Genomic DNA, 72,089 nt, shown 5'->3' with positions numbered 1-72,089 from the left:
TTAAATAATATAAATGTTTAAAGTTTTAGGTAAAGATGTCAAACTATGTCCACACATGCAAGCTAAACTAAGTCATGCTTTATTACCCAACCAATATTAGCGTTAGGAAGAAAAATTAAATGTTGCAATTGAATGCCATTTAAAATATTTGTTAAACGAATGTTACTTTAAAAAAGCATATATATCTATTAAAACTGAATAAAGTACATCGTCTAATCGGAAATAAAGGAAATTAGTTATCATTTCCATTATTTAATGTATAAAAAGGCTAGTCTTTTAATTAAGTTAGTTAATTGATCTGAAAATTTTAGTTGCATTTTCTTTGCTTGTAAATAAATAATTAACAGTTGCATCAGATTGATGAAAACAAACCTGAATACCCGTGTGAACAGGGCCACAATGACTTTTTTTTTCCATTTTTTTTTTCCATTGAACCTATAGAATAGTGTCTTTTGTCTATAGACTGGCAAATGTGTCTGAAAAAAAAACTGCTGAATCTGGATATGTGAATATTTGGTAACTTGGTGAATATTTGGTAACTTACAGTATAAAACAAATGTCTGGTTTAGTGATATTAGTAATGCATAAAAAATGCAAAGGAGAATTCTCCTACACTTAACACACTGATGACAGCCACTTTGCGATGGCTTTTAAGGTGGTTAATGAGGTTTGTTGTGTTACCTTGTGAAGTTTGGACTGAACAATCTACATTGTAAAAGCGCTATACAAATAAAGGTGAATTGAATTGAATTGAACAGGAGCAAAGGCTACCTGATCACCATTACATTCCTCGAAAAAAACACTTGCAATCGAGACGCAGTCACTTCATGCTTGTGTTGTGCTACAATCTGTAAACTCCACTCATTAAAATAATGGCTGGGTGTTTATACTGTAAAATCATGACTATATTTAATTATTGACTGTGGACCACAAATATCGTTATCATGATAATAATATGATAATTGTGCAGCCCTACACCCTTTCATTATGTTCTTGGCTGTTTTTCACCCATTGACTTTCATTATAACCACAATTTTTTAACAGCAAAGCCATGACACCAAGTCTATCAGATAAAGAGCAGGAGTCAGAGATTCAATTAAAAGAAAGTTTACTGTAGATAGTTTGCAGTTTCATCAGCAGAGGCCAGCTTAAACACTCGCAAAAAGTTTGTAGACCGCTCAACATACAAACTCAGAACAACAACATTTAGACTCTTACATACCGTCATTAACTGTATAATATTATAATGCCAAAAAGCATTCTCTCTTTTCTCTCTCCGCGAACTGTTTTTAGATACGCATCAGTAAAGTGCACTGAAACTCCAAGAAAACAAAACACACAGATAACTGGAAAGGATTATTTGAACCTATGGGCTTACAATATTCTGATACCCTGTTTTTCTAGGCTTTATTAATGATAATGGTCAGAATTGTTGGACCATTATTGCCTTTTAGCATAAGAAGAGGAGAGAAACTAGCCAGACAGTAATGTGTAAATTGTGGAGCGGGCTAAATTTAAAGAAACATGTATTTTTTTTTAGAAGGTGTACCTTTTTTTTGCTATTATTCTTGCCATAATAAAAATATGTATAGAGCAACCCATGTTCTGCTGTCATTAATATTTTAATAAATTATAATAGGAAGAACTGTCCGAGATATGAACAAAAGCAAGTGATGCGTCAAAGTTTGATCCTTTACTTCAGCAACTTCACGTGCATCCTACCTCTAATATATGCTTTTGCGCAGTCCCATACGATTAGTGGAGATACGTCTGAGGTGTCATTTATACTTAATTTAATTTAAGTTTACTTGTGATAAATGAAATGAATTCATTATCATTGAGGAGCGAAGTGTTAGGTCTCCATTGTTTGGAAGTATGCTTATTACCTAAGTCCCATAATATTTCTATTGGTGAATGGTCCGACGTGGCCATCTGTAATATCTTCATACTAGTTATTCTGTGCAGCTCATCTCTGGAAGTAAAAAAAATAATCTATTCTGGAGTAAGACTGATGGCTATGTTAATAGAATGTGAAGTCTTTGTGATTTGGAAAATTGCTTCGCCATACGTCATACGTAAGTTCTGAAGATTGAGATTTTATTATACTCATTCACGAGCATGGGGTATTGGATATGGGTTGTCTATCTAAGTGTTGTGACATAGTACAATTGTAGTCTCCTCTAATTACTAATATTCTTGAGCTATGCTGTATAATTGTGTTGAAAACTTTTTTTAATAAAAGCCGGTCTATCCTCCTTTGGAGCATATATATTCATGAGTGATAGTTCAATGCTATCCATTGAGCCATTTAGCAATATAAATCTACGCTCAAGATCTTTATGGATATTTACTAAGTTAAAGAAACAATAAATATTTAAGTAAATAAAATTAAGTAATAAAAGAAAAAAATAGAATGAAATAAAAAGACATTGGAACATTGGGGGGGGGGGGGGGGGGGGATGAGTTCATCAGAATCTGGATTCGAACTGAGTTCTTGCTCGAATGTGTCAAAACATTTTACCATGCGTTTTACAAGCTACGCCACTCACACTGTTAAAGACGCTGCAAAATTTTAAACCTATAAATCACACTATCTCTTTTTAAACCCACTCAGTGCTATGTTCAAACTTAAATGTGTTAACAGCATCAGCTCAACTGTCCCACTCTATTTTTTTTTCTTTTGTTATAAATTCCGGAGAACAAACTTGCAAATAACAAGTTTTCTCTGGTCTACCTCCGAAAGCAGCACCTCCAATTAACATTCTATTCAAAGTTTCTCATTTGGCTTGCTTTTGCCGTTGCTTTTTTGTTGGGTTTTGCCAAAGTAGAGTCATTAGCATATTCATTCGGGGGAGGAGGCAAGGAGGGGTTTTGCGCTCTTCCATGTTGTGCTCAGTTTCACGTTCATTCGAATGTACGAGAATATGCATGTTATTCGGCTACGCAGTGTTTCAGACTCCTACAGAACCATAATTTTTGAAACTCAAAATTAACAGCTTCATATACAGAGACATGTTTTTCCAAGCATAAAAACTGCTGTATAAAGTTAGCTTATCCGTTCATTCCATGGAAGAAAACAAATACCTCAGGGAAATCAATTGTAATGATCAGTCAAATCCAACGTAAGGAGTCGAGAGTGGATTATCACCTAATAAGTTTGAAGGCAGGATACTCATCGTTAAGTGTTGTAATCTTCAGGTAGAATAAGTGTCAACTATTAGATTGATTGTCAGATATGATTTTCTTTTTCACATAATCCATTGCCTCGGACGCAATCTGAAACCACTTTTCTTTTCCATTGTGTGAAATTCGGAACCTTGCCGGAAAAAGCTGTCCATATTGCACGTCCTGTCGCCCCCGAAGAGCTCTCCTGACATCAGTGAAGACTGCTCTGCCCCTGCAACATTGGCGGCGTAATCCTGAAAGATGGTGATTTGATTAACGTTGTGAATGAGCAGTGTGCGTTCTCTGGCTTTTTGTAAGATCTCCACGGCATCTCCATCGTAATGTAACTTTGCGGTTATGGTACGAGGCTTGTCCCCTGGCCTTTTTGGAACAAGGCTATGATGTGAGTGGTCAATTTTGACATCTATGTCCATTTGAAGCAGTTTTTTTTAGCAGTTTGAATACTGCTGTAGTTTTGATCCCGGGAGCTCGGAGATTACAGTAACGCGCATATTTCCGCCTTCTTATGCACCCTTTCATATCTTCACATTTTTCTTTTAAGTCGTCGACGTGTCTTGTGAGTTTAGTTACAGTTGCCTGGAGAGTGACCATCTCGTCTGACCAAGTTGAGAGTCCTCCCTCGACATCCTTTATGTTCTCTTTTATTTGGTCAATTTCAGAACGCACAGCGGTGGCATTAATCAAGATTTCGGGTCTCATAGCCTGTAGTTCAGATTTAAGTGCATCAAAATCCTCTTTCAATGCGTTCTTTAATTTTTTCGTTATTACAGATTATTTGTCCACTCTTAAGGAGCAGAGAATGTCCGCCTTTATCTTCTCGAAGACAGTATTTGTATCGTCAGGCCGTCCAGAAGGAGATCCAGGCTCACTGGAACTACTCTGCCCCGAGGCTTCGGGCCTTACGGTGATAGGGCCAGAATACTTGTATTTAATCAACGTGGTCTTCTGTTCGTTTGCAAGAACAAATACTGTTCATTCTCAGACATTAAACAGCTGTTAATATAACAATTTTTAAAGATTTTATAGGAGAGCTGAAAACACGTGTTTATTCCATCACGCTCGACAGCGCCCCCTCGACTGACACAGTTTTAATGGACTCTATGCAAGATCTCTTCCGCGTTTGTGATTAGCCCTCATGTCAACTTCTGGTACAGCACCACGATCACTGTGAGCGGATGGCGCAGGTGATGATGATAGACTACACTCGTTGTTTATAAAAGTTTCCTTGCATTACCATGAAGGACAATAATGGAATCGTGAGACAGAGAGCTGTCACACCAAACAGCAAAGAAGAAAAGGGGTTAAAATTCTACATTTCGAGTTGCATCGATCATTTTGAGGGTGAGTATTATTATGCTATATATAAGAAAAGCAATTAAATGCTAGCCATATCTTTTTTTTCCTCATAGTTCATATTGATTTTTATGTTGTTTTAATTACCTGTATTATTTCTATCCATCTGCCTGTCTATCTATTTACATGTATGTGTACATTATGTCGTCAATATCCATTAGTATAAACGTTACTAACTATGGGTTATTTCTCACTGTCCTATAAGGGTGGAGTGACGGGAGATCAGCATTTCAGGTCGATAGTGAAGTCAGATAAGCTGCATAGTTTGAGTGAAAGGTTATTGATACTTGGGATGACATGATGATCCAGCTCATCTGCAATAACATCAGATTGTTTCAGGGGAAGCCAACCTTTTTTTTTCTTTTTTTTTACTTTTACCTGTCAAGATGACTGCAGATTTGAACAAACACACTCACACAACTTTTTTTTATGTTTAAAATTGTCAAATTTACATGTGTCAAAAAAATTATTTATATTTATGCTGCAGTGCAAATGTCTAATTACTTATATTTAGATAGTTCAGGGTTTTCCTTGTTGAAAATTAGTTTAAGAGGGTATCCCATTTGTTACATTTTTGCTACTTGAAACAAATGCATTTTGCATTATTGAGCATCACTGGGGGTCTGACAGAAGTTGCCTGCCTGATTTTTGCTTGAAGGCGGAGGTGGTACATCACGTAATTCTGCACAATAAACTCTGCATAATTACATTAGTGCAAGTATCTAAAGTGATTTATATATTTACATTAGTGCAGAGCAAATGTTCACTCAAGTTGTTCTGTTATTTATGTTTGTAATCTTTAGCTTAAGCTTTTACTGATGAGCAGAAGGCAAGCCATTGTGTAAATCTGGTTGATGCTTGCTGTAATAGAAAGAGATGATGACTGTCCAGCTTGTTGCTTCACCCTGTGGATGAGATGCTCAGTGTGAACCTATAGTCTTGTGAAGGATGGCTTCTCCCTTACAGTTGCTCTTACTCTGAACGCGTTACTCTAGATGTTGTAGGATGTAAATGAATAAATCAGATAGAAATGCATTAGGTTTTGAGTATAAAGACTTGTACTTAACATATTTGTTTTAGTTTGTTATTTGCCTCTTACATGATACTAGAATGTTTGATGTGGGTGTGTATATGCATGTATACAGTATATACAGTATAATATAATTTACTATAATATTGTTAAAAATGTAATATTTTATATAAAATAAAATTACAACTTGTTACTACTTTTATCTGGGTTAAATTCTAGTACATCATTTTTAACTGTACCTTTAGATCCTTTTAACATCACTAAAAGTAGCATTGAAGCAGTCTCCTTTCAGTTACTTCACCTCTTCACTGTGATTATCAGTCTGATCTGGTGTATTAATCAACAATAATGATGTTTCAGATGCTGAGCATCCACTGGCACTAGATCCTTCAATCTTCCTTCTTTGCCATGCTCTGATTTGTTTAGGTTTCGCCGCTATTAGATTTCACTGTAGAACGAAATCAGATTTCGCTATGCGGAAGAGCCTGACTGATATTCTACCGGAAACACGTCAGCAGAGTTTGTGCATAGAGCCCATTTACTATAACTTTTATGTTAATCTGCTTTGACAGTTTACATTGTAAAAACACTAGATAAATAAAGATGAATTGAATCTGCTTAAATGTATACATGTTAATGGACCAAACAAAATATGATCTGATTTATTTACATTTAATGTGCATTAAAATTACAGTGTGTAGCCAAGGTTTCCAGTGTCTTTTCACTTTTCAGTTTTGATAGTTTTTAAGACTTAATGGAAACTAATGTTTTATTTATTTATTTCAGACCTAATTGAAGAGAATGAGGGGAGTAAAGAGGAGGAACATCATGTCAAAATTGAGGAAAAATCTCATTTACAGACTGATGATATTTTGAAAAGAAGAGACAAGAATCATTTCACCTGCACTCAGTGTGGAAAGAGTTTTAAAAGAAAAGACATTCTTAAGACTCACATGAGGATCCACACCGGAGAGAAACCATTCACATGTACTCAGTGTGGAAAGAGATTCAACCAATCATCACACCTTAATCTACACATGAAAATCCACACTGGAGAAAAACCATTCACTTGCACTCAGTGTGGGAAGAGTTTCGGCCAATCATCGTACCTTAATCTACACATGAGGATCCACACTGGAGAGAAACCATTTACATGCACTGTGTTTTGGAGGAGTTTTATTTGCTCATCACACCTTAATCAACACATGAGGATCCACACTAGAGAGAAACCATTCACATGCGCTCAGTGTGGGAAGAGTTTCAGCAGCTCATCAAACCTTTATCAACACATGAGGATCCACACTGGGGAGAAACCGTTCACATGCACTCAGTGTGGGAAGAGTTTTAACTGCTCATCAAACCTTAATCAACACATGAGGAACCACACTAGAGAGAAACCATTCAGATGCACTCAGTGTATGAAGAGTTTTAACTGCTCATCAGACCTAAATCTACACATGAGGATCCACACTGAAGAGAAACCATTCACATGCACTCAGTGTGGGAGGAATTACAGCCAATCATCATCCCTTAAGCGACACATGATGAGCCACACTGAAGAGAAACCATTTATGTCTAATCATTTTGTTTAATCCCGCCCCTTTTCGCAGCATCGTACAAAAGAATTTCTCATGCTCAAACTCTAGTGTAATTGCAGCTTTGGTGTGGGATGAGTTTTAGCAACTCATCAGACCTTAATAAACGCATGAAGACCCACACTAAAGAGCATTCACATACACTCAGTGTGGGAGAGTTTCAACTGATCAGCAAACCTTAATGTAGACATGAAGATCCACACTGGTGTGAAAGAGTATATGTGCTTGAGTGTGAGAAAACTTTTATTACAGCTCAAATTTAAACTGCACCAGACGATTCACACTGGAGAGACCGTACAAGTGTTCACACCGTGACAAGTGGTTTAATCAGTTAACAGATCTGAAAACACAAAAGAGGATTCACACTGGAGAGAAACTGTACAAATCTGATCAGTGTCTTTACAATTGGACAAAAAGTTGCACACATGACCTGAATGCAGCATAAAATTTTCTCATAAGCACAGGATGTTTCATGTCTGAATAATGTTTGAAAAGGCTGAGTGATGATATACTGTTTTCCTACACTGCAGTAGGTGGGGTTGTAAATGTGTTGCGCTCATCGCGTTTACCGTAAACACATTGCTGGCGGCTGAGAGAAGAATAGTTTCATAAACATCTGGCAAACAGCATCTCAGCGGCTTAAAATCTCTTTGCAAGTGATTGTACAGGTGCGGATACATCTGTTCTCCACTCTCCAGTGTATTCATGTAGCTAGTGTTGTTTTGGATGATGTTCTCCTTCTTACTCCCCGAATGAGAAACAAATCACTGGGAAGACACCGCACATCAAGGAAGGTGGAGCTCCAGGACAGTTAGTTTTCAGTATACCAGGGCCCCAAGTTTAGAAAATATAATGACTAAGAGCAATTTATTTAAAAACGAAAGGAAAGGAGAGTGTTAAGTGTTTTTAGGACATAAGAGCAAGTAATAAAATAGGCTGTAGCCTATTTTTCGCCCCAAAGAAGCCCAGCTTTGGCCTGATCAGCCATGGAAGTGACAGTGGAAACACGACTGGCCTGGGCTCCCTCACTTTAGGTGCGATAGTGGAAATGGGGCTAATGGTTCTGGTGGCTCTCAATGGTGTGGAACACTGGTCAGTTTTTGTTGGCTTGTCACTGGGTTACCACCATTCAGTGGCAACACAGTAGTCCTCACTGTATTGGGCAGATTTTTAAAGCAGCTCACTTTATTTCACTCCTCAAATAATGTTCATCGAGGGAAACAGCAGCCATTGTCTTGGACCACATGTTCCGTATTCTTGGCCTCTTAGTTGACAAGGTTTTAGACAGGGGTCTGTAATTTGTGTTTAGGTTTTGGGCAGAATTCTGCCGACAGCTGGGGCGACTGCTAGCCTCTCATGAGCACCACCCACAGACCAATGGCCAGGCCGAGCAAGCTAGTCTGCAGCTGGAGAGGGTCCTGCATTGCGTCGCATGCAGGGAACCATTATCTTGTAGTTCTACATTAACCATGGTCAAATATGCATATAACTCTCTTCCTATCTTGTCTATGGGCTTGTCTCCCTTTCAGTGCTGCTTAGACTACCATTCCTCTGTGTAGACTGATTTTATGAGGCTGCCATTTTAAAAGCAGTATCAAGGCTGTGTTGGGAAGAAACCTGGAAGTATCGCCTGGAGTCCCACAGGATCATTGTGTACCTGGCTGTATATCTTAATCACAGTCATTTTTAATGGGCACCATTTAAAATCCCATTTTTTAAAACTTCAGTACCGGGAAAATTCTATTACATACAACACGAGGGTGTGAGGGTGTTATATCGCTCACCCAGTTGCATAGGCCGAAGCAAGGAATCGTCCCCACAGTGTTTACCTGGAGCCGTGAACTGAATCCTTGGAGGACACTTAAGCGTATTATTCTTAAAGAGAGTGTAATTTTATTTGATGCCTAACCTGCTTTTAATTGTTTAAATTAAACTGAACTGAATGATATTAAAGTGATGTTTACACCATCTGCACTTTGAAATCACGGCAACAGCTGGAGGTTTGTAGTCCACAGCTAGTTGTTGCAATGTTTACAGTGATGATCCTATACTTCCATGTGTTTTCCCACCACAGCCTAGCTTTCGTTAAAATGGTTTTTCGTTTAAAATGGTGGCCGTGTGAAATAAGCGTATTCTCTTCCCAAGAACCAGATGCCATTGTTTCCTCATGCATTTGTTCATTCAGAGATGCTTCTAGACATGAAGGATCACCAGAAAAGGACTGGCAATAGAAATTAAGCGTTTGCCCCCTCTATATATGTGTGGTCAGAAAGTCTGGTTGTCTTCCAAAGGCATTCCTCTCAGCTTTACCTCACATAAATTGAGACCCAAATTCATTGGACTTTTTTCTATTATAAAGGTGCTCAGTCTAGTGTTTGTTCAAATCAAGTTTAAAGACATTCATCCGTTTTTTCCAGGTGTCTAAGATCAAGCCCATTCTTCTCTTCCCCCTGCAGCCCATAACCTCTGCTCCTCTGCCTCCCAGACTGGTTGAGGGTGCACTCACATACACAGTGCACTGGCTCCTGGATGTGAGGAGGAGAGGTAGAAAGATTATCAGTATCGGGTATACTGGAAGAGGGTTATGGTCCAGAGGGGAGATGTTAGATTCCGGCTCTGAATATTCTGGACCGCTCTCTCATTGATCAGTTTAAATAGATCCACAGTGAGTCTTAAGGGAATGCTAGGGGGCATTCTTGAGGGAGGGGGTACTGTCACCATACCTCACAGATTTGCTCTCTTCTGTTCTGGGTTACAGGTTATTTCGTTATCTGCTTTTATTTGCAGTCACAGGAGCTCTCGATTCCCTTTTTTTCCTGTTTATACAACATCATTTCCCTTCATGTTTGTCAGTATGTTATCAATCATTTGTGTGCATATTATTTTGTTTCTCACCCTGTATTCGTGTGCAGGAATGCAAGTGAGTGAGTGTCTGGTTGTTTTTTCCCACGGCACTTTCTCAGTGCTCACCTGATCAGATGTTTACTTTGACTTTTGCTTATTCCAGGACTCACTCCCCAAACACATTGTTTTTCTGCATTTGAGTTCACTTTTTTTTTAACTCGTGACACAAGTATTTTCTTTCTCATTTGTATTTAAAGGTCTTTAGGTTTTGGCATGATGTCTAGCTTTTGAGGCTCTTTTGGTCTACTTCACTTTGTCAGATAGGTCATATTTAGGTGATTTATTGATTGCAAACATGTGGTAGTAATCGGGTCTGGGTGTGGCTAGAGAACTTGAAGCCGGTGTGAAAAAGTAAAGTTATGTTTTAATGGGGAAAAACATTTTCACTCAAGGCTATGTAGTTCAGTACTTTGTCTTCCTTTTAAGAATAAAAACCTTAAAAACGGCACAATGTGTTTAATTGTGTTCTCTTTGATTAATATTTACATTTTTTTGATGATCTGAGACTGTTAAGTGTTCAAATTCTGCACTGCAGATTACTAACCCTTAGAACATTTGTCATTTAAAGGTTTAGATTTAAGGCTTTATGCAGATATGTCTCATGTCTGTGAGGCAAATACTCAGAGATTCAGCTGTTTTTTTTTCTGACAGGTTTACCATTCAGAGACAGAATTAAAAACATTCCCTATCTGTTTTACAAAAACATGTTGTTTTAAGTGATTACGAATATAAACAAATAGAAAAACTGGCCATTTACAGCTTTCAAATTTATGTCTCATCAATATGACCAAAAATTATCATATAAGAATACACTTAAATGGGAATGTGTGTAATGGGCCCCAGGAGGTTTATATGACAAGATCAATCTAAATATGATCTGCTATGTCTTTACATTTAATGTGCATTAAAATTAGGGTTTGTGTAGACAATGTTTTAGAGCCTTTTTACTTCAGCTTTCGATGAGTTTTAATGATTTACTAAAAACTTAATTTTTTTTCAGACCTAATTGAAGACTATGAGGAGAGTAAAGAGGAGGAACATCGTGTCAAAATTGAGGACAAAACTTATTTAGAGACTGATGGTATTTTAAAAGTGAGAGACAAGGGTTGTTTTACCTGCACTCAGTGTGGAAAGAGTTTGGCAAGCAAAAGCAAACTGAAGATTCACATGAGGATCCACACTGGAGAAAAACCATTCACATGCACCCAGTGTGGGAAGAGTTTCAGCCACTCAGCAAACCTTAATCAACACATGATTATCCACACTGGAGAAAGACCATTCATGTGCACTCCATGTGGGAAGAGTTTCAGCCAATTATCATCCTTTAATCAACACATGAGGATTCACACTGGAGAGAAACCATTCTCATGCACTCAGTGTGGGAAGAGTTTCAGCCAATCATCAAATCTTAATCTACACATGAGGATCCACACTGGAGAGAAACCATTCACATGCACTCAGTGTGGGAAGAGTTTTAGCCACTCATCACACCTTAATCAACACATGATGATCCACACTGGAGAGAAACCATTCACATGCACTCAGTGTGGGATGAGCTTTAGCCAATCATCATCGCTTAATCAACACATAAGGATCCACACTGGAGAGAAACCATTCACTTGCATTCAGTGTGGGAAGAGTTTCAGCAAATCATCATCGCTTTATAGACACATGAAGATCCACATTAGAAAAAAAACCATTCACATGCCCTCAGTGTGGGAAGAGTTTCAGCCTATCATCATCACTTTATAGACACTTGAAGATCCACACCGGAGAAAAACCATTTACATGCACTCAGTGTGGGAAGAGTTTTAACCAGTTATCATACCTTAATAAACACATGAGGATCCACACTGGAAAGAGATCATTTACATGCACTCGGTGCGGGAAGAGTTTCACCCACTCATCACACCTTAAAAAACACATGAAGATCCACACTGGTGTGAGAGAGTAAATGTGCTTGGAGTGCGAGAAGACTTTTATTACTGCTGCAGATTTGAAACCGCACCAGAGGATTTACACTGGATAAAAAACGTACAAGTGTTCACTCTGCAGTAAGAGGTTTATCACTCAGGAACCCTGAAAACACATGAGAGGATTCACACTGGAGAGAAACCGTAGACATGATCAGTGTGTGCAGTTTTACTCATTCGGGGTAGCTTAAGAAACACATGGGATGGTTTTCGGTATGATGTAGACAAGTGTAGCAGCATAGAAAGAGCGCTCCCATACACACTGGTATTAATCCTCCGTTTTACATCATATGTAATAACCTAAACCATATTTAAATAACATGAAGGGGGACAAAAACAAAAAGGCTAGGACAAAACAACTATTGAAACCTGAAAAAAATGAGAAATCAACAGATGAAAAATCAGAGACGGACAGGATAGCTGATAGCCTGTCAGCTAGCATTGCATTGCAAAACAAACTGTCACTTAATGAATTGGACCTTAAAATCCAATGGTGTCACTGGGTACTCGGACCAAAACAACCTGCTGACGCACACCCTAGATCAGCGTTGATATTCTTACTGGAAAACAAAACGAAGGACCTGGTCTTCCACTTTGCATGGATAAAGAAAGTAATACACTGGAACGAATAAAGGATTTTCTTTGACCAATATTACCCACCTGAATTCCAACAGAAAATACGGGCTTTTGCTCCAATAAGAAAAATTCTTAAAGAAAAGGGATCAAGTTCCACTTATCACCGCCGGCGAAACTTAGAATCTTTTCTGGAAAACGGGCAGGTCATGTACAATTCGATGACAGAGGCATCAAGAGATCTGAAAGAAAAAGGGCTAATAAACAACGAAGAAGAAACTAATATAGGAATTTCTGGGAAAGAGAAACAAAGATTTTGGCAAAGTTTGGAGTGACATCGAAGAAAAGAAAACTGTGACTTTTAAAGGGACAACACTAGCTCTGTTTGAAAGAAGAGTAAAACCTGACAGATCCTAACAAAGAACTCCGAGAGGCTGGTAAAACTTTTTGACTTGATTTACAGATGGACATTTAAATCATTTAAAGGAAAGAATGATATTTAACCGAACTGACCAACGACACACCAAGACTCGAATCATTGAGTACCATACTGGTAGGAAGACATAAAGGAATTCAATTTTATACACTTAAAATCCCTTGCTATAATTAGTAGAAATATATAACTTGAAAACCTTGCTGGAAATAAAAGAATATAATATTGCCAGATATGGGCGCTGATTATACTTGTTAACATGTTTTGTGCAATAGGCACAGCAAGGAGAGGGGCCCTTTGGAGAAGGAAGGCTTTCCCCTCACATTAAGAAGTTATTTAAGACTTTAAGGTTAGGAGACCTTTTTCGTTATGCTTTTTTATTTGGTTCAGGATTTTATGTTTGTGTTTTTCTGTTCCAGTCACCGTGATCTTCGCAATAATATCTGATTTCAGTATATGCAAAAACAAAAATAAAAAGTAATTCCTTTGAATATTAATGGGTTAATAAATCCGATTAAAAGAAGCAAACTCGGACTTCCGGCTATGGCGCCTTGCTGAAGAGACGCACGAGTTAGCCCAGCGGTAACATATCTTTAAAAATCCTAAATTTATCCCGGTTTTACTTAACATTCAAACTCAAATTATTCAAGACTGAACACTGCTTAAGATGTCACCTAAACCAGCAAAGCAAACGGCGAAAAAACGAAACTACAGAGATTACATCTGACTCCGAAAGCATGGAAGAAGTGCGAAGTAATGGCGGAGAAAATTCGTCGCCGCTTTGCGGAGGTCAACCTGGCGATTTACACGCTGAAATAAGTGGCATTATACAAGCAATAAACTCGATGAAAGTTGACATGGCCTCTCAGTTCGAAACTGTCCTCTCAGCCGTACACGATATCAAAACCCATGTAGCAGAATGTTTCGGAAGACTAACGCAGGCAGAGGAACGCATATCTCAAACTGAAGATTCCGTCTCCACTCTTCAATCAGCTACTACCGCTCTTGAAAAGAAAATTACCTCACTAACTTGGAAAATTGACGATTTGGAAAATCGTAGTCGATGCTCAAATTTAAAGATTCTTGGTTTACCAGAAAAATCCGAGGGCAATGATGTATGTGTAAGCGGTGCTTCCCAAACCAGGATGATGCGTACTGGCGTCATTTGCGTCTATGACGTTTCCAGGAGATGAACAGCTGAGTCCAATTTGTAATGAGTCCAAGCCTTTAAAAGCGATTGTAGTTTCTGGGTCAGGAGGGGTTTTTCTTGGTTTTTGATTGCAGGTGCTGCTGAGCCGCTGGCCAAGGCTATCGTGCCGGGACGTGGGCATGATGTTGTGCGCGAGCGAATGACTGGGAGGGATAGTTGGTAGTGCTGGGGTTTCCCCGGACTAAAGTTTCGGCGGCCGCTGTTGACTTTCCAATCGCTGTATCCCACGTCCGGTAGCGGGTAAGCGGGCCAGCAGCACAGTTATACTGTTGCGGGGTCATTGTGTGTGCATTGCATTTTGTTCGCCGGGAGTTTGAGTGAGTTTGATTGCTCCCGGCGCTTGTACTCTGTCTGTCTGTCTGTGTGTGTGTGTGTGTGCGTGCGTGTGTGTGTGCGTGCGTGTGACGGGGGATGAGCGCAGGCTAGCATCACGCTCCGTAAAGGAAATGTTAAATGACGACGGCTTGATATTTAGCTGGAGTGGTATTGATGGTAGCTTATGATTTGATTGCTGTGTGGAGTCTATTTATGGGTGTTATTTATACATTTATATTTATGAGATTTACTGTGTGGTGTATTACAACTCTGGGTTGATGTGAAATGATGATGTGTTGCACAATTACGGTTGATACCCCTTGTTAAATGCCTTGTGGTGGTCATTTTAATTGCCTTACCTAATAATTTTTATGCAGTCCGCTAACAATCTTTACATCATGAACTTTATGTCCTTTTGATTCCCTACCTGCTGCTCCCCTTGTGTGGAATTTTAATCTTTAAGATTATTGTATAAAATAAAAGTGAAATTAGTATTTAAATGAATTGAGTGTTTGACGTTTACTTGATTATTGTGGCCCAAAACAAATACTGTATTTTGTCCAGCAAAAAACTTGTGTTGTGTGTGAATACTTTATTCCCTTTTTGGGAGGGTTACAACTTGGCGTAGTTTTGGCAGTCTGGACTTTGGGCAATAATCAGGAAAATGTCAACCACACAACAGTTAGACCAGTCACCTTCTACATCTGGTGAGCAGCAGCAGGGGGCTGATAGCTCACCTAATTTAGCCCAGAATCAAGCCATGCTTATGTTTCCTTTGATGATGGGGACACCATGGTGTCAAAAATTTAGTGGGGAGAAAACGGCACAGAAGAATAATTTTCAGGATTGGCATAATATGCAAAAATCAATGTTTGATATGTACCCTTTTTCAGAGGCTCAAAAAGTTTCAGCTTTAATAAGTAATTTAGATGGGGAAGCGAAGAGGGAAGTGTTAGCTTTGCCGATAGCAGAGCGTGTAACATCAAGACAGATATTGACATTTTTGAAAAATAATTATGGGGATACAGTCCCTCTTGCAACCCTTCGTTCCCAATTTTTTACTCGTAAACAAAGGACCGATGAGAGTGTGAGACAGTTTGCATTAGTACTTCAGGAATTAAGTAATCGGTTGGAGAGTAGGGGAGATCACACTACTGGAGGCTATGTGTTACGGGATCAGTTTATTTTGGGACTTTTTGATGCCGGGCTGCGGAGGGAACTTCAGGGTATGGTAAGAGCATCGTCAGATATTGCTTTTGTTGATATTAAACGAGAAGCCATCCTACAAGCAGATGCGTTTGGAGAGGTAAGGCAAGCAGTAGCTGCAACCGTACAAATGAAACCAACTCTAGATACAACCAAATTGGTAGAGGAAATTAAACAGGAGGTATTTTTGCAGCTGAAAGGAGAAAAAAAGAAATAGTAGCTGGAATGATGAGTGAAGTCCGTGAAGGAGTACAGAATATGTGGCCTAAGAGTGAGGGTGTTAGACCTAGGTATGAGTTGATGGGGGGTCGAAGAAGTTCTGATCAATTCGACCATCAGGGAAGACCTCTTTGTCGGCGTTGTAAACAAGTGGGTCATATTGAAAGACGTTGTAGGACTGTAGAAGGACCACAAGGGCCTTTAAACTCATAGAGCCCACTGTACAGGCCCAAACGGTGGGTACATCAAGTAGTGGCCAATTAGAAAAGAAAGATCACCTAATAGGACAATGTCCAGTCGTGCAGGTAGAAATACAAGGAGTTAAAACATCTTGCTTAATTGATACTGGCTCGCAGGTAACCACATTGACTGAAAGTTATTTTAAGAAACATTTCGAGACCGAAGGGCCAACGGTGTATCCACCCATTCAAAAATTTAACCTAGTGGCTGCTAATGGGTTAGTCATCCCATATATTGGCTACATTGAGGTGGATTTAAATATTTGTGGCAAAGTCATACCAAAAAGGGGCGTGCTTATTGTCAAAGATTCAAACGGATCATCATATCCAGGGTTGATTGGCATGAATGTAATTAAGGAATGTAGAGAATTTTTAATGACAAAAACTGGAGATGATTACCTAGGCTCAGAAAGTGAAGTACAAGTTAAAGTATGGCGCCAGATGTTTTCTGTGTGTGAAGATTTATTACATTTTGCTGACGAGTCGGGGCAGATAAGTTCAATTTACTGGCCCCAGGGAAGGAAAAAAATAATACCACCACAGTCAGAGATGGTGATCGAGGCATGTGCACGGGTTCGGCCTGATAAGAGGGATTATGTGGGTTTGGTAGAACCATGTCCAGATGTATTGCCAGGGCAGTTATTGGTAGCCCGATCGTTGAGTACAGTTTCAAAGGGAAGGGTTATGGTTAGAATTCTTAATCTGTCCCCAGTGGCTGTGATCCTCTCCCAACGCTGCCGGATTGGACAGCTTTCAGATGTGGAGTTGTGTTCTTCTGGCCTGCAAGGAAATGTGGAATTAAGATCATTAGATGATGACACTGTGGAGGTAAGCGTGAGACAAAATAGAGTGCAGGATGACGAACAAGTGCAGATGCCATGGCCTGTTGCTGTACCGTTAGATCCACAGCAGTTTAGTCTAAAACAACAAGAGATGATTTCTGGTTTGCTGGCTAAACATCAGAAGGTTTTCTCAGAGCATGAGGAAGATTATGGATTTACAGATAGAGTCTTGCATGTAATACCAACAGGTGATGCAGCCCCGATTAGAGAACGTTACAATAGGATTCCACCAAAATTGTATCAGGAAGTTAGGGGACTTTTAAATAACATGCTTGAGAATGGTATTATTAGGGAGAGCTATAGCCCCTGGGCAGCACCTGTAGTGCTTGTCAGAAAGAAGGACGGCACCCTTCGTTTCTGCGTAGACTACAGGTGTCTGAATGGTGTTACACATAAAGATTAATATCCTTTGCCTAGAATTGAGGAATCACTAGCCTCATTGAAAAAATCTACAGTGTTTTCAACTTTAGATTTAGCACATGGGTATTGGCAAGTGGGGGTGCACCCAGCTGACAAAGAGAAGACCGCTTTTGTTACCCCAATGGGGCTATATGAATTTAATCGGATGCCAATGGGGTTATGCAATGCTCCAGGAACTTTTCAAAGGCTGGTTGAAAGCTGTCTTGGGGATCAAAATTTTGAAACTGTGTTGCTTTATCTGGATGATATAATTATTTTCTCCTCCTCTTTTGAGGCTCACATTGACCATCTGGACGTGGTTTTTAGTCGTCTTGGGGATTTTAACCTGAAAGTAAAACCAACTAAGTGTTCTCTGTTTCAGAGCAAATTGCATTATTTGGGCCATGTGATTTCAGAAGGAGGGGTGTCACCAGACCCAGGGAAGTTGCAAGCCGTGGAGACATGGGCGGCTCCTCAAAACATTACCCAGCTTCGGGCCTTTTTGGGCCTAGTGGGTTATTATAGACGTTTTATAAAAGACTTTGCAAAGATTGCAGCACCACTGAATTCAATGTTATGGGGGACATCGAAACGACGAACTCAACCAGCTGCAGGTAAAGCAGAGCGTTGGGCATGGGGGGAGATGCAAGAAAGCGCCTTCAAGAAATTAAAGGAGAGCCTCCTGCAAGCACCCATATTAGCATATGCTGATTTCCAGCTGCCATTTGTGCTGTATACGGATGCCTGTCAGACGGATTTGGGAGCAGTACTTGCTCAGGTTCAAGAAGGGAAGGAGAGAGTAATTGCTTATGCAAGCAGAAGCCTATGCCCTACGGAGAGGAACGATAAAAACTATAGCTCATTTAAATTAGAACTGCTGGCTTTAAAATGGGCTATAGCGGAAAAGTTCAGGGACTATCTTGCGGTGTCTCCCTTTACTGTGTTCACAGATAATAATCCGCTGGCTCACCTGAATACGGCTACGCTGGGGGCAGTGGAGCAACAATGGATGGCCCAATTGGCTGGATTTCAGTTTGATGTGCGCTATAGACCAGGACGGACAAATGGAAACGCTGATGCCCTCTCGAGATGGCCTGGGAAAGAGACAGATGGCCAGTCTATAGAGGATGAAGCAGTGCCATGTGGTGAGCCGGGATATGTACCATCTGAAGTGGTTCATGCTTGTGTCCATGCCTTTGTTCCAGTAGTTAAGGACCAGGAGAAGGAGCCAAGCAAAGAACGAGAGCCACAGTTGACCCAGGAGGAGTGTGTCGGACCTAGTTTGTTGGATGACTGGGTGAGGGCACAGCGGGCGGATCCAGTGCTGTCACGATTGTGGATGTATATGGACAGAGGAAGAGGCCCTGGACCAAGAGAACGAGCAGCAGAGGATCGACCTACTCAAGTGGTGCTGCGACAGTGGGGTCGTCTGGGCACCGATCGAGGATTGTTGTGCCGTGAGGTATGTGATCCAAAGACATTTGACAAACTGAAACAAGTTTTGGTGCCTCAAAGTTTGCAGAACCAAGTCCTAGAATGGGTGCACGATCGTGCCGGACACCTTGGAGTGGAAAAAACTCTCGGCTTGGCCCGTCGCCGTTTCTTTTGGCCGGGGATGACACAAGGAGTGGAGAAGTGGTGTCTTAAATGTGTTCGATGTAATCTGCATAAGACCCCAGCTAATAAAGTGAGTGCCCCGCTTGTATCCATAGATTCAGATTATCCATTACAGATTGTGTCTGTGGACTTCCTGTCACTGGAGCCTGCGCGTAGTGGGAGGTGTAACATTTTAGTTATGATGGACCATTTTACCCGTTATGCTGTGGCAGTGCCAACCATGGATCAAACAGCGGTGACAACTGCAAGGGCGTTATGGGAACATTTCATTCAGCAGTTTGGGGGATTTGATCAGTTGCACTCTGATCAGGGTCCCAATTTTGAGTCTAGAGTCATAAAGGAACTGTGTGGATTATATGACATCAGAAAGTCCCATACAACACCCTATCACCCTGCAGGGAATGGACAATGTGAGCGCTTTAATCGGACATTGTTGAGCATGCTGGGTACATTAAGGGATGACCAGAAGGAAAATTGGGACCAGCATGTAGCAGAGATGGTACAAGCCTACAATAATACCCCCCATCCATCTACAGGGTATGCCCCTTACTTTTTGATGTTTGGACGATATGCTAAGTTGCCCATGGACATTATGTTGGGTCGGGGAGATGGGTTTTCAGGAACAGTTGGCAGCTGGGTGCATCATCACCATAAAAGACTGGTAACTGCCTATAGTCAAGCGAGAAAACAGGTCCAGAAGGCTCAACTTCATCAAAAGAAGGGGTTTGATCGTAGGGTAAGAGGGGAACCTTTGCTAATAGGACAGAGGGTAATGGTTCTTAATAAGAGGGCCAGGGGAAAAGGTAAATTGGAGGATAGGTGGGAGAGGAATACATATGTGGTTATTTCTCAACCTAATCTTGACATACCAGTTTATGTTGTAAAGAAGGAAGGGGGTAATTGTGATGAGAGGGTGTTGCACCGCAATATGTTAAGTCCCTGCAAATTTGAGGTAACCTCACATTCAGAGAATGAAGTAGGGGAGCAAGCTCCTGCTCTTCAGGTTGATCCACTGAACAGTAATTGGTGTATGTATCCTTGGGTCGGGGGCTGTCTAACAGATTTGCCTGCACCTGTAAGGGAAAATGAAAGGACTGTTATGGACAACGCTGAAACAACTGCTCAGACTATACAGAGAGAAGGACTCTCTAGCCCACCTGTTGTATCAGTGGAGGGTTTAAGGCGATCTGCACGGGCCACCAAGGGCCTGTTGCCTCAGCGTTACAGAATTTAAGTGGAAATGTGTGGACACATTTTGAGTAGGGGGGGTGGATGTAAGCGGTGCTTCCCAAACCAGGATGATGCGTACTGGCGTCATTTGCGTCTATGACGTTTCCAGGAGATGAACAGCTGAGTTCAATTTGTAATGAGTCCAAGCCTTTAAAAGCGATTGTAGTTTCTGGGTCAGGAGGGGTTTTTCTTGGTTTTTGATTGCAGGTGCTGCTGAGCCGCTGGCCAAGGCTATCGTGCCGGGACGTGGGCATGATGTTGTGCGCGAGCGAATGACTGGGAGGGATAGTTGGTAGTGCTGGGGTTTCCCCGGACTAAAGTTTCGGCGGCCGCTGTTGACTTTCCAATCGCTGTATCCCACGTCCGGTAGCGGGTAAGCGGGCCAGCAGCACAGTTATACTGTTGCGGGGTCATTGTGTGTGCATTGCATTTTGTTCGCCGGGAGTTTGAGTGAGTTTGATTGCTCCCGGCGCTTGTACTTTGTCTGTCTGTCTGTGTGTGTGTGTGTGTGCGTGCGTGTGTGTGTGCGTGCGTGCGTGTGACGGGGGATGAGCGCAGGCTAGCATCACGCTCCGTAAAGGAAATGTTAAATGACGACGGCTTGATATTTAGCTGGAGTGGTATTGATGGTAGCTTATGATTTGATTGCTGTGTGGAGTCTATTTATGGGTGTTATTTATACATTTATATTTATGAGATTTACTGTGTGGTGTATTACAACTCTGGGTTGATGTGAAATGATGATTTGTTGCACAATTACGGTTGATACCCCTTGTTAAATGCCTTGTGGTGGTCATTTTAATTGCCTTACCTAATAATTTTTATGCAGTCCGCTAACAATCTTTACATCATGAACTTTATGTCCTTTTGATTCCCTACCTGCTGCTCCCCTTGTGTGGAATTTTAATCTTTAAGATTATTGTATAAAATAAAAGTAAAATTAGTATTTAAATGAATTGAGTGTTTGACGTTTACTTGATTATTGTGGCCCAAAATAAATACTGTATTTTGTCCAGCAAAGAACTTGTGTTGTGTGTGAATACTTTATGCCCTTTTTGGGAGGGTTACATATGTACATTCTTAGAAAGCTGGTTACCTGAAGCGCTGGACATGGGACCACTTTGAAAACCACTGGCCATAGAAAGAGCCCACAAGATCGGTTATGCACGCCAAACTGCAGCTGATACAAAAGCAACTCCGAGAGTGATGATCGCAAAGTTTCTGGATTACAGAGACAAGGAACGCGTGATGCGTGCGGCCAGAGCAAAGAAAGAGGTACTATTCCAGAATCACAGAATCATGTTCTTTCCGGACCTTTCTGCTGAAGTAAACAAACAATGGAGGCAGTTCGACGAAGTAAAGAAGAAGCTGCGAGCTAAGGGACTGATTTATGGATTCATCTTTCCAGCGCGCCTCCGAGTAACCACTGATGGCCATGCTCATGTCTTTCAAAATTCATCGGAAGTTAACGACTTTCTAATGAACATCTAAGCAGGTGCTGTTTTCTCAACTTTGTTTTCACTTTATGAATGTGTGCAATATTCAAGACATTATGTCGAACTCCTCAGAATGGGACGATTTAAATTAATAAGCTGGGGTAAATGCGATGCGATCTATCGTACTTTACGGTTGCTTTACCCAAAGTTAAATTGGGTTGATTTAGTTAAGGAAGTTAGAAGCAAAGAAGAACCTGGATTTGCTGGCGGTTCTCGGCAATTCACAGCTGTGGTGTATAAGTATATTTTTATTTTCTATTTAAAATCGGAATATGTTTATGTTGTTGTTGTTTTTAGTTTGTTTTATGACTCATCTTTATACGTACAGGGTTTTTTACGTTTTAAAATATGGAAGAAGCTTGGATCATTTTACAATATAGAAGGATATGACTGGTATTATTGAGGTTAAAATTGTTTCTTGGAATTGTAGAGGGTTACATACTTTCTCTAAAATCAAACAAGTTATGTCTAGAATAAAACAACTAAAATGTAAAATTGTTTTTCTTCAGGAAACACACTTAATGCCCAAAGACATAGGTAGAATAAGTAATAGATGGCCAGGTCAGATATATGCAGCATCGTTTAGTTCTCAAGCAACCCAGATAGCAAAATATACTCGGGCCAGTTCCGGCTAGATTGTCGCCTGCCGGAGACTAACCCCTCGGCCCAACTTCGGCTGCCGTACTCGGGCCGGATGCCTGTGGACTCACTGCCCGATTCCGGCCCGAATCAAGCGAGCCTACGCTGCGCATCCGCGCCGGAATCGGCGCGAGGGTAATGTGCGCTGTTGCCCGGAGCTGGCGCGACTCCGTATTTATACACCTTATAAAACCTTTTGGTATTACATTGGTACTTGATATATGGTATTACAACCATTTGAATTTATATAACAGCAAACACAGACTATAATGTAAACACAAAGTGTAAGCACTGCGTTTAACCTTTGAATAAAGTGCAAACTGCATACATATTCTGTAACGAAAATAATCAGACAAATGACAAAATAAATAAATGTTAAACGTTTATTGATTGCAAGAAAAAAATAGTACTAAAATTTTATACATAATTTTGTAGTGCACAAGAATATCAATATAAAAACAACAATAAAACAACACAATAAAGACACACAGAAAGATTTAAACAAAAAATCTAAAAATTACACACAAACACAGATGTTTTTAAAACAACCCTGTTTTCCCAATAGACTTGAATTAAAAATTTGTAAAAAACAGCTAAATTTTATATAAACCTAAATATAGAAACCAATTTAAGATATAGCAAGAAACATCTTAAAAATACCAATGACAATCCGTAAAATATACAAGTCAAACTTGTAAAAAGTACTGCAGAATTCTGAAGAAACATCTTGAAACATTTTTTAATAAAACATTAAAATAATAATAAACAAACAAATATATATATATATATAATTGCAGAAGTATAAAGTCAAACTTATTTTTAAATAAACTTGAACAAAATCAATTGCACAAACAGCAATTTTCTTTCAACACGTCTTGTGCAATTTTATATTTACAATTGTATTTGTATTACGTTTATTAAAAATGTATCAAGATGTTTCTTCAGAATTTGGCGCACACACATACATACATACCATACATACCATACATATATACACACACACACACACATATATATATATATATATATATATATATATATATATATATATATATACATACATATACATATATATATATATATATATATATATATATATATATATATATATATATATATATATATATATATATATATAAATGCAAATGAAAGAAACAAATTGTTCAAGTATCAGGGAACATCCTAATACACTTAAAATGTTGTTTAAAAAATAAAACAAAATAGTGATGTAGACATTTGACACATTAGCTTTCTCTTCTTTCTTCCTCCATCCCTGTCAGGGGCAAGTTGTAGCTACCTTGTAATGCATTTTTCCACTTCTTTATCAGTGGCGTGGTATGGACATTTGTCCTCACTCCATCTGTGATTAAAAGATAAACAGATAATTAGTAGTGAACAAGTACTAATGTAAAAAAAAAGAAAAAATTAGGAAAAAAGTAGGCTACCTACGAAGCAAAAAAAAAACAATAAAAAAAACAAATAAACTTAAAACACTTTGAAATTAGCAAGAGCTTGAACTTACCAGTTTCTTCATTTGTTCGGGCTGCTCCTTTAGTTGATTTTCAAGCTTTTCCAAATCAAATTGGCCAAAGGAAGGTCAAATGTGTTTACATCTGGAATTTCATCACGTCTGTTTTGGTTTTGTGAGAATCAGGCCCAGCTGCTGCTTTATGACGTTGCATGATTTTAAAACTTCAGTCAGTTGTGCTAAAAAAGAAAAATAACAGATTAGTATAAATCAACCTGTAGCTTATTCTCATACAACTTCTGTAAATATAACAGTGGGTTAGACACTGCTGATATTCTCTAGTTGATCTTTACTTTCTAGCTGCATTAAACCTAAACAAATTTAGTGATGTCTTTAATTCTTACAAAGACATCACGAAATGCAATAAGTTCTGTCTTGATCTCAAACTGCACTAGAACAAAGACTGTAAATGTTCATAGGTGTACTGCAGGAGTGTCCAAACTTTTTGGGCCGAGGGCCAGATGCAAAAAAACAAACGTTGTCGCGGGCCAAATTTTACATACATCACACAGACACGTGTGTGTGTATATATAAATATATATATATATATATATATATATATATAAATACAGTTGAAGTCAGAATTGTTAGCCCCCCTAAATTATTAGCCACCGTTTATTTTTTCCCCAATTTCTGTTTAACGGAGAGTTAAACATTTTTTCCACACATTTCTAAACATATTAGTTTTAGTAACTCATTTCTAATAACTGATTTATTTTATCTTTGCCATGATGACAGTAAATAATATTTGACTAGATATTTTTAAGACACTTCTATACAGCTTAAAGTGACATTTAAAGGCTTAACTAGGTTAATCAAGTTAACTAGTCAAGTTAAGGTAATTAGGCAAGTTATTTTATAACAATGGTTTGTTCTGAAGACTTAAGGGGCTAATAATTTTGACCTTAAAATGGTTCATAAAAAAATTTAAACCGCTTTTTATTCTAGCCGAAATAAAACATAAGTCTTTCTCCAAAAGAAAAAATATTATCAGACATACTGTAAAAATGTTCTTGCTCTGTTAAACATTATTTGGGAAATATTTAAAAAAGAAAAATAAATCAATGAGGGGCTAATAATTCAGACTTCAACTGTGTGTAGATAGATAGACAGACAGACAGACAGACAGACAGATAGATAGATAGATTTATAGATCATAACAAGAACTGCTGCTTAATTGAATGCATGTAATAGCGACACCCGGTGGTTATTTATTGAACTACGTTCATTTTTGTATAGCGGGCCAGATTCTATTGATATTTATAAAAAGCCTCACCGCGGGCCGTAGTTTGGACACGCCTGGTGTACTGGAATGTACAGTATCTGTGCATCTTGATGGTGGTCTTAAGATTTCTGCCATAGTCATTGATGGTGATGGTACTTGTGGTGCTGCATTGATTTCTGAAATCTTCATACCTGCCTTTTATCCAGCCTCTTTGTTCCAAGTAATTTTTCTTCATCACGGTATAGATGTGTCTATACTGTTCCTTAATCAGATACATTTACAAAACAAAACATCACTTTAGTATAGTGCCAGGTCAAAACTCACAGGTTGTAATAGATCAATGACATAATGTTGACAGTATGTGTTTAAAATAATTGCAAACAAACCTGTTCTGTCTTTAGATGTATGACAGGCGATCATCATCCTCATCTGTCTACCAGTCAGAAATCACAGTTGCGTGTGGATGTTTGAGTCGAGCTTCCTCATATGCATCTATAATGAAACATCACATTGTTGTTAACCTCCCGTAAAGAAAAGTTCAAATCCTAAAATACTATCAAAGTTAATTAATGCATATAATACCTATAGTGTAAATAATCAGTACACAGAAGGTTGCACAAGATTTATTTGGAGATTCATGCAGAGTGACAGCCTTATGAATCTGAGACATAGATTTGTAAGATGGTCAAGCACATGCATTATTCTGTACCCATGAAGATTAACCTACCATTGTGAAAAATGTTTGATGATGATAGCCAATAACAATAGACCATTTCAGCTGTTTGTGAAGCAATTAGTAATGTAACGTCTGAAAAGCTCAATCTATGTTGATAATGTATCAGCAGTTTACAGCTTATAATGATAGAAGTAAAGTTGGTTTTATATTCGCACATTCCGACCTCTGCGTTCAATAAGTTTGTTAATCAGCAAGTAAAGAATCCAAATTCAATTATTTACCGTTGTAGTCGATTATGAGCAAAATGTACACCACACTTTTCTGTCAAACTCAGCGTTTTAAAGGAGTAGAAAAACACGCTTACCTCTATGAAGGAGGTGACGTCATCGCTTTTTTGAGGGACCGTCTACAAACTATCAGTTTGTAAAATCAAGCTGCTAACGTTCACTGTCAATAGTAAGCCTACTAAATCTTAATAAAATCATCTGCAAACAATATATCACAGACATGTTTATGTATACATTATATTAAACTATTTAAAAACATAAAACATTTAGAAACACAGACTTAGTAATTTAAAATAGTATATTAGTATAGAATAGTAATTTTATACACTGATTTTTGAGTTATGATTAATGTATATACACTTTACACAAGTATACATGTTCATGTGTAATATGAATAATTATATATGTTTTTTCCCCTCTTCTTTTTCCTAATTATTTACAGATTGTACGCAAGCAAAAGATGGCCAGATTGAGACTTGTGAACTTCACCACTGGCTTCCTCCTTTAAAATGTTACTCTGCTGAAGTACATGTGAATAAAGAAATATTTTCAAGACAGCAAATAACAGTGTCATGAAATGAGTGCGGCTCATGTGGACGAAAGAGTCCAAAATGAGAATCTATGCATTTGGGGATTTACAATGCTATTATTCACTTTGGAATGTTTTTTTTTTTACTTGCATGTACTTGCACAATATTTTTATACATTATTGCCACATATTACATGGTAATGTAATAGGTTGTACTTTCATAACCTATTAAGTGAGATTCTTGCCAATGTTTGTTTCATGTCCCATGTGTCAATATGGAGCTGCAATACGAAGACCAGCAGACCTTTTGTGATTTGTGTTTGTAATCAATGAAATTGCATGATAAAATGATGAAATAGGAGATGTAATGGATTTATTCTTAAATTATCATTGTGTATGAAGTGTGCTTTTTAAATAAACTTGTTTTGAAATGCAAGAAAAATACTATAAAAATATGCTTATAAATATTCTTATAAATTTATATACAAGATATATTTATGAAAAGCTACTTGTGAGTGATAGATAATATAATTATTGATTTCTGATGTTAATTTGTTGATGTTACAATGGTTGGACTTAAATAAATTAAGACATCTACATCCACAATGAACACTACAGAAAATATGCACACAAATATTAATATAAATTATTTTACAACATATATTTATGAAAATGTACTTGTGAGTGATAGATAATATAATTATTGATGTCTGATATTAATTTATTGATCCTACAATAATTGTAAAGCAAGATATTAGGATATCTGCATTTACCATGAAAAAAAAAACTGAGGAAAAAATGCTTATAATTATCAATATAGTTTTTTTTACAAAATATATTTATGAAAAGGTCCTTGTGAGTCATAGATAATATTATTAACGGTGTCTGATTTTAATTTGTTGCTCCTACAACATTTGGACATTAGAAAATTAAGATTTTTACATTTACAATGAAAAACACACTACAGAAATTGTGCACATAAAAATAAATATAAATTAATGCAAACCATATATTTATGAAAATGTGATTGTGAGTGATAGATAATATAATTATTGATGCCTGATGTTTATTTGCTGACCCTACAATGATTTTGAAACAAGATATTAACATATTTACAATCATTAAAAACACACACTGCAGAAATTATGCACACAAATTTTTATATAAATTAATATACATTAAATATTTATGAAAAGCTTCTTGTGAGTGATAGACAATATTACTGCTGATCTCTGATATTAGTTTGTTGACGCTACAATTATAGTGAAACAAGATATTAGGATATTTACATTTATGAAAAAGACACACTACAGCAATTATGATCATAAATATTAATGAATTTGTTTTACACCGTATATTTCTCTAAAAGTACTTGTGAGTGATAGATAATATTATGACTGATGTCTGATATTAATTTCTTTATCCTACAATGATTTCACAACAACAAATTAAGACATCTGCGTTTATTATAAAAAAAACATATGCTGTGGAAAATATGCTTATAATTATCAATATAAATTTATTTACAAGATATATTTATGAAAAGCTTCTTGTGAGTGATAGACAATATTACTGCTGATGTCCGATAATGGTTTGTTGATGCTACAATTATTGTGAAACAAGATATTTACATTCACACTGAAAAACACACTACAGTAAATATTCACACAAATATTTTTATAATTTTTTATGACATATATTTCTCAAAAGGTACTTGTGAGTGATAGATAATATTATTACTGATGTCTGATAGCAATTTGTTGATCCTACAATGATTGCACATTAAGAAGTTAAGTTATTTACATTCACTGTGAAAATCATACACTAAAAAAAATATGGTCGTAAATTTTCATTTAAATTATTTTATACCATATATTTCTCCACAAATTTCTGTAAGTTATAGACAATAATATTACTGATGTCTGGTGTTAATTTGTTGATCCTACAATGATTGTAAAACAAGATATTAAGATATTTACATTCACTGAAAAAAATAAACTACTCAAATTATGATCACAAATAGTTATATAAATTCATTTACAACATATAAACATATATAAAAAGGTACTTGTAAGTGATAGACAATATGATAACCGATGGCTAATTTCAATTTGTTGATGCTACAATGATTGGACACTGTATGTGTTGTTCATTGTTTTAACTGTTTTGTTACATTGTAATTACAACTATAGGTTCATATTTTGCTAATTGTAGAAACATGTACTTGTGACTGATAGACAATATTATTGCTGATGGCTGATTTTAATTTGTTGATCCTACAATGATTGGACAACAAGCTATTAACATATTTAAATTCACTGTGAAAAACACACACTAAAGAAATTATGTGCATAAATATTAATATTAGTTAATGTAGACCATATATTTCTCAAAAATTACGTGTGAGTGATAGACAATATTACTGCTGATGGCTGATTTTAATTTGTTAATCCTACAATGATTGTGGAACAAAATATTAAGATATCTGTGTTTACTATAAAAAACATATGCTGTGGAAAATATGCTTATAATTATCAATATAAATTTATTTACAAGATATATTTATGAAAAGCTTCTTGTGAGTGATAGACAATATTACTGCTGATGTCCGATAATGGTTTGTTGATGCTACAATTATTGTGAAACAAGATATTTACATTCACACTGAAAAACACACTACAGTAAATATTCACACAAATATTTTTATAATTTTTTATGACATATATTTCTCAAAAGGTACTTGTGAGTGATAGATAATATTATTACTGATGTCTGATAGCAATTTGTTGATCCTACAATGATTGCACATTAAGAAGTTAAGTTATTTACATTCACTGTGAAAATCATACACTAAAAAAAATATGGTCGTAAATTTTCATTTAAATTATTTTATACCATATATTTCTCCACAAATTTCTGTAAGTTATAGACAATAATATTACTGATGTCTGGTGTTAATTTGTTGATCCTACAATGATTGTAAAACAAGATATTAAGATATTTACATTCACTGAAAAAAATAAACTACTCAAATTATGATCACAAATAGTTATATAAATTCATTTACAACATATAAACATATATAAAAAGGTACTTGTAAGTGATAGACAATATGATAACCGATGGCTAATTTCAATTTGTTGATGCTACAATGATTGGACACTGTATGTGTTGTTCATTGTTTTAACTGTTTTGTTACATTGTAATTACAACTATAGGTTCATATTTTGCTAATTGTAGAAACATGTACTTGTGACTGATAGACAATATTATTGCTGATGGCTGATTTTAATTTGTTGATCCTACAATGATTGGACAACAAGCTATTAACATATTTAAATTCACTGTGAAAAACACACACTAAAGAAATTATGTGCATAAATATTAATATTAGTTAATGTAGACCATATATTTCTCAAAAATTACGTGTGAGTGATAGACAATATTACTGCTGATGGCTGATTTTAATTTGTTAATCCTACAATGATTGTGGAACAAAATATTAAGATATCTGTGTTTACTATAAAAAACATATGCTGTGGAAAATATGCTTATAATTATCAATATAAATTTATTTACAAGATATATTTATGAAAAGCTTCTTGTGAGTGATAGACAATATTACTACTGATGTCTGATAATAGTTGACACTACAATTATTGTGAAACAAGATATTAAGATATCAACGTTTACCATGAAAAATATGTACTGTAGAAAATATGCTTATAAATATTGATATAAATTTGTTTACAACATGTATTTGTATAAGGCTACTTGTGAGTGATAGGGTATATTATGATTGATGTCTGATGTTAATTTGTTGATGCTACAGTGATTGGGCAACAAGATATTAAGATATTTACATTCACTGTGATGAAACACACTACAGAAATTATGCTTATAAATATGAATATACATTCATTTACAACATATAGTTGTGAAAATGTACTTGAGAGTAATAGATAATATACTTATTGATGTCTGATTTTAATTTGTTAATACAATGATTTTGAAAAAAAAAAAAAAAAAACTCGATAGAAAATATGCTTTAAAAGTTCACCATAATAATTGCTGTGCACATTAGTAAAATAATTGATGTGAGTACAACATAAAATGAAGACTCATGTGGGAAATAATTTTGCTTAAATTCATATATTTTAAAGTACTTTTTTACACCTGTAAATGTATAGAAGATTGATTATAGGCAAACTTAAATAATACGAGAAAAATATTGAAATAAATAAATATTATCAGTAAAACAATTGATGTCACCACATCATGAAGATTGATGTGGGAAAAATTGGTTAAATTACAATGTATAAAAAACATAATTTATATTTTTAAATAAAAAGATTAAATACATGCAGTGGTTGTAAGCAAACTTAAAAAAAATACAAAATAATATTGAAAGAGATGTTATTAGTAAAAGAAATGATGAGTACACTAGACTAGAACATGTAGACAAATGCTGGAAAAATTATGCTAATAAAAAATATTTTTATTAAGTCATTCATTCATTTTCTTTTCAGCTTAGTTTTTATTAATCCGGGGTCGCCACAGCGGAATGAACCGCCAACTTATCCAGCAAGATTTTATGCAGCGGATGCCCTTCCAGCCACAACCCATCTCTGGGAAACTATTTTTATATATATTTAAAAAAAAAAACACACATTAATGACTTTGACTTTAGGCTAACATAAAAAGTGACAAAAATACTTATAATATTCTTAAAATAAGTTATACGAGTACAACAAAAATAAAGATTCATGCTTGAAATCAATACCATCATTACCACCACCACTGAAATATTATTTTACTATTGTGCACAACAATTATTAAGGTGGACTTTTAAAGCATATTTTCTATAGTGTTTTTTTTTTATTGTAAAATATATTAATATCTTGTTTCAAAATCATTGTAGGATTAACAAATTAAAATCAGACATCAATAAGTATATTATCTATTACTCTCAAGTACACTTTCACAACTATATGTTGTAAATGAATTTATATTCATATTTATAAGCATAATTTCTGAAGTGTTTTTCATCACAGTGAATGTAAATATCTTTATATTTTGTTGTCCAATCACTGTAGCATCAACAATTGAACATCAAACATCAGTCATGATATCCCCTATCACTCACAAGTAGCCTTATATAGATACGTGTTGCAAACAATTTAATATTAATTTTTATAAGCATATTTTCTACAGTACATATTTTTCATGGTAAACGTTGATATCTTAATATCTTGTTTCACAATAATTGTAGCATCAACAAACCATTATCGGACATCAGCAGTAATATTGTCTATCACTCACAAGAAGCTTTTCATAAATATATCTTGTAAATAAATTTATATTGATAATTATAAGCATATTTTCCACAGCATATGTTTTTTTTATAATAAACGCAGATGTCTTAATTTGTTGTTGTGAAATCATTGTAGGATAAAGAAATAAATATCAGACATCAGTCATAATATTATCTATCACTCACAAGTACTTTTAGATAAATATATGGTGTAAAAAAATTCATTAATATTTATGATCATAATTGCTGTAGTGTGTCTTTTTCATAAATGTAAATATCTTAATATCTTGTTTGTAGCGTCAACAAACTATTATCAGACATCAGCAGTAATATTGTCTATCACACACAAGAAGCTTTTCATAAATATATAATGTATATTAATTTATATTAAAATTTTTGTTAATAATTTCTGCATTGTGTGTTTTTAATGATTGTAAATATGTTAATATCTTGTTTCAAAATCATTGTAGGGTCAGCAAATAAACATCAGGCATCAATAATTATATTGTCTATCACTAACAAGCACATTTTGATAAATATATGGTTTGCATTAATTTATATTCATTTTTATGTGCACAATTTCTGTAGTGTGTGTTTTTCATTGTAAATGTAAAAATCTTAATTTTCTAATGTCCAAATGTTGTAGGAGCAACAAATTAAAATCAGACACCGTTAATAATATTATCTATAACTCACAAGGACCTTTTCATAAATATATCCTGTACATTAATTAATATGCTTTATTTATGCAAATAATTTCTGTAGTGTGTGTTTCATTGTGAATGTAAACATCCTGATATCTTGTTTCACAATCATTGTAGGGTCAACAAATGAACATCGGACATCAGTAATACTATTGTCTATCACTCACAAGCACTGTTTAATAAATGTATGTTAGATATGAATTAATATTAATATTTATAAGCATAATTTCTGTAGTGTTTTTTATGAATCTAAATATCTTAATATCTTGTTGTGAAATAAATGTAGGATAAAGAAATTAAAAATCCAGCCATCAGTAATAATATTATCTATGACTCACAAGTAGCTTTTCATAAATATATTTTGTAAAAAAAAAAACTATATTGATAATTATAAGCATTTTTTCCTCAGTTTTTTTTTCATGGTAAATGCAGATATCCTAATATCTTGCTTTACAATTATTGTAGGATCAATAAATTAATACCAGACATCATTAATTATATTATCTATCACTCACAAGTACATTTTCATAAATATATGTTGAGAAATAATTTATATTAATATTTGTTGGCATATTTTCTGTAGTGTTTTTCATTGTGGATGTAGATGTCTAAATTTCTTTAAGTCCAACCATTGTAGTGTCAACAAATTAATATTAGGCATCAGTAATAATATTGTGTATCACTCATAAGTAGCTTTTCATAAATATATCTTGTAAATAAATTTATATTGATAATTCTAATCATATTTTCTACAGTATGTTTTTCATGTTAAACACAGATATCGTAATATCTTGTTGTTCAATCATTTTAGGATTAACAAATTAATATCAGACATCAGTCATAATATCCCCTATCACTCACAAGAACTTTTTGAGAAAAATATGGTGTGAAATTTTTTATTAATATTTGTGAGCATAATTTCTGTAGTGTTTTTAATGAATGTAAATATCTTAATATTTTGTTGTGAAATAATTGTAGCATTAACAAATTAATATCAGACATCTGTAATAATAATATCTATCACAAGTAAGTTTGGAGAAATATATGTTCTACAATAGTTTATAGTAATATTTTAAAGCATAATTTCTGTAGTGTTTATTTTTCATTGTGTATGTAAATGTGTAATTTTTTTGTTGTCCAATCATTGTAGGATCAACAAATTATAATGATCATAGTAAATGCACACTATTTATGATATAATGATAGTTTAATGTACAACAACATGTCATAAACAGAAAAAACAGAAATGACAGTGTTACAATATTTAGTTAAGACAATGGGTAAGACAGAGGTAAGGAAAACAGCAAGGCACAGGTTGCATGCATGTTCTGCAGGGTCCACAGATGTTGATGTGCACAGGCCATGATTTCAAAACCTATTTAAACAAATCAAATGACAAGGTTACATACAAATCAGAAACATAAAAAAAATTGTGTGTATGTATATATATATATATATATATATATATATATATATATATATATATATAAAATTACATGAAATATATTAATCAATAAAAACATGTCATTGTAATGCAAAATGTAAATGATGTGTACCGTTATAGTAGTTGGCTGAATTCCTTTAGTTCGTTTTTCAACAACCTGAGAACTTTTGACACGGTCCCTTTGTTGTTTTTCACGCGATATTGAATATTCGGTCTGAAATCGCATGTAAGTAACACTTCAAACAACACTAGCATGATTTCTTTGACCATGAACGCTGTTGTAGTTTGATAATAGTTGTCTGCTAGTGTGATTTCGCTATTTGGAATTTGCAAACAATAGTTTTCTAATATTTTATTAGGGGAGCGTAAGTGCGAATGTGCAAATATAAAACCAACTTTACTTCTATCTTATAATGGACTTTTAGCACACAACTATAACATGCCTATTCACGTTCAAAAGAGTGTGCCATTGACTTCTTTGGTCGTGATGTGCTGCAAAATGATCTCACTAACCTTTGTTAAACAAGAACAATAAGACTTAACCAACAAATATTGTTACCCATTCATTTAAATCAGAATTTATCACTGTCAATAACATAAAAAACAAAAAAAAACATCAAAATCTGCTTTAAGACGTTCAGTTTTACATTAACTGACCATTACAGCTTGAACAAAAGATATAATTGATTCACATAGGCTAACACATATGAATTAAAGTGCATAGTAATATATTTCTCTTGGATAATTTAAAGAGAATAGTAAACAGTCGAGTTTCAATCATTTTTCGTGACTAACTGCATAAACAAGATAAACAATAATATTTTATTAATTAATTAGTTTTTAATTACACATAATCACAGAATTAATACTGTTGGATAAGTATACGCCTGTACAATGATTTTTTCAACATCCACGGTACTTTATAATGTTAAATCAGGAAAAAAACACGTTATGCCATGTTAGCGTTAATGGATTCGTCTACAGAAACTTTCTTTAACGCAAAGTTAGCATACACACAAATTCGTTTCATGTTTCTTTAAAATAATTAAAATAGTTTTCAGTTACTACACACGTTACAATCTAACATTGTGTAAAAGGAAAAGGAACTTTCAGACGTGTTTGTAACTGTTAGCGTTAGCATACATTAGCTCCAGTCGTGTTTCTTAAAGCAAGTTACATTTCGTATCAAACTGTTGTAAATTACTAAACGCTGTTACAACCAAACACCGTGGAAATGTTTTAAGCTCTAAATTCGCTAATTATACAGTACACAAGCAGTAAAAAGCTTACCTTTCTGACCGGAATCCACATGGAATCTTTGAAAAATCAAACTTTTTCTTCTTGTGATCTTCGTGCCATGGTGGTTGACAACCAGCTTGTTGGAGCATTACCGCCACCGTCTGGATTGGAGTTTGGATCATGAGTTTAGTCACGCATGTGTTTATTATGAAACCAACTTCTGCTTTAAAAAAAAAAAAAAACAGTCAGCACAGGAGCGTGCTATCTCAAAAATAAGCGAATTTTACATAGTTTTTCTCTAGATGACATGTATAATCTATTTATAAATAATATTGTTTTGTTTGCGTCTAAACATTGAGACCATCCACACTAAATATTCTTTTTTTTTTTTTTTTGCTATCGTACCATGAATATTTTCTCAAATTATCATTAAACGTGGAGCTAACAGATTACTAGATAAAATAAGAACTTAATCGGTTGCCATCAGCCGAGTCCTTGCCAGAAGCGGCCAGGACTCTACAGATAGACTCGGACCGGATATGGTTGACCGGAATCGGGCCAGTGCTTTACAGCCGCATCACAGCCGCATGTGCGCGAGCGAGCTGCGGGCCGCACTCGGCCCGGATAACACTCGCCGATGCCGAGTCGGAGCCGGAGGCGCCGGAGGGCAGCCGAGCTCGGGCCGATTACTGCCTGCTATCTGGGTTCTTTCCAAGGTGTCTTGCTAAGGACAACATTGCAATGTTGATAATTCTCATGCCAGATTCAGCTAGGCGAAGAGACGATGTGTAACTTACAGTTCACTATGTAAAATGACATGTTACAGTACTTTAAATCCTTATGTCAACATGTTAGACATGTTGATGAATAAATGAGTTTCTTCAAGGTGCAGCATTGTTCTTGAGTATTGTTTGGTGAATTTACTTTATATTTGTACTTTGTTGATGGTAGCCTACTCTAATCATAGGGACGTAGAAGTGCTAAAAGTGTTTTAGGTTTATCACAGCAGAGTGTAACTTGTGCAAACAGAGTATAGTAAATGTGAAAATGTGTGTTTCTTATGGTAAAGTGTGGTTTTTAAACAGAAGTGTATAGTTTTTACAAGAGTTTAATTATGCAGAGGATCTGTAGTGTTTTGCTAATTGGATGTGTGTTTGTGCTAATTGTGTGTACTGTTTTGAAAACATGGGCCCTGTTTTGAAAATCGTTATTAAGCAATCCAAAAAAACTGTAATAAAGATGCGGCCCTAGTTGCTGTTGATTGTCCTGTCTCTACAGATTTGGTAAGTGAGCGACCAGTGCTCTTTGTTTATTCAGATGGCAAAGTTAGTTCGTATTAAACTAACTATTACAAAGAGTGTAATCATGTTAGTTTTGTAGGATTTTCATCGCATTTTGTGACAGGAATAACACACATGGCTTTCTGAAGCTACCTGCCAAGTGCATCTAAGTTTCCGGAAAATGCTGAGTTTTTATTTTCTCTTATTCACCTTGCGGTATCAAACTTTGCATAAAAAATACATGCTTGGAGCAGTACCTCTAATCAAATATCTCGTTTGTCACGAGGGGCATGAATGAAATTCCTGAATGAAAGTTCGAAACTGCAGTGAAAGACCACCATTTAATAATTTGTCAAATAATTTGATTACTAATGTCCATGTAAACACAGTCACTGTCTTTCTCCCGTGTGTGTGTGTGTGTGTTTTGCCTCTGTGAAAGTCAGCGCATGCCCAAATTTAACTTTACATTTTTAAAGGCTCCCCCTCTTTTGCTCCTCCGACAATCCCTACCAGGGTATCTGCAGATATCATAATGTTACATTTATGATATATTGAGACCATTAAGTATTAAATTTAAGACCTATATCGCAAACATGCGTGAGAAAATGTCAAATCATAAAATTAGTGGTAAAATAAATGTATTTATATTGAACAGTACCACTACAGGTTAGATGCACCATTGAACTACAGAAAAAACAAACAAACATCTTAACGCTGATTTATACTTTCGCCGGATGAGGCTTTTATACTTGACATGTTCGCCATTGAGCTATTTTTTTAAATAACAAAGTGTTGATCAAAAGAAACAGACAGTAAAATCAGATGAATAAAAAGATAATCATTTATATCATTTAAGAAGTGTTTGGGGGGACTCTTATTTTGTTTTAACAAACTTACCTTTTAGGTTTTTTCAAACTTTTACAAAAACTTTCCTCCTTTCCCACTGATGCAATTTCTAGCCAAGAGTGATTGGTCATCTGGTTTTTCCTGTGATCACGCATGGACGGATCACAAAAGATGTCAGTGCAGACGTACCTGTTTCAGACAAAATCTCTTTAAAGTGTTTCATAATCAACTTAAATTAAATGCGGTGCCGCGCGAACTGTTCACCTGAGTCTCAAAAAATTATATTAGCTTCGCTATGGCGTTATTTCACTGACAAATGTCATGAGCGCAGTATTACAAGTCAAGAGTGCATTCATGTCATACAAGCAAGCGAATCTCTTTTCTCGTGCACCGATTTCCTCTGTGGACAAAACTGCAAATTTTCTCACTCTCAAATATGCACTGCTCCTGCACAAATTTTCTTGCGTGCTCTCAGTACACTGTTCCTTCTTCCCTTTGTGCTTTTGATATAATTTATATTGGTACACTATTTATTACCAATAACCAAAATTCACCACACTTTACTGTAGTAAAACTAAACTGTATTTAATTTGATCAGTTTGCTATTCTTAGAACTACAGTATGCTGAAGCATCTCTGGAGAGCAAAAGCACGAAAAGAGGAGGAAACACAGGACACAAAAATTGTGAGTCCGCATCGTCCGATGAAGCTAGAGCAGATAATTTACACGTGAGCTGCCAGTGTTTTGAGTGCAGGCAAAAAGTTTTTTCCACGAACAGAGAAAACCGGCATGTGAGCAAACAGATTCGCTCTCTTGTATTACATGAATGCGCTCCTGATGTGTAATACTGCGCTTACGACATTTGTCAGTAAAATATTGCCATACTCCACCAGCCGAAATCATGTGGCGCACAACCGCAGCGAACCTCCGCAAACACAGCGATGACGTCGCATTCGCTGCGCGCACTGAGATTGGCTATTGCAAGTTGACCTTTTTTGTAGTTGTAATACCACAAATTACAGTTGGACTAATGAAATAAATCACCCTGAAAACCTAGCAACAACAACAAAAAGAATTTAAATAAGCATTAGATTTAGCGTTACATGGAAATCGCAAAAATAAGACCTAGAACAGCAAATATAAGACTTTTTAAGGCCTTAAATTTCGATCATTTTTCCATATTTATGCTTTCTTTGTTTCATGTACCATTTTTACAGAAAATGTTTTCATATTTGACATTACTGTATTTATGTAAGAAAGCCCAATCACAGCAGACCAATGTCAGGCCTGGATTTACATTGACAGAATGTTCTTTCCAAGATTTTTGCGTAATAAAAACACCACTGTGATGAACCAAATCCACAACTCCAAACTATATATATATATAATAATATGTCAAAATAGTGCAATATATATATATATATATATATATATTTTTTTTTTTTTTTTTTTTTTTTGCACTATTTTGACAAATTATTGACTATTATAACATTTTATGTACAGTATGTGGAATACAGTTGTAATTTGCATATGTTGTCATATATCATGCCATATATCAGCTTTCTATATGGGGATGGGCAGTGAGAAAAAAATGACAGTAAACCTACATTAGTTCAGTGTATCCGCTGTCTGTACCCTCTACACTTATGTATAAACCTTAACGAAAGCTGTATCATATATTTTAAACAACAATATTTAATGATTGTTAAAAATTTGTTATTGAAACAATGTGCATCTTGTGTGCTGGTGATCTAAAGTTGTGTTCCTGCAGTATTTGTATGATGAAAGGATTGTGTGAACCAATGACCCTTGAAATGCAAGACTTCTCTAAACAAATGAACAGCATGCAGAGTTTTGAACACTGGAGAGAATGTGTTAAAAGTAGTGACTGTTTAGATTTTTGTGTCTAGAGTTTTGAAAATTGACATCAGGGTTCTGAAATTTGTGGCAATGGAGATATCAAATTATTCATTGTTTGATTTGTAGTACTGAAACATATTCATTAATTCAATATTAAATCACAATGTAATCGTGTATTTCTGTGAAAAAAAATTGGCAGCCACTTCTGAGGTAAACGTTTCCTCCTTCATCTTGCTATCAAGTAAGGATTTTTTTTTTAATGGTTTTGTGATGGTATGATTATTAAAAAATTTTTTTTTTTTTTAAGGGAGGTGTAACGTTACATATTTGATAAAGTTGCCTAGTATTTTTTTCTGTGACAGAAAAACATGGCAGAGAAACAGTGCTTAAATTAGACCATGTGTGTTATCGTTTTTACGGCCAGTTTTGTCAGTGTCGCCATTAATTAACAGTATTTTGAGCATAATGTTCTCGAGGTATGATTAAAAAGTCAATTTTCTTTCTTTAAAATTTTGACCTGTACACCTGTAAAGTATGCAAATTTTAGGTTAATTGTGTGTTATAGCATTGCTAGTTTTGCTATAGCTGAGACAAATAGGCTAACATTATTGATTTTTCATAAGCATTACAGATTTTCACAATGGTCTCCAATAACTAGCTATGCGATGATTTACTTATTTACAGTTTTTTTCCAATTGTTTACACACATTTTCTGTAAGCAGGTCTCATATTGTCAGAACTCTACACACAAATCACAAAACACACACACATTGGGTAAAACTCTTAAATTCTTTTGCAAAATGAAACTCTACATTCAAAACAATGTAATTTCTTCTCAAAATGGTATTTTGTTTTCAAATGACACATTCATAAGATCAGTTGAACACTGATGTGCTTAATGTAAAACACTATGACCACTTCTTCTCCATTCATCATTATGACTTTCTGTAAGCCTTTTTTGTTCAGTGTTACACTTTACTACAGACAGTAGGCCTACAGAAGTGCATTGTAAACTATTTCAGAGTATTGTTTTCATACAAAACAAACAAATACCAAACATATTTTACTGTATTTTCCCCACAAATACATTGTACAAGGTGTTCATCAACCAACACAAAGTTGCACATAACGTGGTCTACACATGTCATCAAGAATTTACTGAATACAGTCACAGTAAAAAAAAAAAAAAAAACAGCTAAACTCCATCCTCATTTCTGTTTTGCTCTGGCCAAACAGTGGGGGAAATGTCACTTTGCATGGCGAATCCAGCCACGAAAAGCATCAACTGCTATAGCTTGGAGAAAAGGTGTACTGTGTGTGGATTTCGGGCATACACTTTTCATCTTCACGCAGAAAAAAATATCCTCAATAGGTTTAAGGAAAAGAGAATATGGAAGGGGAGATAAACAACTAAAAAACATGGGTGGGCAGTAAACTAGTATGAACCTAGATGAGCTCTGATTTCTAAATTGAAATTCTGTGTGAAAGGTGTTTACTCATGTGATAAGTTAGTATGCAAAGTAGGGCAACTGACTTTACAATTGTGAATGACAGTGTGTTCCTCGTGAAAACAAAAGATTTTCTGCATGAAAATTGTGCAAAATCCTGTGTGTTTGAATCTGCAATTTGAGTGTAAAGCAGCAATTGTGCTTGTAGTTTAGCAGAGTTGGTTAAGGGGGTTGGCGCATCAGTTACATGTTGTAGTCATTGTGTCTGAAGTACAAGTAATTGTGTGTAAACAATTGGAAAAAACTGTAAGAGCCTATCTTTCAGATGTACCTTTCAGGATGATCATTTGAACTCTTTGTCAGTGCCTGAGCCCTTTATTAGCACATTTAGGTTTATTTAGGATAACGTTGTAAGATTAACGTTACCATCTTAATTATAGTGTAATTGTTCTTTTGTTTTGTTTTTATCCTTTTTTTACTGACATTGTTAAACTTTTTTTCAACTTTTCTGTTACAGGTGATATGAGACAAGGACATGTGGAAATGTATGTATTGCATTTTTGACTCTGCAAAAAGAGGGGAACTTCTCAAACATTATCGTTTGGAACATTGTGGTTGTACAAAAAAGGTACCTTTTCCATGCCTACACAATGACTGTCTTTGTACATTCAACACCATTAGTAGTTTAAATGTTCCCCTGGCAAAAATTCATACAGAACCACGATTGGGCAGTGATGACGCAATAGCACCACTTACATTTACTTGTCAGCACTGTAAATTTTCTGAGCCCGGGCCAATAGCACATTTTCTGAAGCACTTGTGTAGTACACATTTGAGTAAGTATAAAAAGATACAGTTTCCCAACAAACATTGCAAGTTTCAAAGCAGTGTTTATGCAACTTTTAATGCACATATTTAGAATTTTACTGGAGTGAATGCGATCTTTCAAGTACTTTCTTTTTTTATTGTTAGATGACTTGCTTGATCCACCAGAATTGAAGGGTTCTGACCCATTCCCATCATGAGTCATTTTTTGTCTCAGTTTGACTTTTTTTATTTATTTAATTTTCGCTGAATGATTCATATGTGAGTCATTGGGATAATTAGGTAAAAATATATGCATATTATAAAACACTGAAAGTTTTATTTGACCTTACATGCATTTCAGACTGTTGTTGGAGACCCCCAAAACCAAAATATTATATTTTTTAATGCATAATAGGGGCTCTTCAAAGAACAAAATTTGAATTGACAAAGCCATTCTGCTAGTTAATTTCTTCTCCTATGCATCTGGACTACATCTAAATATAAATAAAATGTGAATTAATTGCAATTCATGGCAGTGATTTAGAATCTTTACTTAGGAAAGTCTATACTTAGGAATTACTGTTGCTAAAGACAGTAATCTTAATATTCAGAATAATATTATAAATCAATTTCTAAAAGCAAAACCATTCTTAATGGTTGGTTGGAAAGGGATGTCTCAATATTTGAATGAATTATATTAACCAAAATGGAATTGGTATTTAGATTTGTTTACCCAGCCTCGTCATTAGCTATCCCCACATTTAATAAAATAATACAGAGGAGTGTCATTTGTAATTTTGTCTGGTAAAGTAAGTATCACAACAAAAACAAAAATGACGGTTCACAGATATAAAGAAGGGGCCTAAATGTTATTGACCTGGAATTAATGAAAAGGTTCTAAAAATGCAGTGGCTAAGATCATTTCTTTGTAACACAAACAGTATATGGCTTAAAGTTACTTCTGCAGTATTTTGCAAAATAGGTGGTTTTGACTTTTTGATCAGATGTTTGATCAGATGTCTTTGTTTGCAGGTCCTATTGTGCTGAAACTAGCACTTTCCCACAATTTCAGTCCTCATAAAGCATGTTTATGGAACAATCATTTTATTTTATATTAAAATAAGTTTTTATTTTAGGAAAATTAGGTTAAAAATAATATTTTTTTCTATATTGGATATGATGGATAGCCATGGTGTCATTCCTAATTACAATAACTTCTGCTTAAAACATGGTTTTGTTTGTCAACTAAAGAGTTTTACACAATTATTAATGCTTTTCCTAAAAACATCATAGTATTGATTAGAGGTTTTCCTTCACACTATTCTGTAATGTTTTCTCTTCCATCTCTGTTTTTGGGGACTTTTTGTTTTAGAGACACAAAATGTAATTATAAGTTTTTAAGGAATATTCTTATTCAAAGGCTTAATCCTGATCAGCTCAGATCTCATTTTATTTTTTTAAAGATTTTAATTCGCAGGAATTAGAAAAAAAATAAGAACAATTTACATTTCTTATCTAATTTTCTCAAAATGAAAGAGTTTCAGTTTACAATCATTGATGTGTATTCATCAAAAGAATTCCTGGGATTAAAATTTGATACTGAAGAAAACTCTTGTCAATGTTGTGAGAGTGATATTGAAACCACTGAGCTTATTTTCTACAATTGCATATATTCAAGAGTTATTTTGGGCTGATGTACATGACAGAATGTCTCATGTCAATATCCATGTAAACCAGTTTTGTATAAACTAGTTAAATTTGGTGTAACTAAAGAAAATTGTACACAGCATTACCTGGTTAATAACCATTTATGCTTTGGAAAATTCTTCATTCATAAATGTATGTTTTTGAACCCCCTCTTCTCTATTTTACACGTTATTAATGAACTTGCTATTATGGCTTCATCTCTTAGTACTTTGTCAAATTATAAAGTTACTAAAGTAGTTATTTTTTTGTCAGCAAATTCTGTACCCTAAAGCCCCTTAACAACCCTTTGAAGCTTTATATTGTATAAATATAAAGCTGGGTTTTTAAAATTTTGAAAATATTGGTGGTATACAGTTTCTTTTTAAGTGTGACTGAGATTAATAGACTCATATTAGGCTGTCTACATACACACACACACACACACCACTTACAGACAGTACACAATATAATCAGCGCACATGAGCAGTGCAATATGTATTGCATATAAATAATATTTTAAATGAACAAAAAGCTGAAGTGCTTCAGTAGTCAGTTGAGTTGTGGAATTAGCATGTAAGCTAACAAATCCCTCACGTTCTCATTCACAATAGCAACACTGGGTTTCCCATACACCAATTTATTTGTAGTAATGTGGGAGTTTTCACATGAACATATCTTTAAAGGTAACCAGTTACGTACAGAAATTAAACTGTTTTCATAAAAAAAAAACTTGTTCCTTTCTTAAATCAGTCCATCAAAATAAATGTGTAGTGTTCTGAAACCAAAGTCGTCATTTGTTACCCAAAACCACATAATTATCTGACACAAATCTGATCTTTTGCAACTGGGAAATGTCATTGTGTAGTCTGAACAGGGTTTAGGGAGTCTGCATCACTGTTACTGTCAATACCTTATGGCGAGTTCACACCGCACGAGTTTAGCTGGACTTTCATTCGTCAACAGGTTTTATAAAGTGCAGACAAAAGCCCAAAACTGGAGGCAAATCGGTGTTTGTTCACACGAGTGACAATCAAATAATATGAATGATTAAAAACACAATCTAAGGGTGTAGGACAGTTTCTCATCCCTAATCTTTCTATTTTTCTTCTCAGTGCCAACCATTTGAAGTGTGCAATGTGCATAAATATGGTTATTGGTTCATCATAAAGTTGAAACTCTTACAACCTGGTACTGCGCTGTGACCCATGATCTACACTACAAAAAAAAAAATCTTCACCCCGTCTTCAGTTATTGAGTTTAAATCTTCAGGTGTTCAAAGGGTTTCATTTTCAGTAACTTGATATGTATTCAAGAGTTCACACTTGTTTGGCATGCTGTCCCGGGAGATAGCTCCAAGCTCCGCTAGACAAGGCCTCAATTTTGAGAACTCTGCTCTCCATTGTGAAGCTTCATGTGACTGTTAAGGCTTCTTTTAGATTTAAAGCCTTTTCCACATTCACTGCATCTAAAACGCTCTACTGAATGAGTCTTCATGTGGTTCTTAATGGAGTCTTTGCGTGTGAGAGTCTTTCCACACTGATCACAAGTGAACACTATGGTTCCAGTGTGAACATTCATGTGGTTCATGAGGCTAGATTTGGTTGTGAAGCTCCTTCCACACTGAGCACATGTAAATGGCTTCTCTCTGGTGTGACTTATCATGTGTTGTTTGAGTGTGCTTTTAAATCTGAAACTTTTCCCACACTCTGTGCATGTGTAAGGTTTCTCTCCAGTGTGAATCCTCATGTGGATCTCAAGGTCTTGCTTTTGAGCAAAACTTTTCCCACACTGTGGGCAAGTAAAAATTCTGCCATCATTGTGAGCTCTAATGTGGGCTTCAAGGCTGCTATTCTGCTTAAAACTCTTTCCACACTGAATGCAAGAGTAAGGCTTTTCCACGGTGTGAATTCTCATGTGCGCTGCCAAGTTTGCTGATTGATAGAGGCTTTTTCCACACTGTAGGCATGTGTACGGCCTCTCTCCAGTGTGAATTCTCATGTGCTGTGCAAAGATTCCTGTATTATAGAAGCATTGTCCACACTGTTGGCATGTGTAGCACCTCTCTCCAGTGTGAGTTCTCATGTGGACTTTAAGGTAGCCATTTTGCTTAAAACTCTTTCCACACTGAGGGCAAGAGTAAGGCTTCTCCCCAGTGTGAACTCTCATGTGGACTTGAAGGTTGTGTTTCCGAGTGAAACAGTTTCCACACTGAAGACAAGTAAAATTACACGCAGATTTGGATTTCCGAGGTCCTCCGCATGATGAAGTCTTTTCAGTCAGTGTGGGTTTTTCATCAGTTGTTATTTCTTGGTGTTTCTCAAACTGTTTCTCTTCCGTTTTATTCCATTGAGTCTCTTCTTTCAGCAACATTAGATCTTTAAAAAAAAAGTGAACTTTAGTATGAAGGCACAAAGCAACAAGCATTAACTGGTTGTTTAACCCAAAAATGACAATGACCTTACCATTTACTCTCCGTCATGTGGTTTTAAACATTTCCTTTCTTCTGGAACGTAAAGAAAGCCAGCGTTTTTAATTTATTTTAAATATCTTCTTTTGTGCTCAACAGGATTTAAAAAAAAACTAACAAAGGTTTAAAACCACACAAGGGAGAGTGTGATGAGGCATCATGGAACACAGGTCACAAAGAATATGGCAGAGCACTTATATGCAAAATGTAATTTGACAGTGTCCGTTCCTTATTACAGTCCATTTAAAACTGCTCATAAATATGTACAAAATATATCCGTAAAAAAGATATCAGAAAAATAACGAAACAAAGATCAAAACAAACAAACAAACTAGAATATAAATATTTACATGTATTAAATTACCGCTCTTTGCTGTTCAACCTTCCATGAAAAGGTACAGTACACTAGCACTATCTGCCTCCCACTGCAAAAGACCCCCTTAACAACCAACTGGTCTGGCTTTTAGACTAAATGCCTTCTATTACTGGCTTTTATACTAGATAAAATATTGCACCTTTATAGATGATCACATACATTACATTCAGATCATCTCCAGTACCATAACAGGTTTATTTAACAATATTTTTATTATGTATTTTCTTATTTCGCTGGTTTTGTATTACAAGCACTCCCCAAAAACAGGCAACATTAAGGCAATCCAGTTATCTGATTTATCCCGCATGCGCGGTGTTGAAGTTCAGCGTTATCAAGCTTTCTAGGCAGCTACCGGAGTTTGCCAGTTGCTTCCCGTAACCTGGACTGCAACACCACACAACAACGAAAGATGAGACCTGAAACTTGCAATAGTTCAATAAATATGGATGTGTAACCTATTTGGTGTCTGTGTGTGTATATTGGGAACATCAACAGATATAGTTACGAGTGAATGAATGTGTGTGTGTTTTATTTGCCAAGGTAATATTATCCCAACCTTTGTGTGCAACCAAGGGTTGGGAATGGCAGAATCACTGATGGTTATTAGACTGTGTGTAAATGAAATGATGTCCTGTAATGATCCTGAGAAGAATGAATAAATGGTGAGGCAATTTTCATTTCTGGGTGAACTATGCCTTTAAAGCATGGGTCTCAAACTTGATTCCTTGTGTGCTCTGCCCAGTTTTGCTACAACCCCAAACAAATACAGCTGATCCAGCTAATCAAGGTCAGACTACTACAGACTATTTTAGACATCCCAAGTCTCCCGGAAGTTCCAGGAGTCTCCCGCATATGCATAGGGACTCCGGAGTGCCCGCAAACAAATGATCGAATGATAATCTCCAGTAAATTGTGTGTCTCCCCCGGTCCTCAAATATGTTGCGCACCCCTCTCCAATGCATCCCTCCCTGCCTTAAATGCAAATGATCAAATGCACTCGCTCTAGATTACTCGTGTTATGTTCCCTCATGTGTATCCACCACTCAATTTTAACATTTTTAACCTGCTTGGAAGACCCATTTGAGACAAATCCTGCATGTTCGTAGCAAGTGCGAATAATTCACACTTTATATTTGCATTATTGTATATAACTTATGCAAATGCTTAATGCCACGTTTGCTGTAAACTGGAGTGATGAGGAGATGGCGAGATGACATACATTGCTGCTTGTTTTCCTTCGTTTGTATTTTTGTCTTTGTTTTCTTGCCTTTGTGCATGTCCTGAGATATAGCTGAAGACCTACATGATGACATTTTATATACCCGACAAGATGCAGAAATGCCATCTAAAAAGGTTTCCTGCTGTTTGTCCAATCAGGGACAGTAAAATTGTAAATAAACAAATAATAATGTTAACCCCGGGGTTTGGGAATGTGAACCGTATGTTAATGAACACCCAGGATTATTTGTTAACCCCAGGTATAGCATGAGCAGTGTGGAACATGATTACACATAACCCAGGATTCTGTTTATCCAGTGTTAGAATGACACAGGGTAAAAATTTTTTTTGCATATCATCAGCATGCTGTAATCCATTTTTTTAAGCAACAAAAGTCATTTTTAGACTAGTTTGTTGGCCAGTTGTAGTCAGTGCACTGCTAAATGTTATTGTTCCACTATAATTTGTTCGTTTTGCTCATGTCATCCCACAACATCATATAGTTTAGAATACTGTACAATGTTTTATAATAATCAATTATTTTAGTGTCCATTTCATTCAGCAGATTTCAAATTAAGGGCATCCATGTTTTTTGACATTTTAAACCAAGGTTTCTGCAGGTTTTACCAAGTTAAATGTAAGACTTTTTAAGACAATTATAAATTAAATTTTAGACTCATAAGGCTAAGGTATTTTTCAAATGGCCCAGATGGAAAAGATTTTTGTTTGTCCCATCAACAAATATTATAATTTAATACATTTAATAATAAAATAATAAATGAATAATAAAACTAAAAAACATATTTAGATATTTCTGAGCAAAATATTTTAAATATTGTATAAAAACAAGCAAGCTTTACTTGTATCCACACACTTTTCTTCCAACATACACTTTATTTAAAACAAAATAATAAAAATGTTTTAAAAGTTTTAAAACTTTAATAAACTAAATCTATGCACAACAATCTGTCCAGGTCGATGTCCTGAGCAGTAAAGACAAGGAGCACGTTAAAACAAGAGTTATTGTAAGGAAAATAATTAAACCATTATGATGAATAGAGTTAAAATGACCTTTTTGAATTAAAAGTTGAAAGTTGTATTGAGATGGATTGTTGGTGATTGTATGGGTTTTGGCCAGATTGGGTAACAAAACATGAACAAAGCAAAATGTAAAAAAAATAAATAAATAATTTTTTAGGCCTAAAACACAATATTTCAGTAAATTTAGGACTTTTTAAGGCGTGAAATTTGGAGTTTGGAATTTACGACATTTTAAGAAAACCCTATTTAAAAAAGCATTTAATAACAATTAATTGTTTTAGTGTCCATTTCATTCAGTATATTTCAAATTGGGGGCATCCACGTTTTTTGACATACTTTAAACACAATAGCCCTGGTAATTAGTTATTATAATAATAATGTAATTCTAACTCAGATACTATCTGTGGGAACTAGTAACAACTATTAAAACAAGTTTTAACACATTAAGAAGTTGATGAAGAAAAGGAAATTGTGATCAACATGACATTTGCAAATGGAAAGTGCTAAGAAAACACTATCCCCACAGTAGCAGATATCTTCTATTAGAAAACTGTTGGTCAAATATCGTCAGCTCAGTTATACTTTTATTTATTTATTGTTTTTTATTTATTTTCTATAGTGCAAGTGCTCAAGGACGCTTTACAAACAGTAAGAGAACAAGAAAAGCAATAACCTTTTGTCAAAATTGAGATATTGACATTTTCTTATTAAATGACATCTTATTTACATTATAGGATTTTTTTTATAAGTTGTATACATTAAGACTTTTTATTTAAAAAAAAAAAAAATGTTACACACATACTGTTTGCTATGGGATGCAAAAAACTTTGAAGCTCAATATCTCAAAATCATTCAGAAAGTAGATAGAACCTAAAATTCCAAGGTGACGAAATGGGAGACTAATAATACATAAAATAAATGACAAAAGACATGAAAACAAGTAATGAAAGAAACTTATTCCTATCTTTCAATGAGTGCTTATGTGCATTTAGGAGAACTAGGCAGCACACTCAGGGCTGCAAGATGGATTAATTTAGTATTCTTATTATTAAAATATATCTGAATGAGGATCAAATGACTGAGTTGGTCTAAAATAAAAAAAACAACCTGTTTGTTCCCGCTGATCTTCCTGTTTGACTGTGAATGTTTCTTCAATCTTCACATCTTCACTCTCCTCTTTAATAAACGCCATCTTTATAACAGTGTGGAGATCAGTCGCTTCAGCAGCAGTTTTTCTCTGTTTGGACACTTTATTCTGTTTAAAATAAGCAAAACAATAAAAAAAAATGTCCTGTTTAAAAAAAATAAAACAATGAACAGAAACAAAATAACTTCTCTTCAACACACACTTGCTTCAGCTGTTTCTTTATATGAGAGTCATTAACAAAAAGAAATCAGGAAAGTCAGAGCAAAAAACAATATCCACAAATGAGCTGATTAAAACTAGTACCCCATTTCTTATACAGTGAAGTATACTTAGAATGAAATAACATTATGCTATTTAATAAATTAAACCTACATTAAAACACTTATTACTCACATTTCTGTAAACTTATTCAAACAATAGCCCTCATTACTGTGAGTAAAACAGTACTACGTTGTATAAAGGGTTAAATAATATTTTCAACAGCAACTTCATAATTTAGCATTGGATGAAACTTAAATCAATTGGTTTATGTCTGTGTAAAAGTTTTAAACACAAACCTCTCTCCAGTTGAATCCCAGTGCAGGAGTGGCGCAGCCATATGATGTCACACACCACGGCAAAATAAAAGTCTTTTTTTGTTTAGCTTTTTTTTTGCCACTTAATGTTGGAGTCATGCACATTTCTCCCTCGTTTTCCACTTTACACTATCGCTCTCTTTCTCTTTCTCTCTCTCTCACACACACACACACACAGAGACACACGCACAGATAAACAGTGTTTGAAATTGATCAAAACTTTTAATCTAAACATTTCTAGAACAATAAAAAAAAATTAATCTACTTTATGATGACTTGCAGGTCTAAAGCACATTACTATTAATATCCAAATCTCATCCTCGTAATTATGACATCAACTTTCCTATTTCTACAACTTCATAGGCTATATCTACTATGTTTTAGTGCAGTCTAGGCACAATTGAAAAATAGGCTTAATTATAATATTTGTTAAATAAAATTAATCTATAATGTATTGCCCACATTTTTAATTAGTCTTAGTGGATTAAAAACGTTTTTTAATTGTTTTACAAATGTTTAGAGTAAATGTATCAACAAGTCATGACTGCACCAGTAAGTGACAATAAAAAGGTAAACAAAAAGACTTTTATTTTGGCGTGGCGTGTGACGTCATAAGGCTGCGCCGCTCCTGTACTGTGATTCCACTGGAAAGAGGTTTGTTTGAAAGCTTTTACATGAATAAAAGCGATTGATTAAAGTTTCAGGTTTTTACCCGATAGTAAATTATGTACCTGCTATTAACAATATTATTTTTACTCTTTATACAACGTAGTACTATTTTACTCATAGTAATAAGGGCTATTGTTTGAATAAAGCAAAAGCAATGTCTGTACGTGTTTTAATGAAGGTTTAATTTATTAAATAGCATAATGTCATTTCATTCTAAGTATACATCCCTATATAAAAAATAGAGTACTACTTTTGTTCAGGTCATTTGTGGCATTTTGTTTCTTGCTCAGACTTTTACCTGATTTCTGCTTAATGACTCTCATATAAAGAAACTGTTGCAGTAAGTGTTGAAGAGAAGTTATTTTGTTGCTGTTCATTGTTTTATTCATTTTGTACAGGACATTTTTTTTATGTTATGTTCATTTTAAACAGGATAAAGTGTCCAAACACAGAGAAAAACTGCTGCTGAAGCGACTGATCTCCACACTGTTATAAAGATGGCGTTTATTAAAGAGGAGAGTGAAGATGTGAAGATTGAAGAAACATTCACAGTCAAACAGGAAGATCTGCAGGAACAAACAGGTTGATTTTCATTCTCAAAGACCAACTCAGTCATTTGATCCTCGTTCAGATATATTGTAATAATAAGAATACTAAATTAATCCATCTTGCAGCCCTGAGTGTGCTGCCTAGTTCTCCTAAATGCACATAAGCACTCATTGAAAGACAGGAATAAGTTTCTTTCTTGTTCTTATCTCTTTTGTCATTCTTTTATGTATTATTAGTCTCTTATTTTATCTACGCTCTTAAGGTTATTGCTTTTCTTGTTCTCTTACTGTTTGTAAAGCGTCCTTGTGCACTGGCGCTATATAAAATAAATAAAAACATTAAATTTGTTTTTATATAAACCTACAGTATTCTCATAGGAGATATCTGCTATTACAGGGATAGTGTTGGCTTAGTACTTTCCATTTGCATATGTCACGTTGATCACAATTCCTTTTTCATCAACTTTTTCATGGGTTTAAACTTTTTTTTTATAGTAGTTGTTGCCAGTTCTCACAGATATTATCTGAGTTAGAATTACATAATTATTATTATTATAACTAATTTCCAGGGCTATTGTGTTTAAACAGGGTTTCAGGGGTCTTAAAATGTCTTAAATTCCAAAATCTAAAATTTTAGGCCTTAAAAAGTCTTAGATTTACTTAAATATTGTGTTGTAGGTCTTAACTCTTGTTTTAAACAAGTCTTCATTTTTATTTGTTCATGTTTTGCTACCCAGTCTGGCCAAAACCCATACAATCACTAACAATCCATCTCAATAAAACTTTTAACTTTTTATTCAAAAAGGTCATTTTAACTTTATTTATCATAATGCTTTAATTATTTAACTTACAATAACATTTGTTTAAACTTGCTCCATGTATTTACTGCTGAGGACATCGACCTAGACAGATTGTTGTGCAGAGATTTAGTTTATTATAGTTTTTAAAACTTTTAAAACATTTGTTCATTTTTTACTATTTTTTCAGAGAAAGTTTATGTTTGGAAAAGTGTATGGATATAAGTAAAGCTTGCTTGTTTTTACACAATATTTAAAATCTTTTGCTAAGAAATATATAAAATATTGTATTTTTTATTATTCATTTATTATTGTGTTATTAAATATATAAAATTATAATATTTTTTACAGAACAAAAAAAAATCTTTTCCATCTGGGTCATTTGAAAAATTATTTTGCCTTTAGCCCTTTATGAGTCTAAAATTTCATTCATAATGGTCTTAAAAATGTCATAAAAGTCTTGCTATTTACTTGGCGAAACGTGCTGAAACCGTGGTTTAAATTATATTATTTATATTAACTTATATTATTTCATTTTTAACAATCAATTAAATTACACAGTGGTTTTATATCCGCAGTGTTTTTTATATTATATATATATAAAAAGTTTATAGTGATATAAAATATACTACAGTTTGATGGTAAAAATATAACTTAGTGATATTTTGAGTAAAAGCAATACCGACATTTAAGAATGCATATTTATTTGACTCATTCATTCGACTTGTTTATTGGTGCATATAAAGGGTATTATATAAATCATACAACAGTACATTGTAGAGCTGCACAATTAATCGTTAAAAGATCGCGATCTCGATTCGACCCCCTAGACCATGGGTCACCAAACTTGTTCCTGGAGGGCCGGTGTCCTACAGATTTTAGCTCCAACTCTAATCAAACACACCTGAACAAACTAATCAAGGTCTTACTAGGTATACTTGAAACATCCAGAAAGGTGTGTTGAGGCAGGTTGGAGCTAAACCCTGCAGGGATACCGGCCCTCTAGGACCGAGATTGGTGACCCCTGCCCTAGACGATCTTAATCCTGCATTTCTACGATTCTGTCAATCATTCTTTTAAGTTCAGGAAAGAAAAAAAGGCGGCCGGTCGAGTCTTTTCATTGTTTCACATACGTTGCTCAGTGACATTGACACCTCCAAATGATGTTGAATGGAGAATGAAAATACTGTATTTATAAGCTATAGTTTACCTAGAAATGTCATTTTTGTCTTCATATAATGATGTTTTCGCGGCCAAGAAATCACACGTGACGTGAGCTGCTGAACGTGAGCAGAAAAGGCGCGTGCTCTACTTCATAATAGACACATGCGCGTCTACTTTAGGGAACAGAACCTGCATATGTTGCGAGTAACAGGTAATAAAGTTGTAAATAATATTCAGTTTGTGGCACAGAGTGATCGTTTGGGAGCCGTGCGGGAAGTATTAACAGTACTAAAGTGTGCACTTCATTTAAATGATCAAATCGCATTTTAGAGTTATGATTACGACAAGCTTTGATATGTTTTTTTTTCTTTCATAGCGAGCCCACAGTTGTGCATGAAAATAAATGTTTACAGTGTCCGTATAACTACTCTAGCCTATTTAATGTTGAATATAATCTGATAATGACAAATGTCTGATTTTACCAGTGAATACAATTGTCTAATATGACAGATTGCAGGCATATATCTCAAACATAATAATTCAACATCATAATTATTATAAGTAGAACAGAATTATTTATAGAAACCAGTAGACCAAGACATAATATTATTATCGATGTTGTGCCATGTGTTTGTTTTTACCATACTTTTATTTTACATCTACAGAATCCTGAGAGAATCGTGATCTTAAATTTAAGCAAAAAAATCGCGATTCTCATTTTAGCCAGAATCGTGCAGCTCTAGTACATTGGACAGTTACAGTGCCACTCTGTAAAGCTTTCAAGCAAAGTCCAAAAATATTATAAAGGGTTGACTTTCTACCGTAGACTTTTGGACGGCCGACATTACAACACTCAGTAACCGTCCTTCAGGTGGTCTCGCTGGAATTAAATTAACAAGCCGCCTGGGCTTTGAATTAAAAAGTGCAATTATTTCCTCGTTGTCAAAAGAGTTTGCATGTTCGTGTTCCATGAATATAGTGATGGTGTTGTGGAATTTGGACATCGATGATGTTAAGCTTGTCTTCATTCGCTTTATCATTGTTTTAAAATCATTGTTTTTAAGATTTTAGATGACAGGTTAGTAATTATGTCACACATTATTATATGCACGTCAATTAAATAATAACTTTAAATAAATAAAATATCTTCGTAAGAATGTGATGAGTTATACACTTCTCTTCTAGAGACCGCTCTATGGTTTAAAAACCCTTTCAAACAGTAGTGTATTTTATTGAGGATGAATGTCTGATGACTAATGCGCTTCTGCTGAGCCAGCTGTGGTAGCTTGGCAACAGAGCCGCGACGTCAACACAGAATGTGTCAGCACAGCTCAGCACGGTTGCTCTGCTTATAGTTTGATTTAATCATTTACAACTGACACACTCCCCAGCACTGCCACAGCAGTTAAAACGTCTCTCCAGAGGCATACTTTTCTTCTAATACTGACTTTCATCGCACCTCTGCAGTCGCAGAGATGCTGAGCTGAGCTTAATTTCCCTCTACACCACTGCTGCAGCAGTGATGATCTGCTGAGCTCATATACACTTCCATTTAGCCATTCACTACTGATACACTCCCCAGCACTGTCACAGCGGTTAAAGCGTCTCTGCGGAGGCATATTTTCCTTCCAAAATTGACTTTCATTGCACTTCTGCAGCAGAGACGCTCCGCTGAGCTTCATTCCCCTTCGCACCACTGCTGCAGCACTGACGCTCTGCCTGAGCTCATGTCCACTATCATTCATCCATACCACTACTGACACACCCCCATCACTGCCAAAGCAGTTAAAACACTTCTGCAAAAGCATAGTTTTACTTTTTATTATTAACTTCCATCGCACATCACAACAAAGACGCTCCGCTGAGCTTCATTCCCCTCTGCACCACTGCCGCAGCAGTGATGCTCTGCCTGAGCTTTGTTACACTTCCAAATTTTTATTCTGATACTCTGTTCTGCCACAGTAGTATAATTGCCCCTGTGGATGCATAGTTACCTTTTAATAATTTCATGATACTGACACTCTTCACACGTGTGCAGCAGCAGAGACACTCTGCTGAACTTTATAGCTACATTTCACCACTGCCATTGTAAGCCTCTCTAACAGAGCTCACGCATACTTGCTTCAAACCATTATATTTACCTCACTCTCCCGCCCGGTCCATGCAATTAACACTGGCTCGGGAGCACACACAGTTGTACATATTCAGTCAGCCAGTACACCACTCCAGTAGCAACGTCCACTCTTCTCTCACCATTTACACCCGCATCGGCCCCTTTTTTCTCCTACAAGCTTTTCTAGCACAATTTGTAACATCTTTATATACCCAGCAGCCAGGTATTGCATTGATTAGAGTTTTAAGACTTAATGAAAACTAATGTTCTTTTGTATATTTCAGACCTAATTGAAGAGAATGAGGGGAGTAAAGAGGAGGAACATCATGTCAAAATTGAGGAACAAACGCATTTACAGACTGATGGTAGTTTGAAAAGGAGATACAAGAATTGTTTCACCTGCACTCAGTGTGGAAAGAGTTTGTCAAGCAAAAGCAAACTTAATATTCACATGAGGATCCACACAGGTGAGAAACCATTTACTTGCACTCAATGTGGAAAAAGTTTCAGGCAATCATCATCCCTTAATCAACACATGATGATCCACACTGGAGAGAAACCATTCACATGCACTCAGTGTGGGAAGAGTTTCAGGCAATTATCATCCCTTAATCAACACATGATGATCCACACTGGAGAGAAACCATTCACATGCACTCAGTGTGGAAAGAGTTTGTCAAGCAAAAGCAAACTTAATATTCACATGAGGATCCACACTGGAGAGAAACCATTTACTTGCACTCAGTGTGGGAAGAGTTTTAACTGCTTATCACACCTTAATCAACACACGAGGATCCACACTGGAGAGAAACCGTTCACATGCACTCAGTGTGGGAAGAGTTTTAACTGCTTATCACACCTTAATCAACACACAAGGATCCACACTGGAGAGAAACCATTCACATGCAGTCAGTGTGGAAAGAGTTTCGGCCAATCATCATCCCTTAATCTACACATGACGAGCCACACCAGAGAGAAACCATTCACCTGCACTCAGTGTGGGAAGAGTTTCACCCAATCATCAGACCTTAATAAACACATGAATACCCACACTGGTGTGAAATAGTATATGTGCTTGGGTGTGAGAAGACTTTTATTAAAGCTCCAAAATTGAAACTGCACCAGATGATTCACAATGGAGAGACCGCACAAGTGTTCACACTGTGACAAGAGGTTTAATCGGTTAACTCATCTAAAAACACAAAAGAGGATTCACTCTGGAGAGAAACCATACAGATCTGATTAGTGTCTACAGAGTTTTGCTCATTCGACGCAAACACATGATATGAATGCAGCAAAACATTTTCTCATGTGCACAGGATGTTTCTGTCTGAATAATCTTTGAAAAGGCTGAGTGACGCTATACTGTTTACCAACACTCCTACACTGCAGTAGGTGGGGTTGTAAATGTGTTGTGTCTACCGTAAACACACTGGTGGTGACTAAGAGAAGAACAGTTTCACAAACATCTGACAAACAGCACCTCTTGACTTAGCCGGTTAGTGACTTAGCCAATGTCACTGTTTAAATGTCATCAACTCTAAATATTTACCTTTAACATTCAGATAGCAAAGAGTTAACTGTAATTAACCATTGAACTCTCAATGAATTTAAACATGTGTTTGTAACCTAATATGGATGGCACTCTTCAATTTCACAGCTTCAAATTAATAAAACCTTTTACAATTATTATTATTTCCCGAGAGTAAACAGAATCAGGAAAATAAGTCATCATTAACCATTGCAAACAGAGCCGGATAACCCATCCATTTAAAGCTCATCTCATGGTCTGTATCATCTTTTCATTAGATTCACTCAGCATTATTGACTTCTGCATTGTTTGATATTTTGCTTATTCAATCGATGATGATATAACACTCATTCCAGAGGTTAGTGACAATATTCATACAAGGACAAATCATAACTAAGTTTGCTTTAGGTGTTGAACTCGCACAAATTTATTCTTAAAATTCTTTTTCCAGTTTCACCTAGATCTTCACCTTTTATCAGGTTTCAAAGTTTTCATGTTTATAATCAATGTCTTTTCTGAGACAATCAGCTGGTGTGTTTTGTTTTCTTAATATTGTTGCTAAGCAAGTCGATAACAGAAACAAAACACCACTCACGGCTTCACTCAAACAGTCTCTGTCTCTCTGTTTCATGCACAGAAATTTTCAATAGTCTTAGACTATAACATTAAAATGATTACAATTCAGAATCTTTAATCATTCACCAACGTTCCAAATGTCAAAAGTTTGATCTCTTAAAACTCAGTTGGAACTAAGACTAAGAGAATTTCTTATAATTATTTTATCTTAACTGCTTAGTTCCATTCAGCTGTGTTATCCAAACCATCTCACAGCCAGTCTTTATCTTTAGCCAACACCATCTTGAAATTGTCCTTCGCCATGCATAAGGACCTGCATCAGTAAAATAGTATGAAAAATCAGACACATCGGTTAAAACTCATCTCAGCTTCACATTCAGGAATTCAGCATTCTTAAAATTCAGACATATAAAATATCCAGTGCTGTTAAACCAGCCAACCACATTGATATTGGTAAAATTTTAAGAAACTTTACTGTCTCCAATGGTTCTCGAAAGCCCATTGCCATTAACTTTTTACCAATCATCTCCTTCAGGGTATCATACCCTGGCATAGTCCTTTTAATGCTTGTCCCAAGGACAGACATGTCCTCAATAAAGGCAGGATTCTCGTGATCAGGTCTGGACGGGGCCACTGAGGCAGACTACTGTAACTTCAAACAGTTCCTCTCTAAGGATGCTTTAGGCCAATAGAGCATCACCCCAGTCCAGCACCATCTTTCACATTAAACATCCCCCTTTTCGGGTAGATGCCCTGGGGTTTAGGATTCAAGCTCGTGCAGAGGATGAGACAGACAAAAGTAACCAATGCATGCCCTTCTTTTACTAATTTTTGTGTTGTCAGATTCACAGTGCAAACAGCTCCTGGTAGGAATAACTCGAGTGAACATAAAACAAAGCCAATTAAAACTTTCTTGCTCTGCTCAGCTGCACAGAACACAGCGAGATCACATAATCCAGCATGCATGTCGAACTACACTACCCACAATACACTTCGCTATGGAGTACAAATCCCGTATATATTCTATTTCCCCTCTCCTACAACACTAGCGTGCAACTTAAGCAAAACTAATACTAAAATTGTTTTACATTTGGTTTTGTAGTTCGGGCCTAAATAAATGTTTGTTGCCGTTTTTAATTTTTTAAAGTTAATTTAAATGATTATATATAAGCCATTTGACATTATTACTGCATTTATTGGGTAAAATTGTGCTTTTTACTCTCATTCAATGTGTTTTGGTCATTATCAATGCACTGTCACTTTAATTGAGCATGAGCAGCGCGTCAAAAATAGACCCAGCGCCGAAACTATCGCTGCTGCTGCTGCGTGCGGTATGAAAGCTCTAATCTGTTAACATGGATGCCAAAAACACAGGCGCTGCTCACGCTCTGCTCACGCGCCGCTGATGCTTGCGGTGTGAAACAGACGTTAGCTGACATCTAATGAGAGAGAAAAGACAGTTTTGAGCAATCCAGAACTGTTAATGCTTGTTTACTAGATTAAAACATAAATTAAACATAACATTAACCTCAATAACATAATTTTATTGTAATCTTTTTACTCAAGCCCGTCCTAAAACATATAAAACAGAGTTGAAATGCATTTTCAAAGTAATGCTGTTACAGTCAACAATAGTTTTAGATCTTTCAGGGGTTAACTGCATCCATCAAAGTATTATTTGAAACCCCCATTTATGTTACATATATATTATTAAAAATATATATATCCAACCATAAAGCTGCTTGTTTGCACAGACTTACATGGCACATTTTTATTCAGACATGTCTCTGTTATTTTTACAGCCAAAACCAAGCTCATGGTGAGGGCTAAACCAAGATAACAGTGCAGTCACACAGAATCGTATCTTCTAAGACAAAACATAAGCTATTCTTTATTCCCATAATGTTACTGTCAGTTTCTGTGCTTAATTTTTGCTACTAGCCCCTAAATATTTAGATTTTAGCTTTTCAATGACCATTAAATGCCAAAGGAATACTTTTTTTTTCTTAAAATCAGTTCTAAAATAATTTTATACCCGAGAGCTTAGCTGAGCCATTTACTGCATTCTGCTCTCACCTATTTCTTTTTATATCAGAGTTCAACACCAAAAGCAAGAAGAAATTGAGAGGGCAATCTTACCAACAGTGCTTGGCTTCTGCTTGATGAATCTGCAAACCATCCCAAGATGTGCAAACTGTCCAGACCGGTCCAATCCAGTTAGGGTCATAATTTTCTCGGGATTGCTCCTGGTGCATCATTGATCAATCGACCTCACCCTGATATTTCTAGGTATCTTGTCTGACTTTTGTGGCCACTACTATCTAATGGATCTCTATTATAATGTTATTTGTTATTTTTATTCAATTATTTCTTTCCCTAATAATCTGACCTACACTATTCTTATGGCATGCCTTTTGTCTGTGATGTAGTTAGATACCAGTGGTGAAACTAATTACAATCTCGGGTTAATTTAGTCCACTACTAAATAAAAACCAGTCCAAGTTTTATCCCCGAGAATGTCTTAAAACACACCCATCAACTGAGTATTTTAACTCTGGGTGAAGGACGAGGTACACCCCTCAACTACTGTTACACGTATAACTTATCACTATAGGTGTACCGCAAAAATGCACCAGCTCGCTAAGGGATTCCACACAAATCTACCACAAATTACTGTGAATCCACCGGCGCCTTTCATTCACGTCTGAATGAGAAACCATCACTTTCATTTACGTCTAAATGAGAAACCATCACTTTCATTCACGTCTAAATGAGAAACCAACACTTTCATTCACGTCTGAATGAGAAACCAGCAGCGTTCCGTTACTACCCACTACTTCACAGACAATCCCTAGTCTATAATTTTTAAATCTTCCTACCTTCATTTTGTTGATTGATCAATGGTGTTGCCAGTATACAAGTGCCCGCATCCTCCACCAAAACTCTAGGGATAGTTTACAGTTTAACCCAAAGAATGACCAGTCTGGTAGATGAAGAAGAGCCGTAGTCAGAGATTTAAATAAATAAATCAAGTTTACTGAAGATAGTTTGCAGTTTCATTCGCAGAAGCCAGCTTCAACACTCGCAATGAGTTCCTAGGCCGCTCTGCTTACAATCACCAATCAATAACAATTATACTCTCACATAACGTCATTAATTGTGTCATACATTTTTGGTGTTCTAACCTGATTGGTTAAAACACAGATAAACTAGGAACATTTCTACGTGGGGTTTGTGCGTACAATTCTGAACAATATCTAAACATAAACGTCAGACATCCTTTAGACTGATTAGAGCTGGCTCCAGACCTGTGAAATAGATCAAAAATCAAATAGAACACACACACACAAAGTATAATCTGTTTCTTATCCAAGGCTGACTGTACTGTTAGCCGTCTTTATCGAAACTGGTTAAAAACTGGTATAATCTACATTCAGGCAGTTATATTCTTACTACACAAAGTCTATCTTGAATAAAAAGTAGAATCACTTTAAAAGATTTAACCGTAAAAATAGCAAAATCACTTTAGACATATTAGACAGTATTAACTCCTAGAAATAACAATAGAAACAGTTGTTTCCAGTCCTTAGCCCTCAGTTCCACTCAAGGTCTCCATGACCTCTGACCTAGTTTGCTGGCTCCTGAAAATAGGTATAAAGAGACAGGCAAATGCACTGAACATTCTTATATTAAGCAATGTGTTAACTTATTCATTAATTAAAATCAATTCACAGTTAAATACTGAGAAACAGGATGATGAAAAGGATAAACGTTGGTCCATGATGAGATGGACTGGAAAACAGAAATCCGAATCCTTCATAGGAGACATTAAATAGATCAATGATTACTGCAGAAGGTCTTTCTGCTGTTGTGGCAATGAATTGCCACAAGTCAACAATTAAAAAGATTCCTTCCATGCCTTAGAAGCGTGACTTGATCAGTACTTATCTACACAGCATGCTGGCATCAAAGATCCTGTTTCTCATATCGAATCCCTAGTCTTCCACACTTTAGGAAACGTAAACATTCAGGACGTGCCATTAGCACAGCCTGCACTAAAAGGTGGTTGGAGATTATTGATGGCAACACCGATGTCACCTTGAAAAACCTGCCGTGACCCGGATTCGAACCGGGGTTGCTGCAGCCACAACGCAGAGTACTAACCACTATACGATCACGGCGAGCTACGGGACAGCCGTTGTGGCTCTTGTGTGGTATGTTCCTCCGTGTGATATGCCCCCTTTCTGTTCAGTGAGAACACGCTGTTGTTTTTCTCCTCCTACCAGCACAACGCTTTTCCCAAGAAACAATGGAAATGCAAACAATTGATGACTGCTGCAATTTTAAAAAGCTAGAAGACATAGTTGGCAGGATTCGAACCTGCGCGGGGAGACACCAATGGATTTCAAGTCCATCGCCTTAACCACTCGGCCACGACTACAAGATTGTCTGAACTGCCATGTCTTCATGACTAGTACACGTATTGTGCATCCAGATGAAACTTTCATCAAGTGATAGCTCAACAGCAAAAGCTGTGGCTCCACAAAATGAGCCTTACATGGCCGAACACGGACTTGAACCCTGGACCATCAGATTAAAAGTCTGATGCTCTACCGACTGAGCTATCCGGGCTCAACAACAGTAATTTACAAGTAGGCAAGGTTTACGGTTGTGGTCGGCTCAGACCTTTACAGAACTCTAAAGTTTACCGTGAGATAAGGTTTAAGCTTATAGTTGGTGTGGATGTTGCTAAAACACGACAGGTTACTTTGAGGTTGGGTTTATGGTTGTTGTAGATGTAGACATCAGTACAACACAATAGTTTGGACTCCATGTCATGTAGGAGACAATAAGTAGATCAATGATAACTGCAGAAGGTCTTTCTGCTGTTGTGGCAATGAATGGTCAGTCAACAATTGAAAAGACTCCTTCCATGCCTTAGAAGCGTGACTTGATCAGTACTTATCTACACAACATGCTGGCATCAAAGATCCTGTTTCTCATATCGAATCCTTAGTCTTCCACACTTTAGGAAACGTAAACATTCAGGACGTGCCATTAGCACAGCCTGCACTAAAAGAAGGCTGGAGATAACGGATGGCAACACAGAGTGCGACACCAATGTCACTTTGAAAAACCTGCCGTCACCCGGATTCGAACCGGGGTTGCTGCGGCCACAACGCAGAGTACTAACCACTATACGATCACGGCGAGCTACGAGACAGCTCTCGTGGCTGTTTTGTGGTATGTTCCTGCGTGTGATATGCCCCTTTCTGTTCAGTGAGAACACGCTGTTGTTTTTCTCCTCCTACCAGCACAACGCTTTTCCCAAGAAACAATGGAAATGCAAACAATTGATGACTGCTGCAATTTTAAAAAGAGAGAGGACATAGTCTGCAGGATTCGAACCTGCGCGGGGAGACCCCAATGGATTTCAAGTACATCACCTTAACCCCTCGGCCACGACTACAAGACTGTCTGAACTGCCATGTCTTCATGACTAGTACATGTATTGTGCATCCAGATGAAACTTTCATCAAGCGATAGCTCAACGGCAAAAGCTGTGGCTCCACAAAATGAGCCTCACACACCCGAACAGGGACTTGAACCCTTTACCCTCAGATTAAAAGTCTGATGCTCTACTGACTGAGCTATCCGGGCTCTACAATGGTAATTTACAAGTAGGCAAGGTTTAGGGTTGTGGTTGGCGCAGAGCTTTACAGTACACTAAAGTTTACCGTGAGATGGGGTTTTAAGCTTATGGTTGGTGTGGATGTTGCTAAAACACGACAGGTTACTTTAAGGTTGGGTTTATGGTTGTTGTAGATGTAGACATTAGTACAACACAATAGTTTGAACTCCATGTCATGTAGGAGACATAAAGAAGATCAATGATAACAGCAGAAGGTCTTCCTGCTGTTGTGGCAATGAATGGACACTCAACAATTGAAAAGATTCCTTCCATGCCTTAGAAGCATGACTTGATCAGTACTTATCTACACAGCATACTGGCATCAAAAATCCTGTTTCTCTTATCGAATCCTTAGTCTTCCACACTTTAGGAAATGTAAACATTCAGGACGTGCCATTAGCACAGCCTGCACTAAAAGGTGGCTGGAGATTACGAATGGCAACACAGAGTGCAACTCCAATGTCACCTTGAAAAAGCTGCCGTGACCCGGATTCGAACCGGGGTTGCTGCGGCCACAACGCAGAGTAGTAACCATTATACAATCACGGCAAGCTACGGGACAGCCATTGCGGACCTTGTGTGGTATGTTCCTCCCTGTGATATGCCCCCTTTCTGTTCAGTGAGAACGCTGTTGTTTTTCTCCTCCTACCAGCACAACGCTTTTCCCAAGAAACAATGGAAATGCAAACAATTGATGACTGCTGCAATTTTAAAAAGGGAGAAGATGAGTCGGCAGGATTCGAACATGCACGGGGAGACCCCAAAAGATAGTTACAATAGTTTGGACTCCATGTCATGTAGGAGACATTAAAGAGATCAATGATAACTGCAGAAGGTCTTTCTGCTGTTTTGGCAATGAATGGACACTCAACAATTGAAAAGATTCCTTCCATGCCTTAGAAGCATGACTTGATCAGTACTTATCTACACAGCATGCTGCCATCAACAATCCTATTTCTCTTATATCGAATCCCTAGTCTTCCACACTTTAGGAAACGTAAACATTCAGGACGTGCCATTAGCACAGCCTGCACTAAAAGGAGGTTGGAGATTACGGATGGCAACACAGAGTGCAATACCAATGTCACCTTGAAAAACCTGCCGTGACCCAGAGTGTCTGCGGCCACAACGCAGAGTACAAACCACTATACGATCACGACGAGCTACGGGAAAGCCACTGGCCCTTTAATCTCTGTCATATGTCTTTAAAAATGGAAAGCCCCCAGAGCAGTCAGTTAGCATGCACTGCCATTTTATCTTTGGTGCTTTTCCCTTCCAGCACAACCCTTTTCCCAAGAAACAATGGAGTTGCAAACAATCATGGAAGGTCACAAACTAAATCCTGCGCACTGCCTGGACGTAGTCGGCAGGGTTCGAACCTGCGCGGGGAGACCCCAATGGATTTCGAGTCCATCGCCTTAACCACTCGGCCACGACTACAAGACTGCTTGGACTGCCATGTCCTCATGTCTAGTACACTTGTTGTGCATGCAGATAAATCTTTCGGCAAGCGACAGCTCAACGGCATAAGCTGTGGCTCCACAAAAAGAGCCTTACACGCCCAAACAGGGACTTGACCCTGGACCCTCACATTAAAAGTGTGATGCTCTACCGACTGAGCTATCCAGGCTCCAAGGCTAGGCTTTACAAGCAGGCAAAGTGTAGGGTTGTGGTGGGCGCAGACCTTTACGGCACACAAAAGTTTACCGTGAGGTGGGGTTTAGGTTTATGGTTGGTGTAGATGTTGCTAAAACACAACAGTTTACTGTGAGGTTTGGGTTAATGGTTGTTGTAGGTGTAGACATCAGTACAACACAATAGTTTGGACTCCATGTCATGTAGGAGACATTAAATAGATCGATGACAACTGCAGAAGGTCTATCTGTAGTTGTGGCAATGAATGGAGACTTAACAATTGAAAAGATTCCTTCCATGCCTTAGAACAGTGGTTCCCAACCTGGGGTCCGCGCCCCCCTAAGGGGGGCGCCAGAGTTCACAGGGAGGCCGCGGGAGAGGATAAGTATTGAGGTAGAAAAAGGCATAAAAGTGCTCCACTATTATAAAGGGCTTTGCAATTAATCGAAAATCCGATTTAGATTTCGGTTTCAAACGATTATAAAAAAGCATTAATCTAGATAAATGATTATTGTATCATATTTTGCCACGTTCCAGTTGTACACGTGTTGCTCTTAAAAGCGCGAAAGATCACGCAGTCAGATGCGGCCGGTCAGCATTCACTCTCATTCACACACTGAGACGAGCAGAGGAGCGCAGACATCTAAAGTCATCTTAACGTGAGCGCTGTAATGGTCAAATAGGTGTCAAAACGCGGTGTTTAGTGATTATTTTTATTAACCCTCATTTGTGTAATAAACAAACGAGTTGAGGATCAAAAGACGTGAAAGAGAAACCATTAAAGAGACAGCGCGCTATAATCCTTCTGCCGCCTGTTTTTAACATTATTAAACAAACATAACGAGAAAGCCCTCGCTGCTCTTGACTGAAGGACTGCTGTAGCTAAAGTGTTTTTCTTACAGTGAAGATGCTTAAAGCACAGTTTGTTTCATATTTTTATTCTATTGTATTTATTTCTCTTTCCTTTGCAGGGTGGAAAATAACTATGTATACACTTGAAGTCAGAATTATTAGCCCTCTTGAATATTAGCAAACCTTTTCCTGCCCAATTTCTGTTTCATGGAAAGAATATTTTATTAACTTATTTCTGAACATAATAGTTTTGATATCTCATTTCTAATTACTGATTTCTTTTTGTCTTTGCTATAATGACAGCACATAATATTTTACTAGATATTTTTCAAAATACAAGCATTCAGATTAAAGTGCAGTTCAAAGGCTTAATTAGAGTAATAAGGCAAGTCATTATAACGGTAGTTTATTCTGCAGACAATCAAGAATATATATTGCTTAAGGGGGCTAATAATATTGACCTTAAATTGGTTTCAAAATAGTTAAACCTGTCTTTATTCTAGCTAAAATAAAACAAATAGAAGAAAAAATATTAAAGGAAATACTGTTAAAATTCCTTGCTCTGTTAAACATAATTTGGGAAATATTTATTAAAAAAAAAAATTCTCAGGAGCGCTAATAATTTTGTCTTTAACTGGCAATGGTTTTGAATAATCGTGATTACAATTATGACCAAAATAATCGTGATTATGATTTTTCCCAAAATCGAGCAGCCCTACTAATATACATGTATTTTTAAGTACCAAAAAAAAATTTCTAAACACATACTTAAAATTCCAACATAATAGTGAAAATAATTAAAATAAATAACTTTAAATAATTATTTAAATTTTGCTCACTCACGCAATCTGCTTGTCAACGTGTCGTAAAGGCAAAATCAAAACAAAAATGGCAGACAAACGTAAATGCAGTGATTCTTCAGAGGCGAAGAAAAAGATTAGACAGTATGACAAAGCCTACCTAAATTTTGGTTTTATTGAAGGCCAAGACAAGTTAAAACTGATTAATTAATATTTTATATATATAATACTATTAATATTACACACACACACACACATATATATATATATATATATATATATATATATATATATATATATATACACACACACACACACACACACACACACATACACACACAGTACATATGTGTGTGCGTGCGTGTGTATTTATATGGTGGGGGGGCTCCAATGTTTGTATATGTTCATGGGGGGGGGCCCCAAAGAAAAAGGTTGGGAACCACTGGTTTAAATCAAAGACTTAAAAGAAAAAAGTAATATTATACCTCAGAAAGCATAATATTGGAATTGCCCTTCTACAAGAAACACACTTGACTGATCCCGAACATCTAAATCTTAAAAAGCAGTGGTCTGGACAAGCTTTTTTTCTTCCGTCACATCGCAATCAAGAGGGGTGGTCATACTTATTGATAAAAACATTCCCTTTAAAATGGAATCTGTTGATAAAGACAAAGCAGGCAGGTATATTATTTTAAGAGGAACGATTGGGATGCAAAGAATAACCTTAGTAAATATATATCGTCCTGAAATGGAAGGTGTCGATTTTATTCATAATATTTTCTTTAAATTTGCTTGCCCAACTGCAGAGCTGATAATTAGAGGAGACTTTAATGTAGTTTTGGACCCAGTGTTAGAAGGGTCATCTACTAAACTGTTACCCTTAAGTCAAGTTGCTAAAGCTCTAAAGTACGAAAGTACAAACAAGTTTTAATTTAATAGATGTATGGAGATTTAAGAATAAAACAAAAAAAGACTATTCCTTTTACTCGCATAGGCATAATAATTACTCCAGAATTGACTATTTTTTTGTTCCAAAAGTGAAGGATTATTTGATTGAATTGTGTGAATATTTACCAAGAATATTGTCAGATCATGCCCCGTTACTTATTTCAGCGCAATGCTCTCTGGAAATGTCTAATTATAAGCTTTGGAGATTTAGTGGCCATTTACTAAATAGCTCTGACGCATTAAGCTTCATAAATAATAATATAGAAAATTTTATTAGTACAAATAAAAGTTCTGCTTCTTCGGGTGTAATCTGGGAGGCCATGAATGCATTCTTACGGGGTCAAATCATAGCTTTTTCTTCCGGTAGAAAAAAAACAATATCAAAAACAGTTACAATCACTTGAAAAAGAAATCTCAGTAATGGAAAAGGAACATTTCAAGAATAAAGATGATCAGCTGCTTCAACAATTGCGGTAAAAAAAAATGGAATATTTTATTCTATCATCTAAAGAAGCAGAAAATGCACTTCTCAGATCACGACAGAAGTATTACGAAGCTTTTTTTTTTTTTTTTTGTATAGCGCTTTTACAATGTAGATTGTGTCAAAGCAGCTTCACATAAATGGTCATAGTAACTGGAACAGTGTGGTTCAGGTTTTAGTGTTTAAGTTCAGTTCAGTTCAGTTTAGCTCAGTTCAGTGTGATTTAATCATTACTGAGAGTTCAAACACTGAAGAGTCAATTCATCGATGCGTAGCTCTACCAATCCTGAACCATGCGAGGCAGTGGCGACAGCGGAGAGGGAAAAAAAACTTCACCTGAGGGGAGTGAAGAAAAAAAACCTTGAGAGAACCAGACTCAGTTGGGCACGGCCATTTTAATTTCTCCGCTGGCCAAAAGTCTTGTGCAGTGCGTCATTCGCCGTGGTTTAGGCTGGAAGATGGCCTCAGCGAAGACTCGTCTGTCCCTGGAGCGTCGCTGGAATCAGACTCATGTTCTCCACTCCCCACGACCATCAGCGCAGCAGCAGCTCAGGATATGGCCTGGTCCCGGATATGGAATCCTTGGGATCATCAGGTCGCTGGTCTTGGATCCAATCAGTGACTCCGCATAATCTGAGGACCTCGGGATGAGTATCCCCAGGTGAAAATAGAGAACATGGAGATAAGATCGGGAAAGTGCTAGCATGGCAAATAAGAAAAGAAGAAATTAGTAAATCTATACCTAAAATATATACATACGAAAATAAAATTATTAAACACCCCAAATTAATTAACCAAGAATTCTTAGATTTTTAAAAGTCACTTTATAAATCTCAGGGAATAGAGGAGGCGAAGATTAAAATGTTTTTAAGTAAATGGGATATACCAGTCTTAAGTGATAATTATCGAGAAGAACTTGAAAAAGAAATTTCGAAAAAAGAGATGCAACTTGCAGTCACTGCTCTAGCCGGGGGTAAAACACCTGGGTTAGACGGGTTTTCGATGGATTTTTATAAAACTTTTTTTTCTAAATTAGCAGACCCGTTGTTTTCAATGTATACAGAGGCAATTCATAAAAAAGAATTACCAGAGACTTTAAACCAGGCTTTAATCACAGTTCTTTTAAAACCTGGCAAAGATCCTAATCTATGTGCTTCCTATCGGCCAATTTCACTGCTTAATTCAGATTATAAAATTCTTACCAAAATGATTGCATTACGTTTAGAACGGGTACTGCCTAGTTTAATTCACATGGACCAAACTGGATTTATCAGAAATAGATCCTCTTTCGATAACATACGGAGGCTAATGAATATTATTTATTCAGCAAAACATATAGATTTTCCGGTGATTGCTCTTTCTTTAGATGCAGAAAAAGCCTTCGACCGAGTGGAATGGTCTTATCTGATTGCGGTTTTACAAAAAATGAATTTCGATCCAAACTTTATTGAGATGATTAAGATGTTGTATAGGAATCCATCGGCAGCCATCTGACTAATTCTGATGTATCTGAACATTTTTATTTATCAAGAGGAACCAGACAGGGATGTCCCCTCTCCCCGCTACTCTTTGCTCTAGCGGTAGAACCCCTGGCTATTGCAATATGGACACATAAATCAATCTTTGGATTAGAAATAGGAGGTTGTATAGACAAGATATCATTATACGCGGACGATGTGATGCTATATCTAACTAATCCTGATTTATCTCTATCTAATTTGTCTCAACTCTTAGAAAACTTTAGGGACATATCTGGCTATAAAATTTATTTTAATAAAAGCGTTATGATGCCATTGAATTCGGCTGGGGCGAAAATACCCTTAGATAACATTCTTTTTTTATGGAATACTGAAAAAATTGTTTATTTAGGACTAAATATTCCTTCGAAATTGGAAGAAGCATACTCTTTGAATTATTCCCTACTACTTAAAAAGGTAATTAGAGATCTGGAAAGATGGAATCCACTAGCATTATCACTAATTGGCAGGATAAACTGCATAAAAATGAATATTCTTCCTAAATTTTGATATTTGTTTCAGACCCTCCCTATTTCTATCCCACAAACGTTTTTTTAGGAATCTCAACAGCTCAATTAGAAATTTTATTTGGAATAAAAAAAAACTCCTAGGATTAAACTTAGGACATTACAGATGACATCCAAAAAAGGTGGACTACAACTTCCCGATTTTTTGTTTTATTTCTGGGCAGCACAGATGAGAGCAGTGTGGTTTTGGCAGATGGAAGGTACATTGTTACCCTCATGGTTACAAATAGAAAAATATCATGCAAAGGAAATACCTTTAGATAAGGCCTTATTCATTCCTTTGAATTGTGTTATGAAGGCAGTTAGTAACCCATTCATTAGGCATACTTGCAAATTGGGGTTTGTAATCAAGAAAAAAAATAATTGGCTACTTTCAGTGTATAATAATACTCCGTTTCACTGTAACCCATCTCTTCCTGAAGCATTAAGAGATGGAATAACAAAATACTGGTATAAAAAGGGAATACAGATGTTTGGAGATTTATAAGAGCAGGGCGTACTAATGAAATTTGAACAATTGAGATTAAAGTTTTCCCTTCCTGTTAAACATTTTTTAAAATATATTCAGGTGAGACACTAATTATCACAATGCCAAAGGGTAATTTAGGACCTCTCTCTTCCCTCCCAATAGATGCTATTATAAGAAAGAGAAAAGAACCCAAAGTATTTGTGTCTTATATGTATAGCAACCTTAACGATTTGTATGGTATGGAAGTGTCATCTTCAAAACTTAAATGGGAGAAAGATTGAGAATGCATTTTTGATCAAGATACTTGGGAACATATCTGTTAAAGTGCCTTAACATTTTCATTTAATAGTAGACATACATTAATACAGTTTAATATTTTACACAGGGTATATTATACACCTGAACGATTGCACAAAATAAGTGATTCATATTCAGAACATTGTTCTAGATGTAAGATTGAGGTTGGTACATTATTTCATATGTTTTGGACATGTTCCAAACTTAAAACCTTTTGGAGAAATATAATACAAACTATTAGTAAAATTGCCAATGTTAACCTTTTACCTGATCCAAGATTTATGTTGTTGGGGGATGAATCAGTTCTTCTGTTCGGTCAAAGGAAAAATTTACGTTTAATTAAAATGGCTCTGATAGCAGCAAAGAAATGCATTGCTATACATTGGAAATCAGTAGAACCACCAAGTCATATTGTATGGCTTAGAGAACTTTCTTCTTATGTTCCTGTTGAAAAAATAATGTTTAATCTTAAAAAAAACTCTTCAATGTTTGAGAAGACTTGGGGTTAATTTATTGAATACATGAATAACTTGGATGTTACATTGACTGAAAATACGGATGGAAAAGAATGACACTTCATTGCTTTAATCCTGTATTTGTCATTATTGTTTGTTTATTGTTTATTTCCTCCTAATTTACACATCAGCTCGATGTCTCACAAGTATGTCTGTTTAAGTGTTCTGTCTTATGAGGGTGGGAAAGGGGTAGAGGGTGGTTAGAAAAGAATGTTTACATTTATACTGAAATGACTCTGTAAATGATCGATGTGAAAATAATAAAAAATATATTGATTAAAAAAAAAAAAATTTAATATGCTATTTTATTTTGTTGTGCTTTCATTAGGCTGTTGACTACCAAAATATTCCGGGCTTCCAGCATGTGGACGTGGACAGGCTGGCTGAATATCTGGTTGAGCTTCGGACCCACAAAAGCCTCAGCCTCACCAACCAGGAGGCCAACGAGATCATTGGTCTTTGGCAAAGCCTGCATGACCAAGACAAGAAGCGGGTGGTGTATGCAGCTCGACACCAGAAGCGACTGCTGAGTGGGCGATTTAAAACACCCAAGAAGCCCACTCACACCCCTGGCGTGGAGAGCACTACCAGATGTGTGCTGGGTGCAAGCAGTGCTCCTGCTCAGTGGCCTGACTGTTGCCGTCTTGTGGAGACCATCTTTATTAGGCTTTGTACCATCCACCCTAGTCCCAAGCGAAAAGGCAAGGGAACCCTTTCAAGATGGTCTCTGATCCTGCAAGACTACCGCAGGATTAGGCAACTCGTACTGGGCAACAGCTTGGTAATGGGAGGTACATCCATG

At 36.1% G+C, this 72,089-nt stretch overlaps 2 protein-coding genes, 1 long non-coding RNA gene and 4 other non-coding genes across 9 annotated transcripts; 1 reads left to right on the top strand and 6 right to left on the bottom strand.

The window, feature by feature from the left end:
• Positions 1–22,828: 22,828 nt before the first annotated feature.
• Positions 22,829–35,511, bottom strand: LOC148681977 (uncharacterized). 2 transcript variants are annotated; one of them, XR_015942820.1, is made up of 6 exons: positions 35,457–35,511; positions 25,599–25,704; positions 25,404–25,474; positions 23,982–24,166; positions 23,616–23,819; positions 22,829–23,185 (listed from the first exon to the last, which is right to left on the bottom strand). It is a non-coding gene; the product is annotated as an uncharacterized LOC148681977 (long non-coding RNA). The 2 variants fall into 2 exon arrangements; XR_015942821.1 differs by lacking the exon at positions 22,829–23,185 and having other exon boundaries at positions 23,566–23,819; positions 25,404–25,468.
• Positions 35,512–43,068: 7,557 nt separating this feature from the next.
• On the bottom strand, positions 43,069–50,189 carry LOC148681976 (uncharacterized). The gene is made up of 3 exons (XM_088650593.1): positions 50,139–50,189; positions 49,542–49,689; positions 43,069–45,707 (listed from the first exon to the last, which is right to left on the bottom strand). Exons 2-3 carry the CDS (start codon positions 49,624–49,626, stop codon positions 44,707–44,709), a joined length of 1,086 nt encoding a protein of 361 aa, XP_088506719.1. The 5' UTR covers positions 49,627–49,689; positions 50,139–50,189; the 3' UTR covers positions 43,069–44,706.
• A 565-nt stretch (positions 50,190–50,754) lies between these two features.
• Positions 50,755–57,140, top strand: LOC148681975 (uncharacterized). Of its 2 annotated transcripts, none has more exons than XM_088650726.1 (3): positions 50,755–50,810; positions 51,258–51,407; positions 55,732–57,140. In XM_088650726.1, exons 2-3 carry the CDS (start codon positions 51,323–51,325, stop codon positions 56,511–56,513), a joined length of 867 nt encoding a protein of 288 aa, XP_088506852.1. In that variant the 5' UTR covers positions 50,755–50,810; positions 51,258–51,322; the 3' UTR covers positions 56,514–57,140. The 2 variants fall into 2 exon arrangements, with proteins under 2 accessions (XP_088506852.1, XP_088506853.1); XM_088650727.1 differs by having other exon boundaries at positions 50,755–51,165.
• Positions 57,141–61,663: 4,523 nt separating this feature from the next.
• Positions 61,664–61,735, bottom strand: trnah-gug (transfer RNA histidin (anticodon GUG)). Its single transcript has one exon. It is a non-coding gene; the product is annotated as a tRNA-His (tRNA).
• Positions 61,736–61,913: 178 nt separating this feature from the next.
• Positions 61,914–61,995, bottom strand: trnas-uga (transfer RNA serine (anticodon UGA)). Its single transcript has one exon. It is a non-coding gene; the product is annotated as a tRNA-Ser (tRNA).
• Positions 61,996–62,942: 947 nt separating this feature from the next.
• Positions 62,943–63,024, bottom strand: trnas-uga (transfer RNA serine (anticodon UGA)). The gene has a single exon. It is a non-coding gene; the product is annotated as a tRNA-Ser (tRNA).
• Positions 63,025–64,604: 1,580 nt separating this feature from the next.
• trnas-cga (transfer RNA serine (anticodon CGA)) lies at positions 64,605–64,686 on the bottom strand. The gene has a single exon. It is a non-coding gene; the product is annotated as a tRNA-Ser (tRNA).
• Between the last annotated feature and the right edge of the window lie 7,403 nt (positions 64,687–72,089).

Source organism: Danio rerio, chromosome 4 (assembly GCF_052040795.2).
Source record: "Danio rerio strain M-AB ecotype USA chromosome 4, GRCz13ab, whole genome shotgun sequence".
In the NCBI taxonomy this organism is placed as follows: Eukaryota; Metazoa; Chordata; class Actinopteri; order Cypriniformes; family Danionidae; genus Danio; species Danio rerio.
This window is presented reverse-complemented; position numbering and strand designations above follow the sequence as displayed.

Excerpts from the sequence above, each read along its gene's own strand:
- LOC148681976 (XM_088650593.1), bottom strand. The coding sequence starts at position 49,626 with ATGGCGTTTATTAAAGAGGAGAGTGAAGATGTGAAGATTGAAGAAACA. Across the intron at positions 45,708-49,541 it reads AGATCAGCGGGAACAAACAG|ATCTAATGTTGCTGAAAGAA; the intron begins GTTGTTTTTTTT and ends TTTTTTTTAAAG.
- LOC148681975 (XM_088650726.1), top strand. The coding sequence starts at position 51,323 with ATGGCGTTTATTAAAGAGGAGAGTGAAGATGTGAAGATTGAAGAAACA. Across the intron at positions 51,408-55,731 it reads AGATCTGCAGGAACAAACAG|ACCTAATTGAAGAGAATGAG; the intron begins GTTGATTTTCAT and ends TGTATATTTCAG.